Consider the following 62,003-nt stretch of genomic DNA (forward strand, 5'->3'; position numbering starts at 1 on the left):
GCACAACACACACAACACTAGCACACACACACACAGGCCAGATGGTCCCAGACCCCAGTGACAGTTAAGGTGGGCTAGAACCCAAGCGCCACTACCTCATCGTTTCTAGCTTTTATCTCTTTCGTTATCTCTTTCTGCCGGTCTGTTTTTTTCCCTCTCTCTTCCCGCTACGCCAGACCTTCTAATCACAAATGAGTCATGCAGTTACCAGTCTCTGTGTAAATGCCAGTGAAGGCCAAACCTTAGCAGAAAAAGTCCGCCCAGACGAGGCCTGTTCCAACGAGACAGCCAAGTGTCAGGACAAAAAGTCTAATAGGTGCATTGCTACTTGAAACTGGTGCTGCTTGCAGAGTTTTTTTTTGTGTTTTTTTTTTTTTGGCTGTGCCAGCGAGGTTGTGATATTAGCTTTCACTTGGTGCTGGTGACAACAGGTGTAGCAGCTCCCAGGGGCAGCGGCATGGATTGTGGATGTGCGGCTGGTAATTGGAGAGCAGAGCGTTGCGCGGATCTGCAGCAGCATGAGGTTTGGTTCGTGTGTGTGTGTGTGTGTGTGTGTGTGTGTGTGTGTGTGTGTGTGCTGGCGATGGAAGGGTGGTGGTGGTGGGGTAGGCGTTCTCTGAAGACGCCTGAAAGAAAGAACGAAGGGACGAGGAAAGCGAGAGCTCGGAGAGTAGGGAAGACAGTGGGGAGGGCGGCGGTGGAGAGATGGAGGGGGGTCATTAAACTGGAAACCAGGAACCACACGGGAGGTAGAATTTTAAATGATTCCCCCACAGCTACACCGGCCCAGCAACCCTCTTTCTCTCTCTTCTTCTCCCTCTCTCTCTCGCACTTTCTCCTGCTCTCTCGGAGATGCAATTAATTCGGATGGAGGCTGCCAAGAGAGATAGAGGGATGAGGGGTGCTCTGTTGCAAGCGAGCACTCTCTTCCTCCATTACGGCAGTCTGCAGTCCATGTGTTTGTGGCCTTATGTCTCCTTTTAGTAATCACCACCAGAACCCTAAATTAGCCCAACTACAGATCGGCCAGGAGACAAATAATGAAAGGAACCTTCGATCAAGAAGAAAGCAATCAATACAGGAAAGTTAGCATGTTTCACTCAATACCTTCTCACCAGTTGTTTTGTGATTATCATAGCACCTATTTACAGCTACGCCTTGAACAACCTGATGTACCGACAAAACATTATCATCAGCATCAGACCCACGGATTAGTTGCCTGCCAATGCACCATTTCTGGGTTACAGCCAGCCCTGACTAGCTGGGCTAGTTTTCTCATGCAGGAGACAGACCAGATGTAGTGTGGGATGACTCATAGACCCTTTCACTCCAGGGGCCATGGGCAAACAATCCCACCAGAGTCCTGACTAGGGTTAGTTCACAGAGGGAGAGAGAGAGTGAGAGAAAGAGAGAGAGAGGGAGGGAGTGTCATGGTACACAAAGCACGTAGCATGTAAAGTGCAGGAGGGAGTGTTGCTCAGGGCCAGAGAGAGCGTCGATATGGGGGAAATTGATCGTAATCAACAGTGCCTGCAGAGCAAGCGCCATGTTCGTCAAAGCTCCTTCCTCTCCTGTTCGCCTCTCGTCTTCTCGGCTCGTCTCCCTTCTTCCCTGCACCTTGAATCTATCTCTCAAAACAGCCTCACCGAACCCCTGGTGGAGCTTTCAAAGCCTATGTAAACAAGCTGAGAAGAAGCAGTAGATACGATAGCTCAGTGTGTGTGTGTGTGTGTGTGTGTGTATGTGCGCATCCTTTGAACTGGTTCATCTCGTGCTAGTTTTTTACACGTTATATATAAAATCGGACTAAACTGGTAATTAGCATTATGAGCATATGCTGCGAGGAGAGAACGACACCTATTCTGGGCATGTAGTTAAATTAATCCCAGTCTTCTTTGACCCCAGTGCACTGTGGGTAAAACTGCAGCATTTCACATGTCGCTTGGTATATAAGTGGACGCAATGAGGAAAACAGTCTGCAGTCTTCTCATCCTCTCTCTCTCTTTTTCTCTCTCACACACACACACACTATCTGTCTCTTTCTCCTTCTCTCACACGTTTTGCACACCGTGGTATAATTTCTCATTTGAAGACGCCGGCGTACCTGGCTGTGTGGCTGTGCTGTTAAAAGCGCCGGCCCAATTATAGCATAACACCTAGCCTTACGGTTACCATGGCTGCGCGATGCATCTGTCCCACGGGACGCAGCGTGGAGGAACGAGCGTCTTATCAACCATCACCCCGGTAATAACACTCCCCCGAGCCTGCGCGCCTCAGCCAGGCCTTAACGAGAAGCCAGGGTGAAATCTCCCCCGCCTCAGCCGCAGCCATTGATTTGTGCTTAATCTGTTTCTGCGTGTGCGCACGCATGTGTGTGTGTGTGTTGTGGCAGATTCCTGGGGGTTGAAGGGCGTTGTGAGCGTGAGCAAGCGTGAGAGGTGGCATTTATTTAGCTGGGATTTCGAGGAAGCATCTTTTTTTTTTTTTTCCTAAGACATTTTTTTTTCTTGACGGAAATTGTGAGCGAGTTATTCTCCTGTCGTTCTGCAAGGCTTAATTGCAACAACGAAATTATAATCTGGTGACCTTCAAATTCTTAATGCTCAATCAGATTCATCAATCTGCACATTTTATAGAAATCCTCATACTGTCAATCATAGTTACCATCCAGTAAGATTTGGAAATCGCGTGCGTGATTGCAGTTCTGGGGATTTGACTGAGGCTGTGTTCACATTATATGGTTTAAGTTATCCAAATCCATTCTGTTTTTTTTTCCTCTACAACATTCATGTCGTTATGTGTCATAACCTTTACGCTTCATTATTGTACTTAACTACAGGTATATGCACAAACTAACTATTGAAAAAAAAGGCAGTATAAAAAGGACCATTACAAATAGGATTTTATGAATTGCATACAAATTGCATATGACAAATACCCGGGATTACTTCAGATTCCTAGGAACACTCCTATATTGCACTGATCTGACTTCACTTAAATCCCCCTGCTCTCACCTTTAGTTCTTACCTGTACTTAGTTCCCATTTATTACCTAAGGTGAAAAATGTAAAAAACAAACATCATTTAATCTTTTCTTTATCACAGACAAATTCACATTAAACATGCATAGAGATATTACAAAGAAAAGTTACACTTGGAAGGAAGTAACAGAGGTTATTGCAGCCTTGTTTAACACATAACCTGTGAATCAAACAACCAATTATCACACTGATTAGTGCATTATTTAATTTGTGTTTAACAAGATCACTTTGGATGGTCTATAAATTTCCCATGGGAACGCTGGGCAGTACACGCCCACAAGCGACAACAGTGTCGGCCATTAAACTGCAACATGTGACAAACTACAACTGACACAAGTGACTCGATGCCTGTTAGTGTGCATGTACTGTAATCAGTTATACTCACAAACTGTCTCGTGACTGCAGTGTTTTTATGTGCAGTCCAGATAGATGGTTTCAAAGTGTGATGTGTGGGACATCTCTCAGCACAGCAGTATAGCCGCATAAACACTCTTCATCTGGCCTTTTTTTAACTTCTCAATAAAATCACAAACCACTGCTGAGCTATCAGCCGACCTCCAGAGCACCATCTCTATGATGAAGGCTTGTGCTGTTTAATTTTTGTGCTACTACAATGATGGATTTGTCTTTGAAATACAGCATCACTATTTGTTATGTTTATGATGATGTGCATCATGCAATGGAAAATGCATGGGTGCATGTTATTTGAAGGCAAGGGTTTGTTCACACTAATGACACAAACATGTTATTTACAAAATGCAAATGTAAGCCAAAATGACTGGGCAAAATAAAAATTTAACAGGAATGTAGCTTGAAACTTTTACTACTGTAGTTGCAGTGGCAAAGTGTGTAGACAGGTTGGTGACCAAGAAGGTGAAGACTCTGGTGAAGAAGAACATTCTACACAAGTTGTGCGTGAAAACTCTAAAGACTATAAGACAAATTGTAAAATCCCCAAACTGAAGTACAAGGTTTGGTTTCTAGCTAAAGGGAAACACTCTTACAAGCACTCTTTACAACTGTCATGGGCAGAAAAGCATTTCAGAATGCACCACACATCAATGATTAAGGCAGATGTGCTACAAAAGCAAAAGACCACATCTGCTATAAACTATTCTGCCCCCAGAACTGCCGCACAGTGGGGTCCAAAGAGTGTTGCAGGTGACCCGGACTTGATTTACCGCAGCATTTTATTTATATACAAGTAGATTAAAGCTGAGAAAAACAATTGTGAAAGATGGCATGAATGTTTCTATTAGCAAAAAAGTTTGGGGGCTCAGATCAGACTTTGATGTCATGACGTTCAACTTGGGTGCGGCTGTCCTCACAATATCTGAGTTTAAGCACAACCTATTTGTGTGATCCCTTATTAATTTTAAACAACGGATGCAATTTTAGCAAAAATAATTTTTGGGATTTTGCCCACAAGAAAGTCCAGAAAAAGAAAGAAACCCAGACGCCTCACTTTGGCTGTTTTAGCAGCTGTTGTTAGCACTTCTATGAAATCCCTGTGCTGCCGGTACTGACTGATGACATCAGCGACCTATGAGTGTGTGCAGAGGCAAAAAGTGACATGAATTGCGATCTGATCATTCTCACTCAAGTCACGTGGCCACATATTGGACAAAAAATAAATAAAAATAAATGCCACAGAAAAGGCAGCATTTCTAACTAATTAGGACAGCACAATGCAATTAAACTAATGAAAAATAGGCAGTTAGACTTTAACCAAGATAACTTAAAATGACAGTCAAAAAACATAAATAGGCAAATAATTTAGACATACCTGTACATTTTGGTAAACTTATAGAAAGTAAAAGTGAAGTACTTGTCACTGAAATGATCCCATCAAGAGTGCATAACTTAAGTGCGAATCTTTTACATTTTACTTGAAAAATGGAGATGCAGGATCTTGTGGCATTAACACAGCGTATGTGCGTGAAACAAATTTAAACAAAAATAATGCATACAATGTTTCTTAGGCAACTTTAAAAAGCCAGGGAACAATATAACATCACCTCAGCCATCAACAACATAACATCACTTAGAGTCAAATATATTCAAACCTGCGGTGGCATAAATTCACAGAGAGATTAGCCCCTTAGAACAACTTATATTCCTTGAATACTTAAAGAATTTTATATATTTATTTATTTATTTATTTATTAATTAAGCTATATACAATATTTTTCTAACATTGACTGTTTGGTATCTTATTTACTTCAGAGCTTTAAAGTTCCGTAATCGTTTGCTAAACTATGCTAACACATGCCAAAAAGCAGAGTTTTGGGTTGTTATTTTTTCACTTTGAAGCCCCGTGTCTGAATCAAATCCAGTAATATTTCAAGGTAATGTCATTTAAAATCATCACATCTCATGTTTCTAATTGGCTTGATGAGTTAGTGACCCTAGTAGCAAATTAGCGCCTGGTTGGTGTTTTTAGCCACTGAACTAGCCAGCTGGCAAATCACAGGGTAACACGTGCAACTCAAATGCTGAGCACAAACTACTACTAGCAAACATACAGCATAATGTTGTTTTACCACCATAACAGTAAAAGGTTAGGATATGAAGATATGGAAAATACCTTGTATGCTATGGAAATTCTCTAAGCTCTTTGCTAATAATGCTCTAACAATTTGCTAATAAAAGCCCTAATGCTTTATATTTGAGTACTATCTAATTAAATGAGAAATAAGAAGAGTCAGTGTTTTAAGTATAAGGTGTGAATTACAATAGGAAAAATAAAAAGAAAGGATGAAGAACATTAATGCATTGGATAACTGGATAAGAGCTTTTTTTTAGAAGACCTGTTCTCTTCAATTGTGTTTGGATGCACTTTTACCAATGTATAAAAAGGAATTGCCCATTCTCTCTTACAGAAATGTTTAAGCTCAGTCAAACCACAACGCTGATGGATAGCCTTCTTCAAGTCATTCAAAAAAGTTTTGATTGGGGTTTTTGCACTCTAGGCAATTAGAGGACATTCTTCTTCTGTCCTTGAACGCTTTAAAGTTGTGGTAGGCTTTCATGTTATGTTGAAAGGTGAATCGTCTTCGAGAGTTGCAGGTTCTTCACAAAAGCACCTATGTTTTGCACCATCTATCTTGTAGTCTATCCTGGCAAATGGGCCTGTCTCAGGTGAAGAGAAAGTACCTTACAGCATGAGGTTCCTAGCAATGAGCTTTCCTGTAGGAATCCTTCAATGATAAGATGCCCTAGGTCTTTTGCCAAACAACCATTGGCCACTTTTTTTTTTTTTTTTTGGCTTGTTTTTCTTTATACAGAGCAAATTTGCGAAAAAGTCAACATGCACCAATATTCCAAACAATGTAAAGTCTTTTTAATAGATTAAAATTTCTTATGCTTTCTTAGTACTAATTTGTTCAGGGTATTTAGAGAGAGTTACATGTGATTTTCCGATAAAGGAAGGCAAAGAGACCAAGGCGGCGAACTAAGTCAGATGCATGAAGGCCCACAGAGTCATACCCCATGGAGCCGGGGTTGCCCCAGTGTCAAATAAGGACCCCAAAACCTAGGTAGTTTTAATGTTATTGGATTTTATGGTATGGCTGTTCCATTTATATTTGTATTTACCGTTCCAATTTAAAATATTTGCTACATATTTTATGCTAGATATTCTAGTATCCTAATATTCAAATCAAGCTCAAGAATCTAAATTACAATTAATGGCACAGTATGCACTAGCTAGCTATGTATTTAAAAATGCTTAACATGATAGCTAATAATGTGAAGTTAAATAGCTTACTACAAACAATGGAGGAGCCTTATCTTACCATATTCAGTTACTGTAATTACTAATTGTTTATCTGCTAATAAGCTAATAAAACATTTGTTTCCACTCTATCACTGATACCTGGCCACAGCTAGCAAGAGTGCTTTTATATGTTTTCAGAGCACTCAGAGATATAAACCACATTTTGTTGTCTTATCTTACTTTTGCTTTTATTATTTTCTGCACCTGATACATAGTCAACTTTAAATGTTGGTAGCACACTTGGATTTGATCAGTCAGACTTTTGCTTTTTGAGGAGCTACACTTCTAATCAGTCAGGCTATTCACTTTTATCTTAGATATTGACAAAACAGACAATTTTATTACTTTAAAAAATATATATTTTGGACAACAGAATCTCAAGTTGCTGAAAGCAGTTTTTCAAACTTTAATTCCGTACTTAAGTTAGTATCATAAATAAACTAATGATTATTTCATTCGTAACTCGCAAAACAGTATCTTTTATCAACTGGATGGTTGACATTTGTGTTTTTCATTATCCAACAGCACGCACGCAGTCGCATGGATAAGAGCCCCACCGTGACAGTGACACATCAGCCTCTTCCCGCCTGCAGCAGCTCATTGCGCTTGCCCCCTCACGCCTCAGCTTCAGCCCTGTACCCTCAGGCACTGAGCCTTCTGCTGCTGCTCCCCACATCACTTGAGACTTGCCTTTCCCTACGCCATTCTGCTCCTGCCCCTGTGGCCAGAGGAGAAGAGCAAGGTCATAGTCCAGAGTTGCTGGAGTTCAGGCTGGAGCTCTGTGCTTTCAGCACCGAAACCATGAGTGCACATCAACTGTTGCCTCTCCTTTTGAAATACGATAAGGAACAGAGGACGAAAATAGAGGTACACGTAAGATTAATGGAAAAAAACAGATCACACATTTGTGATGGTGTTGTTACCACGCTTTTGAGTTTTGACCTGCGTAATTTATTTCTGGCAGGTGTTGACATAAATTTGTTTACATAATTATATTATTTTAACATTTTAAACTTATTATTGTACTTTACAGTAGTGAAAATATCAGTCAAATGTATCATATTGAATTAAATGTTGAAATAACATTTAGGGACCAAAGGTGCAAAGTTTCCCCCATGGGAGATTCTTCAGGACAGAATACATTCAGGTTTATTGGTAATATGACAAGCTATTGTGTTATAAGGGGAATAAACACTTCAGGCCATGCTTACAGTAGGTGTAAATTGTTGTTAAGTAAGTGCATTACTGTCATTGTCTATCTTTCATATTGCTTTATCCTGCATACAGGATCGTGGGGGCCTGGAGCATATCCCATAAGACTTAGGGCACGGGTTGGGGTAATCCATCGCGGGGCACACACATACACACTCACATGCTCATTCACACATTATAGGTAATTAAATAACATGAATTATTCGAACCCGCATGTTTTTGAACTGTTGGAGGAAACTGGAGTACCTGGAGGAAGCCCACCAAGCACACGGAGAACATGCAAACATACAGAACTCGAGGCGGAAATCAAAACACTAAGCCACCATGCCTCGCTTATTAAAATGTATTTAGACAAATTTATACATGTGCTTAAAATTTTTTATTTTATTATTTTGTTAGGTTAACAAATTAATTAACCTTGATTATTTTGGGTTAAGGTCAAAGAGCATTTTCATTCTTATTTAGCAGATGCACTTATAGTACTAATTAAATGATTCATTAAATTATTTGCTTATATAATTAGACAGCGGGATTTGGTTATGGTGTTCATGTCCTGCCAATGGTACGAGATAGCTGTTACTACACACATTAATTAAAAACTGATTTTTATTATTATTATTATTATTATTATTATTATTGGTAGAAGTAGTACTTGTATTTATTATGATTATTATTGGAAAGGAAAGTAGAATGAAATAAGATCCTCTTCTCTGTTGGGGTGCCAGATGTTGCTTTTTTCCTCCAGATACAGTACATCTTCACATAAAGTAAAGCTAAAAAGTAGTAGCTGGCAGATAGCAAGAGTTTCTAAGCACTGATTTTGCAGCCAAGAAAATATAGGTGACTTAAAATGACTAAATTGTATGGCTTGAATGTCATTCATTCATTATTCCCATAATGGTTATCCCGTCTAGGGGTACAGGGGGTCTGGAGCCGATCCCAGGAAGCTCAGGGCAGGGATACCTTGGATGGATTGCCAACCCATTTCAGGGAAAAGGCACATACACTCACACACCCAATCATACACTCCCAGCAATTTGGAAACACTTACTCGAAACAGAGTACCTGGGCGAACCCACAAATAACATGCAAACTGCTGTTGACCAGAGGTTAGATGCAAACCACCAACCCTGGAGGTGTGAGGCACCCATCCACCCAATATAATACAATATTAGTATTTAACAATCATTGAGAATCTCTTATGCTTGTCCTTCTTGGGTCTGTTTAACTAATGGTTTTCCTATCAGAGACAGTTCCTAAGTAGAACCTCTTTCATTGGGAATCTTTCACAACAATTAAACCACCAAGATTCAGAAACATTTTCTTAGTTTTGTTAGCTCTTTATTCCACTCATGGTCAAATCGCCATTGGCTCCATGCTACAGTGAATGCTTTCTCTTGGCCTGGTTAAGCAGCAGCATTGGGCTGTGCTGGCTGTGGCTACGGTACTGGCGAGGGTTGGGAAAAGGAGGCGAGCGCGGGGGTGGGGGCAGGGTGCGAGTGTTGGCCGAGAGGACGAGCAGATCAGCGCCGCTCCATGTCTGCGAGGTGCTGATAAGATTGCAGGATTCTCACGCCGTGACAGTCCGCTCAGCCACTCTGACCTTCCTCTTCACAGCTAACCCTGCTAACCCTGCCTCAGCAACCAGCACAGCTTCACGTTTCCTTCCTGTTCACCATCACATCTACTCTATCTTACTTTCTTCTCAACCGCAGCTACTTCCTCTTTATGGCAGGTGTAACCTAACATAACAGCAAGAGAAGAGTAGAATTGATGAGCAGAAAATGGAGGAAAAGTGTGAATAAGTTTGCAGTATATACAACAAAATATTCATTCATTATACTGTATCATGCACATATATATTGACCTAGTCCTTATTTTTTTTTTCTAACCATCTAGATGTTCTTAATCAAGATTTGATCTTGAACAAGTGCACTATATGCTTAGAAATAAACCGTAACCTTTGTAACAGGATGTGTGAAATCTGTTTAGGATGCCAATTGAAATCCAAAACTATTATCTGATTTTTTTTTTGTGTTCATCTCAAACAATCTAAAATCATTAGTGCTGGTTCTGCTTTCTTAATTAATACTGATTCCTTCCTAACAAACCATACCTTACTCTAGTCCACCGCTTTTCTTTTTTATTGAAATTATTTATATCTTCAAAGCATTTTTCATATGTTAGCCACCACATATTTATTGCTGTTTTTGATGATTTGTAATTTATTTTTTAACAATGCTTACCCTCAAACAGTTCATAGTATCTGTAAGATGCCTGTACCCCCTTAAATAATCCTTTCAGCCAATCATGAGGTTTGTCATCTCAGGAACTTTAACCATGGCATGTTTGTTGATGCCAGATGTCCGTTTTTTTTTTTTTTTCTTTCGCATTTTCTCATTCAGGCTTCTACAGAGTTTACACTGTGTGGTGCAAGAAAACAAAAAGCATCAGCAGTTCTGCCGGTGGAAACGCCTCTGGTGGAAAGAGAGTGCAGAGACTAGATTCAGCTGTAAGGACGGCTATGGTAACTTAAATCAACACACTTACCACAACCGTGGTGAGCGGAAAAGCATTTCACAATGCATAACACATGGATTATTCATCTGGATGGGCCGCAACAGTTAAAGCTCACATCGAGCTCCAATCCTTTCAACCAAGAAGAGTGTAATGTTTCGATTTCAGTAATAATAGCTCTGATTAAAGATGATGCACAGAATATATGCATGATGGCACTGGTAGTGTCAAGAGGTATATGCGTGCATTCTTTTGGGACTGCTTCTAACCAAACTTTATATTCCTACAATATAGTACGACTTTATATTCATATAAATAATGTACGTGATCCTATGGGCTGCACTTGAAGTGTCTATGAATACATTGTCTAGACAACTATCACATCCATCTATATTTCTATCCACGTGTGCACATTGACACAATATTTTGCTCACCTTTACGCAAACACGAGCTCACAAAGACGCACAAATAGTATGCACTAATGAGCACCACTAAACTCTATCCCTGCTTCCTCTTGCATTCTTTCTTTATCTCGCCATACTCTCGCTCTCTCCCTCTCTCTCCCTGTGTGACGGCAGACTGGGCAGTAGGCAGTGTGGTTGGGAGGAGCGAGGACGCCGCGGTGCACATTAATAATGCAGAGCCTCAGCTTCCTCCCAGCACCGTGGCCATGGCACCGGCCCATCGCTGTCACCAGGGGGGAGCTGGGAACGCTCCCTTACTCTCGCTTTCTCTCTCTCTCTCTCTCGCTTTATCTTTTTTCTTTTTCTCTCTCAAACTCACACACGCACACATTCTCTCGCACATTCGAACCCCAACAAACTGGGTCCCCACCAGAGATTTCACTTCATTACCGATCCCCCTGCCATGGCTGCACCACAGACCTGTGCTCATTACAGTGTGAGGACTCAATCCAGGACAGAGCAGCATAGACCTATGCTGTCACTCTGACTCTCACTATACTTGTGGATGACCCCCTCCATCCCATGATCGCCCTGCACACAATCTACACTTCCTGATCTTTCCTTACAGAAAAATTGACTTACAGTCAATTCTTTTAATATGAATATTATTGAATAACACATGCTCCCTGCAGTGGTACATGTACACTCAAGTAAACATATAACATCAATCATAATACCTAAAGATAGCTAGACTATCCTTCTTCTTCGAATGTTATTATCTCACTAGATATGTCATCATTCATGAAGACCACGTGTGGCACCCTACAAGGATTGCAAGCTGGGATACATCATATTTGCATGTATTCATTCATAATATATAGCATTGTCCAGGGTCTGGGTTCAGTTCCTGCCTTGGGCTCTGTGTGCATGGAGTTTGCATGTTGTCCATGTGCTGGGTAGGTTTCCTCCGGGTACTTGAGTAAGTTTCCTCCCACAGTCCAAAGGCATGCAAATGAGGCTAGTTGGCATTCCCAAATTGCCCGTAGTGGGTGTATGCGTGGGTACTGTAAATGTTGACCGGTGGTCCAGCCATGGTCATAAAATGGAAATAAATACAATGCTAATGACTATTGGCCTCCACATTCCCTAGTTGGACTACAGAGGTTCCTAGATGGATGGATTCATAATATATATTAAAAAAATATGATTTTTGATTTTGCCTAAAAACATCTTCCAGTCCCTATAAGCTTGCTTGTTTCATGCATAACTATTGATGCACATTTTGCTAATGAATTAATCAGTCATAAAATATTATGTAAATATTTACAGTTATCTAGAGTTTGACTTGCTGCCTGCTATGGTATAATGATACAGTATGCTAGTCTAACCTGGCGTTCGAAGAAATCAGAATGACTTCCCTTAGATAACTATATCGGTGAATGCCAGCAAATTACTTGGGGTTCACCCCCTCTAGAAAAGTAAAGAGATCCTCATTTCATACGAGTCTTGGCTTTTCTTCAGCATTTTGAGCGATTTTACTAAGATTGGGCCGGTCCTTAAATTCAACACTGCAGTCGGGTGGTGTGTCTAACCTCAGATACAGGCGGCTTGCTACAGCATTATATACATGGCGTAGCATGAGAAGGTCACAGCTTCCATGATGAATTGGTATGTTTCTTGTTTTAAAAAAAAAGGAATCTGCATTGATGAACTTGATTAGGTGCTAAACTGAGTCAGTTTGATTGATATAGCTTACAGTGATTTGTTGGTTGAGAGATAAAAAAGACTTCTTAAGACCAGAAGTATGATTTGTAACCACTTACCTACTTTTATATCCATCATCTTTTTCGAAATGCAAATGAATCAATCATTTATTTATTTATTTCTACTTTTTGTTTTTGTCATTAAAACAATGTCAAATAATTAAAACGTGTAAAGTTTGAATTATTATTATAAGATTTGGACGCACTAAAGAAGCAGAGCAGATGGTGCTTGGTGAATAAGAAGTATGAAGATGAACTGGAGAAATACTTCTTTACTGTCTCTCCTTAGGTTCTGCTGAAGCTCTCAAACCCTTCCAGCACCCTCCCCTCAAATCCGGCTTCACAGCCCTGCTCAGAAAACCCCGGCTGTGGATTGGAGATACTGGCTCAGTATCAATTATTCATCCGTCTCTAATTGTGTTTTTTACCTGTAAATGTCAGACTGTGTCACGGAAAGAGATTTATTCTTGAAGATCCTTGGTGGTTCGCTACAGAAGGAACATTCCTTAGTTTCTGGCGTGGATTTCCGTCTTCAGTTAACATCTGTCTCTTTTATAATGTGCAAGGTATTTTATTTTATTCTTCCTATATGTTGTAATCAAGGGAGCTTCAAGTCAAACCGTAACTTTTGATTGTGCAGAGTAATAGAACACAGTTATGAGAGTAAAAACTTCCCTTCATTTCTCTATCTAATCCTCTGATACACTAATGCACACTTAGTGTGTTTCACTAGTGCTTAGATACCATCAAGGTTAAAAATCTCCTTAGTACGCAAGAGCCATGATAATGCTTCATGTCTGAAACACTGACCTCCCAGGAACTCCACTAAATGGCATGTGGAAATGCCTTGGAGCAAGGTCAAAAATGTACAAGGGATGTGGTGGCAGTAGCTCGCAGGTGAGTTGTAATGTAATGTGCAAGTGGTGTCGGTGACTGATTGTGTGTGCAATGCCCTTAGATAGATGCATCTCTTCTGCAAGCTGCTGACAAATTATCTGCGGATTTTTCAAGGATCAGGTGTTCCACTGAATGAGTACAGTTGGCTCTGAGCTACCTTATCCGGGATCATCATTCATTGACATACGGCCTTCTTTGCACCATTCGAACTGGAGTCTCATCATCGTACTGTGCTTGAAATCTTCTGTAAACGTCAATCGGTTTTACGCCTTCAATCACAAGAAATGTCATTAAGTCCCGGTTTGACTTGAACGTTCCTCGTTCGACCTCCCCTTCCCAAAATAACAGCACAGACCTTGACTGCATTTGAAAATGACATCTTGTCCAATTGTGTTTTTATTATAATTTTTTTTTTTTTTACCTTATTGAAAACTGAACAACCTATAAGATTTGTGAACATTTTCATACTTTTGTAATTTTTTTTTTTTTTTTGAAGGGTTTCTGGTCATTTCGTAAAAAAACATGCAAGTAGACAGACATCAGAGCTGTAAATTCTTGACACAAATACATGCATTTGTTTTTATTCACAAAACCAGCCCATACTTCTAATTCCAATACAAACATCGCTGTTCATTTTAAAAGATGTAGCTACTGGCAATGTCATGGAAAATAAAACGTAACCAAGAAAAAAAATGTAAAGAAAAAAAAAACTTTTTTTTCAGTGCGTTTAATTGGATAGAACAAGTGCTGTCCTCAGGTGCTCAGAAGGAACAAAAATCCACACCTGCGCAATGGCGACATCTTAGTGATAATATGACCGCGATCTTACAGCAAAACAGTGCAGACTGAAATGTTTGGATAGATGAATGGTTTGGCGGTCAGTGAGCTTCCAGTAGTAGCAACCCCACATGTACATGTACAGTAGATCATCATCTATCCTGACTATAAACTACCGTGGGGTCTCGACATATCTTTGTTTTGTTTTTTTTGTTTTTTCATTCCATTCAGAAAAATGGGATTTTTACATCTTGAATTATTTTTTTCTTTTTGCTCCTTAAATGACAAACATTGATCAGGTTTTCCAATCTATAAATTTAAAATCAAACTTAAAAAAATGAAAACAATCAATAAAATACAGAAGTTTAAGTAAGAACAACGGTGCTAAATTACAATAGTGCTTGCCATGAGCCACTAGTTTTAAAATATAGCTGTAAAATTTACATTCTCTACACAAGTACTGTATCTTTCCACACGTGAACGACATTAACACCAAACACAGAAATTTTTTGTTGATTGTCCACACTCAGTCTGTCATTTCTGTTTGGCAATGAACTGTTCCAATGTTTAAGCGAGAGAAAAAACCTGCTGGAAAAAGGACAAAAAGGTACCAAAATGGAAACATATAAAAGGGAATGAAAGTTGCCATAATTTTTTTTTTCATTATATTTAATTTTTGGTTCAAGGAATAAGTAGGTGCATCCATTATTTGATTGATTATGTTATTGTAGCGTTGTTGTTTTGTGTGTATGTGTGTGTGTGTGTCTGTCTTTATATGAAGTTTCAGGTGGTTGTTTCCTCTTTTTTTTTCTCATGGTTTGTATGCTTGCTAGCCAGTGTAGGTGCTGGAGTCGGTCCAAGCAAGAGTCAGCATTGCACTTGATGGCAGAGCTTTGGGTGGAGGTCGGCGATCACGGCACTACTGGAACCACCGGAACGCCGCGCCCGTCGGCAGCATCACCTTCTTAGAGAAAGAAGAGACAAAAGGGAAGACAGACAAGAATTACAGTTAAGACATCATACTTTAAGATAGTGCTTTATCATGATCAATTACGACTTGATAACAAGTTTATTACTGTATTACGTCCGGTTGCTGAGATATAGACAGTGCAAATTGTTTACATGGAGTTCCATGCAAAATAAAAAGTCTAAATAACACTTTAAGAATATTTATATAAGGATTACATGACATATACAGTTGAAGAGGGAATCCTTTGGCTAACTGTGGCACCAGGATTTCCCTGCTACCCTTTTGAATAACTTCGCCAGCAGTGGAAAAAATGAATGGTTTTCTATCACAACTGGAGTAACCAGCTTGGATACCAATACCACCCGATATGATATTATTACGATACCTGTGTGGTGATTTGATCATTTTTTTTATTTTGTTACAATTCTTAGATTAGATAGAAATTGTAAAAAAAAAATATATATATATATATATATATATATATATATATATATATTTGTCAGTGTGGCAATACATAAGTTGCCACATGAAAGAATCGCGATACGTAACTGAATTGATTTCTTTTCCCCATTTTTTTTGGATAGTGTTTAATAAGTGCTTTAAAACTGTACTTAATTAAAACTTTCTCTGGTGAAGGATTAGATAGAAAACGCATTTATAACGCATTTATAAAACGATTTTTACCAAAATTAAAAACTTCATATATTTAGGCATTTGGCAGACGCCCTTATCCAGAGCGACTTACATTATTATCTCATTACACATCTGAGGAGTTGAGGGTTAAAGGCCTTGTTCACGCGGCCAACAGTGGCAACTTGGTAGTTGTGGGATTTTGAACATGGAACCTTCCGAACCGTAGTCCAATGCCTTAACCACTGAGCTACCCCTGACCCCGGAAGTAATACACTTCACCTACTGCACTCTATTGGCTATAACGCAAAATTAACCCATGTGACTTAATACCGGACTTGATACGACAGGTCAAATTTAGTCATGTACACCGACAAACAGGCAGCTAGTTGGTTGTATCTTCTGCCTATGCTCCACTTTCCTGTTCCTTTCTGCTAAAAACCTCTGCATCTCATATGTGCTGTCCCCCTCCTGTCCTTCCTCCTTCCCCCCAGCCACAGGCCATGGCCTTGGCTCCATGTGAAACCCGATACGGCACATTTATTATTTAGTCACCACGCAGACACGTCGAGCTCTCACCCCACTACTCACACTCATGACACTCCCTCACGTTATCTGTGTCTCTTTGTCTCGCTCTGACTTTCCCTCCGTTCCCGCCTTGTTTACCAGAGTCTGCTTCTGAAGCTCAGACAGACTGGGACAAGGACATGGTCAGCTAAATGAATGCAGCGGTGCTGTGTGTAGGTGTATAGTGAGTATAGAAGCTGCGTGTAGGTGCATTATTAAGTTTTGAAGCTGTAGGTGTGTATTGAGACGAGCGCTGTGCAGTTTGGTCATTCCTGTGAAGTCTATGTAGAACACATCTGTTTTTGTGTATTTTGCTGTTAAAAACTGATTGCGTTAGTATTGACCAATCAAGCATAAGGTGCTTCCTGAGGTTTACTTCTCACATACAAAATATAAGCCTGATATTATTAACCATCAACTCAAATCTTTATAAAAAGCTGTTATATAATTTCTTGTGCAAATATGGCCAATAATGTAAAATCTGATGAAAATTTTATTCTTACACTATTATTCTAAAAGTACTCAATAAAAACGAGTCAAAAAGAAAGAGTCGGTATGGATGTAGCATTGATTACTGTGACTACCTGTAGGTGTAGCAGTGCTAACTGAGGTAGTCTGTAGGTGTAGTGTCATGCACTGAGCCTGTATATGGGTGTAGTATGATGCACTGAGGTGCAATATTGAGCAGGTTTAGTTGGCTCTAATGAAGGTGTGTGTGTGGGTGTAGTGGTGTGGGTGGTTGTTTGTAGGTGTACCCAGAGATGGTTTAATGATGTAATTGGGAGTACTGAGGCTGTATATACAGTACACACTGTATTGAGTATTAATGCTGTCTGTAAGTGTAGTATTAATTATAAGAGGGCGTTCGAGTCAAACCGGGACTATTGATTGCGCAGAATATCCGAACACAGTTGCGACGACAAAAACGACCTCTATTTCTGCTACACTAATGCACTTATATCACTAGTGCTTAGATACCGTACACTTTACCCATGAACACCTGGTCCAGAAAGATATAAACGGAGGATGTGGCAATAACTTCCTGCAACGTGCAAGTGGTGTTTGTGAATTATTGTGAGGACAGGTCCTACATACAGATGTGTCTCGTAGTTGGCGAGTTATCTGTCAATTTTCGAAGGATGAGGTCGTTCCACTCGCTGAAAGTTCTCGGCCGCGATCGGCATCCGCGAGTGTACGGCCTTCTTTAAAAAGTTAGCACCGTTAAAATGTTTTACTCCGACTAAGAGTCTCATCGCCGTGCTGTGCTTGAAGTCTTCAGTAAATGTCAATCTGTTTTACGCCTTCATCCGCGAGACATTTTAACGCAGGTTCTGGATTGACTATGTGTAGGTGAGGTAAGAAGTACTGAAGAGATGTGACTGTGCAGTATCTTGTATTTAAGCTGTCTGTAGATGTAGTAGACTGTAATGAGGCTGTATTTAAATGCAGTATCGAGTAAAGGATGTAATGAAGGTGTGTATAGGTGCAGCATTGAGTATTTTGTCTATTTGTAGTCGTGTTCTTGTGTACTAAGGACGTGCTTAGTATTGAGGCTTTATGTAAATGAGATCTCGAGACTTAATGCTGAGTGTATTGAGTACTCAGGCGGGTTGAAAGTCCAGTAGGGTATACTGAGGGTGTGTGTAGGTGTAGGGGATATTGAATATTAAGCATGTAGGTGTTGTGGTTTGTATATAGGGGTAGTATTAAGATTTAAGGCTGTACGCATACATACATACATATGCATACAGTTATGTGTAGATGTATCCAAGCTATACACTGATGTTGTAGGGTACAGTAAGCTGGTTATAGGTGTAGTAGACTGTACTGAGGCTGTGTCTGAGTGTAGTAGGCGATACTGAGGCTGTCTGTAGGTACGGTAGTTGGTACTGAGACTAGGGCAGGGCTTGTGTGTACTGAGGCATGGCTGTGGAGATGAGCTGTCGCCTCCCTCCCAAAGGCAACACTACTGCGGCAGAGAATCTCACACATTCACCAACACTGCCCCGAGCCAGGAGGAGCTCACATGTCTCCTCTTGCGCTCACTCACATACACTCACACACGCACACACATACACACAGAGTCAAACACACTCTAGCCCACACGATCTCACTCTCAGTCAGAGTAACCCACATTCACAAATAAGTACACAAACAGACACAAGCGCTATAAACTTTAAACTCGTGTTGAATTCGGCTACACCGGCCAGAATCATCGGTATTATATCTTAGCAAGTGACCCCAAAACCAATTCCTCATCTTAAAACAATTTAGTAGACCCCACTTTTTTGAAATGGTAAGTGAGAAATGAAGCACGGTGGCATGAAGGATTATTACTAGTATGACCTACTAACTAATTTCACACTGCACGTGACACAAATGAGCCCTGACATGCATGATAGGAAGGAAGAAAATGGTTATTTTCAAAGCTGCAGCTGTAAAACCAGTGTCTTATTTTTATTATTAATTTATTTGTATTTAATTATGTTGAATTAATGCGTAGCCATCTCAAACCTCTTATTTTTAGGGTATTATAAAATTCTGCGTGACATTTCCGAGTGTCAGGCATCAATCACTGTCTCAATAGCAACCTATGAACTTAAAAAGTCAGCATAAAAATGGCTTAACCTCTTACAAGACACTAGTTAGGGCCCATGACCCATGATCTTTGACCTATGCTTAAAGCAAAGCCAGTCACGTGTTCTTGACGTAGCAGCAGCTGGTTTGAACCTATTCGTTTCCTAATTTGAATCTCCCCATTTAAATGCCTGTTCATTGATTTTACTATGAACGCAGCAGTGCTTTTACACACTGAGACTGGGCACCCACTAATGAATGAAACTTTCATTCATACACAGACGAGACCAAGATATAAACATACATTGGATTGTTTTATACATGCACCCAAGAGACTGCTTGCTGTCTTTTTCCCTGAGGTCTTAATACAGTCTAATCTTACATCGATCACCCTTTCTAATGCAGGTGTCAAGACACAAAGCCAGACACATAAACAGAGCACCGGTGCCTGAATATCTGCGCTTGGACGTAGCTGAGAAAGTAAGCACCCATCATGAAATTAATGTAGAGTAAAAGTAAGCAAACACCCCATTAGGAACACAATACATTATACACACACTTATACTCATGAGCATAGCTGCGCTGTCAGAGGGAAGACGAGTTGTGTAAAAGTACAGCTGAGGACTAGGAGATGTTTTGAGACTGTTCGGAGTCTAGAAATAAGCATGAGGAGGTGTAAATAATGAATTAAGCACTTGGAGAAATTCTTATTTAAATACTTATTTATGGAATACGAATTCAATTACGAGTTATGGTGTAATTATGATATTGAAGATTTGGAATAAGTGGTTTGGGTGAGCACTGGGTTACATGATATGCACTTGGTCAACCATTGGGTCAAGTACCTGGATAAATGTTGAGATAATAAGCGTAAGCAGTGTGTTCGACGTTCACAAAAGCATTATGTTACAGGTCCCTGTTGTAATACATCACTGGTTCTCAACTCCAGTCCTGGACAACCACTGCCCTTCAAAGTTAGGGCTCTCTCAGCTCTCAGCACACCTGATTTAGCTAATCAACTAATTATCAGCCTTTTTTAAATTAAGGTGGGTGTGGTACAGCAGGAAAAACACTACAATATGCAGGGAAATGGTCATCCAGGAATAAGGTTAAGAACTTATGTGATAAATGCCAGTTCCAGTGCTGGGTAAGTTTATGTTTTAGCACAGGAATATCTCAGTGCTGAGATATATATATATATTGGATAAATGACAGGAATGCTGCGATGGATTGGCACCCCATCCAGGGTGTACCCTGCCTCGTGCCATAAGTCTCCTGGATCCTATAAAGCGGTATAGACAATGACGATGATAGGGAATGTGTGGGCCTAAGAGTTGGAGTAACAGGGTAGGTATCAGTTTAGGATTCGGGCTAAGGGTTGGGATAAATGTTAAAGTAAAAATATTTCTATATTCAACATCATAAACGATATTTGTTGAGAAAGTCTTGTTTGTGGGTTTGAGCCCCGTCACCATCAGTTTTCTATTGTTGGGTCCTTGGGCAAAACCAACCAGGTAAAAAAGTGGGTGTTGGGATACAAAAATTGGTATAAAAACCATGGAACCAGAGTTGGGGTTAGGCTTTGGGATCAACCTTGAGATAGGTGGTAAGCTAAGCTAATAATGGTCCAATAATGAGTAATGGTACAAGCATGGCAAGTACTGGAATAAGTTTTGAATAAGCAGTGTGACACATGGGATAAGTATTGGGTTAGGCAACAAAATATATTACGGGGTAAATTTAAGGCAGGTCACAAAAAAAGTGCTGGGGTAAGTTTACAAGTGAAGATGGTAAAGACCGGGATAAGTGTGTCAAGCAATCCTGGCCAGTCCTTATTCTCCTGCACGTCTCCTATTGCTGTTTAAATGGAGTGATCCTAAAATAAATTCAGACACATCAGAGAGGTGTGAGGTGGTGCACTACACGCTACCCCTCCTCTCTCTTTCACTATCTCTCTCACACATGCTTTCTCTGTTTGTCTCTCTCTCTCTCTCCCTGTGTGTTTTTATATGGCCCTCACTTAGGCAACAGTAACCTACAATGAAACCTGCAGATCCACCAACCCCACAAACATTGCAACAACACTCACATACACCCGCTTTCGACGTCAGTTCCGCTCTACACACACAACACACACACACCTACACAGGGTCCTATACACAGGCTACAAATGTCAAAAGCCCACGCTTCTACATGGTTTCACAAAAACAAGAATCCATATGGATCCATGCAGGTGAGGAGTTACAGTCAAGTGCGACTTACAACCCGGCACCTTGGACCATATAGGGTGCTTCAACATATGCAGCATTTATTCTGTTTGAATGAAAACTAGTGCGTTTCCAAACCCTTGCCGCATTTCGTTCGGACAGGTGAGCAAGATGGTTTCCGGCAAACTTTAGCACGTCTTGATTTCAATGAGGAACTGTTAAGATCCTGAGTTGACCCAACTGCAGCAAGTCCTTCATTTTATACATTGGTATAAAGTAGACATTATGGTTAAGACAGACAGGACAGAATTTAGTTTTTAGTCTTGAGCTGCTAAAATATGACATTTAGGTCTATTTATTTTGGTAAAACCTTACCAAAACAATGTGTGGTACTACACACATGGTACTTCAATGGGTAGCATGGCAAATATTAGGGTATGAACCACTGTACTTTGGTGAATACCATAATAGGTATGGTGGCATTGTGGCATTGGGTACAGTGGTTCTACTTAAGGTGTATATAAACCAGTAGTTTGGTTAATACCATGGAACTTATTGGGTAACAACTTATGTTAATAAGCTAATACATAATATTATTACTGTATAGTCCAGGCTGTACCATATTAAGAAACTGCTGAACTTTGGTAGCCACATCCGTCTCCAATAAATCCCATGGTATTGACCAAAGTACTATGTAGGGTTCCATCATACTGTAGATAAAATTGCACTACAGAGGGTACTATGTAAAATATTTCCATAATAGTGAACATAAACATGTTTCTGACACTATCCTGCAGTGCTTGGTAGAACCATGTACCATAGTGTGATACGTGTACTATATCAGCAAATAAATACCATGTTACTATCAAAAAATAAAAATATCATATAAGATGGATGGATAAAGCCCTGATCCACTCTTACACTCAAAATGTTACCATTTCTCCTGCTACATATTAAATTAACAGAAAAAAACATATTTCCACAACCACGTTAATCAATATGCGTTATGTTTATGCACTCGGAAATTTCAGCTTCGAACGGTCTTAATTAGAGTCTGCGAGTATGCCAACTGTATCACTCTGGGTTTGTGCTGGAATTAGTGTTTGTTTAGCGAAACTGCCGTTTGCGAGCCAAACAATTATGCATCTTGTCAAAACACATGCTCAGTCTGTACAGTTTAATAATGGAATTACTCTAACAGGTAACACTTCTGATGAGCTGTGGGAAAAGCAGGAATTACAACGAGGAGACCTGTGCAAAGCTCGCGCACCTGCGATGCACTTCATAGAGATGTTGAGTAAAGCGAATGAAACGTTCCTGTCACCTGTTTTACAAAAGGCTCGTAGCACGAGTTTAATTACTGTAATGTAAGATGGCACTCTGATCCCATTGCACACCATGACCTTGTTTGACTCCATGCACGTACAAAGTGGCCCCTCAAGCAGCACTACAGCTTCACGCTGTACCCAATTTTACAGCTATTAGACCAGCTTAGGAAATGAAAGCGATATTAATGTGGCAAATCTGTCTGTGATACATGAGGGCACCATCCTATTCTCTGTGATTTCTTAAAACATTGACAACTCAATACAGCACATCTAAATTTGTTAGCTAACAGTTAACGTAAACGGTAACGATAATGGTCGTCATCAAAAACAAATAAATCAAATTAAATTACTTTCCTGCGTCCAGGACGAAATGAAAAAAAGCAATAAAAAAAAAAGGTCTGCTAAAAAGCGTTCTCTATCCCAAACCTTTTGTTATTCAGATAGCTTTGTATCAGTGTATCAGAACATCTCTAGGGACACATTATTTTATCAGGATCCTGCAGAGCAACCCTCTCTTGACACAAGATCATGAAAAGTGATGCATTTTTACAAGTACCTTGTTTTGTGGCAGGCGGAATTACAATGTAAAGTGCTGAGACAGCCTTATCGTCTCACGATTGAAGAGCCGTTTGTGTCCCGCTGATATAACAATTACAAATAACTATGTAAAGTCAATGTAAAAGACATTTTTAACTTGTCCTTGACAACAACCTGTGCACATGCTTTAGATAACTTATAAGACGTAAAAAAAAATAAATAAATGTGTTCACCGTAACCATACTGTAGTACCTCCAAATGTAATAATTAAGATGCTTTATAAATCATATTTTTACATTCATGTAAAAAGCACATGCTTAAAATTAAAAAGACTTTATCCATTTGTCATCCATTACTGGCTGTAAAAAATGCACATAATATTTAACAATAAAAGTTTGGGTTGGACATTTACCCCAATAAAATTTTATTTGAAGTATCTGAAAAGTCACTTTTTCAACAGTTGCATCATCCTGAATATCATGGGAGAAAAAAATAACTTTTTATCACTATATATATTTTTTTCATTATTATTCATGATAGTTGGCTTTTAATAGAATTTTAAATTATGATCGTACAACCTCATTGGACAAGTTTGTCATTTAAAAAAATACAATTTAAGTGAATCCTATGAACACTTTTAATGTCATCATGCCATTAGTGTAGATGCTAGGTAACAATATTTTGCATATTTTCTATTTCTCTGCTAAGAAGCTCAACCCTGTTACCCTGTTATTGAGATAATAGTGGTAAAAACAATGAGAATTAAGTACTTCAAAATCATAAAGACGTAAAAATCGTAATTACCAATTAAGAACACCTGTGCCACATATTAAACATTTATTAAACATCCCAGTGCTGTTATGCTCTATATCACCACTCTTAAAATACTTCTCGTCCAATTAGATTACTCGGCTGGAACTAACTGTTATATAAAAAAGACATAAAACAGCCATATTAAGGAGGTTCCTTTACTAAACGACCAAGAAGACACCAAGATACCTGCAGGAACTAAGAACTCTAAAACTGACAACCTTACCTACTTATAGTCAACATATTCATCTAATGAAAATATACTGTATGTGGACAAAATATAAATAATTAGATTTTCTTTGAAATAGTCATTTGAGCAATAGCTGCAAAATCAGGAGGAAGTGAAGCACGATAAACCTTAAGAGTATTGTTTTATCATAATCAATGGTGGCAATTTAATTTTAAAAAATCCGAAGAAATTATACTGTATTATTACACCGTACATTACACAGATCAAAATTATAATGCATTTGTAATAGGCCTTATAATATATATATTAATTTACCATTTGAATGACATAAGGCCTTTTAATACATTTTGAAAGGGGAATAATCCCAGGAGGCATGTTAATATACTGGCATCCCATCTGTATCAGCTCGTAATTGTTGAAAACCATTAATTAGTGCCAAAATGATGACGCATCACATAGCTCATGTTCTGGATGAGACAATACACTTGCCTTTGCACCTTAGTGTATTCACAACCTTTTCAATACTAAATCAACTTCAGTTAGTTCACAGAGAGGAGATAACGCATTATCTGCATATCAAAACCGTTGAACCTGTTTCATTTGAATATCATTCATTTACACCTTCAATACATTGTGATCTATTTACACGTGACTACAAAAATCTGAATATATTACCTTCCAGTGATACCTGAAAAAATATGACGATGCCACAACAAAAGTAACACTGTATATGAATGTGAATATGAGTATGAAGAGATACCCTGTATTAAGCAAGTATCTTAAATTACTCATTTATATTTTTTCCAATATAATAGTAGAGATCGCAATTTTTTTTGTGCAGTGATTTACGTATCGCCGCACTGACTCCCAAATAAAACATTTTTAAAGCTATTTTTACAGGTATAATAGTGGTGAACCTGTTGATCGAACAGTGACCGGAATTGGCTGGTTTTAAGTTTAATCAGCTGTGACTGGTGATCAGCCTCAGATATAAACGATTCTGTGTCGAGCGCAGAGTTAGCGCAATTACGCAACAGATAACATTTTATGTTATTACATTATCAAACATTTTGCTCATTTAAAGCCTACAATCTGCCTTTTTTTCCTTTTCCTAACTTCTCCTAATCCAACAGGTAGTGCACTCTGAACTATTTAGACATTTTCTTCTCGTGTGATAGGAGCAGATGATTTACTAAGTTTGTTTAGAAATATTAATCTCAATATTAATCAAATCGGAATCTAATTATTGTGATAATATCGTATCGGATGTTGACTGGGGATTCCCATCCCTATATAATAGGTTTATAACAATGTAATCCTACTTTTAAACAGAAATTGTTACTTATTCTCTAGTACATGGCTTTAAATTAGCGATAGGGCTTAACTGTTCCATTACTGATTGTCAGTTTGACCAAACCGACTGACAATCGATTAATTATCGGTTTAACCCCACAGTACAATGCTTCTTTTATATATATTAGTTTTTTTTGTTGTTGTTTTTTTTAGTCAAGCTATTGACCCATTACCATAGGCCTTGTTTGTGATCAATTTTCCTGCTCTACACACCAACCTTTAACACCCTGAACGCGAGTACAATTTAACATTGAGTAAGAAACGGGCCAAATTCCACAACCCTCATTCTGTGCATTTCAAAGTTCAGCAGGGACTCATATGAAGCTTCTGCACTTCCACTGAGCTAATGACCTTAAAATGTATAGGACTGAGAAATCTAACCAATGATCGTCTCATCAATACTTTAAATACTTTTATAATTACTGCAGGAGAGGACAAATCAGTCCACGGAAAATATATATTTTTTATTTATAGTTCAAGAAACATAACTTTTTTCAAATATCTACAAAAACAAACGTTTGTACCTGCTATGTATAATAAAATTTCAAACTTCACCTCAATCCTGAAACTACAACACATGTTAACTATAGCAAATTCACCACACACATAAGCTGAGGCGTGATGTGGCTGACTATATTTGACAGAAGGTGCAAAAAGTTTGTGGAAACACTGATGAAACCGAGCAGGGCGAAGCCATCATATAACTAACCTGATTACTACACTTAGTCACCTCTCAGTTAAATATGTCATGAAGCATAAACAGAATCTAGCCTGACCTCATGACTTTTATGTGTGATGCGAGAACAGAACACAGCTTGTAGCAGAAACGCTTACCAAAGACTTGCAAGTTTTAGCTGATGATGATTATGATCATGGGCACTTTTATTTCCCTTAGCGAACTAGGTCACTACAGTATGACGTTATGTTAGCTACATAGGTTATGTTAGGTTAACGGGCAAACAAAACATGGGACCTGGCAGTACTTGCACTGTCCAATCATTTTTTAAACCAATAGAAAGTCATTAGAAATCAATTAATTATGCACGCTTATGGCTTAGTGATCATTTAGCTACAATAAGCAACTAAAAAATAAACTAAAAATAAGAAAGACAAAGGTCAGAATATAGAGAAGCTAGGTACGATGGTGCTATTTTCTAAATTTATACCTTAAGAATCATCCTGAACGCAATGTTAGCTTACATTCATTTGATGTTCTGTTACTTTTGTGATGTGCAAACAGTCGTAGAGACCAGGTGCATCCAATTCAGCCTTAGTGAAACAGATACTAAAATGAACAGGCTGTAAGGCACTCATTACTCATTACAAGCATCCTATACGGAAAACATCTGGCTACCTGATCAGCCTGACATAACTGTGGTGTTTTCTTCTATCATCCTTACAAGCAATAGTGACGTTACTCTTACATGCCTATTAGGATCTCTTTAAAATTTTATTCAACCTTGGAGGCCAGAAACATTTATGCATCTGCATTTATGCATTACCTGAAATGGCGAATGACAGCCTGACATTGATCCAATTGATAACATACTTTCTATTAGCTAATGTCCGTTTAAATGTCTATTTTTCAGTCATACTGACCTATAAAATACATTCTATTAGCAGTTAGGTATTGTTTCAACTGCAAAATTACCAGTGTTTTGTGTACAAGCACTTCATATGGGCTCCTATTATTCTTCTTTATACATGACTACCACAGAACACACAGCTACAGAACCAAACTACTATCTTGCTAAAAAACAGCATTAGTTTCAATTTCCCAGCATGTAGGAAGTGTCAGCATGTGATTTATATCGATTTCGGTGGCGTTTTACACGTCACTTTTATGTGCGCGAATGAAAAAATAGTGACAGCAATAAGCACATGTACTACGGCCAGGTCCTACGACCTCAACAAAGCTGGCATGAAGTGAAACACTTATAAAATTCAAGCAAACTGTCACAAAAAAAAATAAACATGTCTGGTGTGAACATAAATTAAGCCAGAGGACAACATGATACCACCTCAACGAACAAGCCCAATTCTCAGACATATGCTGACAAATTACAGTTAAACAAAAAGAAATCAGCCACATTAATGCTACATCAAAGGTCCTATATTTTACTTTTTCTTAATATAGGTCTAAGTTAACACAGGTCTCAAATGTCCCCTTTAATGTATCTGTTATTGTTTCAGCTGAAATATTCTCCGATAATGCATTTTGTACACGTCGAACTCCTTTGATTTTCACTCCTCTTTCGAACGCACCATTTCAGCGTCTATGTAAATGAGCTGTTACTGAGCCACATCCTAGGGGTGAGCTTTTTTTATACAAAGTGACAATAGAATTGTCTATTTGGCTCGTTGAAGCGTTGGCCCATAAAAAAAAATTTAAGTTATGTTTTTGATGTTTAAATTAAATCATATTTTACAGTACAGATGTTTTCATTCTTTCCACTGGTTAGTAGTTCTGCATTCTTTATGACTGGTTGTTTGCTAACACCGGGGTAGGCTGCAGGGATGTATATGCATTCTTAGCAAAAGATTATTCAACTAATGAACTTAATTTAACTAATTCAATTTACAAGGGAATACCGATTACGATTAAAGCAAGAATGACTTGATTTAATTAATAACTGAATGATACATGTCAAACATAGTCAACCTGACTTCAGATGACCTCAGAAAAAAGTTTGAAGGGTCATGTGCAATAAAGAGGGATGGAGAGAGGTAAAAAGAGAGCAACTTGGGCACCTGGAGCTCCAGATGACAGTCCTTTGGCCAGATGGACCCTGTCAAACAACCTAAAAATGTGCATCTCACTCCTTCTACTGTAAACCTACATTATCCCTACTGCATATCGTCATACACATGTATAAGAGAAATTCAGTCCCGAAGTCATAATTACTTCATACACACTTTTCACATATATAATTCCCACAGTCATAAAATGGAGCTGAACTTATATGCAAACTGAAGAAGTATCCCAAAAGCTTTGCAGCAGACAGTCTCTGAAAGGCAGGCTGTGTGGATTGTGGAGAGACGTGAAGCACAGTGGGTGGACAGATTAGAGAAGTCTCCATGGTGCATATCTGTCCTTCCACCCACTTCCCCAATCCTGCCACTGCCACCTGCCACCCCAAAGCCTCATCACCTGCCTCTTTAACCCCAACAATCTGGACCTCCGGGAAGGGAATGTGCTCTTTACACAGCTCAGTTACCTCTACCATGTGAAGCCTTGCATCTTAAAAAGGTAAATGTGTTGTCTATTAGAACTTGTTGCATTAAGAAATATCAATAACATACTAGAAATATAAGTATTACCAACATGGTTACGCTACCATTCTTACATTGGCATGTTGCAGTTTTTTGAGGATTTTACAAAATGGTCAGACTTAATTTGTTTGTACTGTATGACACAAAAATATGCATTTCTTCTCCGAAGATACAAATTAAGACTACACCCCACTGCCCCCAAGGGCAAGTAGTGTTTTTGGTCTTACCTCCAGTGCAGCAGATGGTTTCTTCTTTAGTTCCTCACACTTGCGGAACTTGCAGATCTGGTGACCCGTCTTGCGGTTGCGGCAGCTGCTGCATTGCTCACAGTTGATCCTGCGCCGACAGGGCGCGCACATACCACAGCGTTTACGCTTCTTTTTGCCGGCATTGATGGCGGAGGCCAACTCACTGTGTGCTGGATACTCAGCCAGACCGGCCATGTGCAGGGCACTGTCGGCAAGGAACACACCGGCCGGCGTCATGATGAAAAGCCCAGCTGGGTTGAAGGGAAAGCCACCACCTATGCCATACGGGAAGTCTGTGTGGCTCCCCACAGTGTCGCCTGTTGATGCGCCCTCCAGATCACCTGACCCTGCTTCAGTGCCCACTCCTCCCACTCCCGCCCCTACACCCATGCCCCCAGGCAGCAGCATGTGCTCCATGCCTGCTCGCTTAAGCAGGGCTGCTGCCTGAGCAAAATGTAGTAGCCCATTGTGTCCTTCAAGTGCTTGTTCCAGGCTCCGGTCCGCTTTGGCAGGCACCAGGGCCGAAGCCGTGGACGATGGATGCTGCTGCTGCTGCTGCTGTTGCTGATTGTTCTGACCAGGCCGGACTTTTGCCTTGGCCTGGTCGTTATGGCTCAGTCCGTTGGTGTTTTGTGGGCAGGCAGCGGTGTACTGGGAAAGAGTGCGAGACCTTTTCAGACTTTTGCTGAGGGGCTCGCTAATGATGCCGCTGCGATTGCGGCGCTCAACAACAGGGCTGTCCTCCCTGCAGCTGTGCTGCTCCTGTTCCTTGTCCTTATCTTTGTCCTTGTCCTGGGCCTCGGGTGTCCGGCTGCCCTCCGGCCGTCCGCCAGACATGGTCCAGCCCCAGGGTGTGAGTGTGTGTATCTGTGTATGGGTGGGTAGGGGGTGGGGTTGGGGAGGGGACAGGGGATTGAAAAAGGAGGAGCCAGGCAGTAATCTCAGTCCACCGGATACTCAGGTAAGGGAGGAGACTCCTCTTTGAAAAACTGGCCAGCCAATAGCAGGCAGGCCCTGGCACCGCAGAACCAGCTTTAGACCTCAGACATCATCTTCCTACTGGCAACCGGTGAACTACCACAAAGAAGGACAAAGTGAGAAGGGAAGAACAAAAAGACAAATGTTAGTTGATCTACCATTCAACATCATGAAGCATCAAGAGACTCAAGTGCTCATTTAATGGATTTTAGAGTTTTCCAAAGATAAACTGCTAAACTATTTGAGATAGCCTAATAGATAGAAACTATTTGTTAGACAGTATTGAATAGGAAGGTTTATAACTTAACAGCTCTTCAGTCAGATCTATTTCTCTGCCTCTAGGATGACCTTTATCATTATATGCTAGTCTAAATGAAGATATTGGGTAAAACCAGTAAAGTCGGGCTATAAAATACACAATTCAGGACATGTGTGTGAAGCAAGTATCATTTCTTACACTTTAGCAGTTCTTTTGGAAAGTAGGCCACAAAGTTTAAAGACCAACTACACATTTACTAACCTTCCCTAACTAACAGTGCTAGTACTAGAAACAAGCTTAAACTGTATGTTCATAAGCAACAGCACAAAGGAGGAGTTTGGAGGAGTTCTGCTTTAGATTCCAAGTCACTGTGTAAATTACGATATCTGACAACACTCTCCAAAGGTACTTAATTAGTGCCATCTGTAACAATCCAAGTAAAATTAAACATGGTCTAAGATCATACTTATTATCATTTCAAGTATTAACTGCTGAAGTTTTCCCATGAATGCACATTCACATACGTTAGAATATAATGTCGGTGCACTCTTTCCTGATAATATGCCACGATTTCTTCTCTGTAGTCACGTACTAGGACTCTCTTTCATGACTTCTCACGGGTGTAATGTCACGTCTTGCTCGCTGCATTCTTTCATCATGTTAGAATCTGCACCTCTAATGAGGTCATGTATGTCGTCTACCCACATTCCCGTCAGCAGATCAGTCCACTGTGGATCGGTCAGTCACATTTCTGACTGAAATACTTATCATCTGATCTAAGAGTTATAGAAACATATACAAATCAGATGACAATTTTACCAAACTATTGGTATACATCTGTTTGTAACATCTGTAAGGTGAATAAAACCGAAAAGATTCTGCGTGCCAATACCGCACACTGTTTCATTCATTAAAAAGACTTATTCATCTTCATCAGTAACTGCCATGCACGATGACCACAAACACGCATAGACGTACAACCCCGCTGAGGAAATGGCCAGGCCTGGCCTTATAAGGGAAACAAAGGGAGGGGGAGGGAGGGCTAAGCGGCTGGGGGTGTCTACGCAGTGTGTGGAAATTGGAAGGCCAGAATTAGTGGGAGGTAAAGCTTCAAAGGCAGGAGCGCAGCCCCCGCATTCTCCCCAGCTCAGGGGTCTGTGGCGCCAGTGGACCACAGCCAGTCCATCTCTCGCTCGCTCTCTCTCTCTCTCTCTCCCTCGTTCTGTTCCTGACCAGTGGCCATGCTGAGCCAGGCAGCTTCGCCTCCCGCCTGCCAAGCCGGCCCCATCACACACAGATCTCACGGGTCCATGGCACAACCCCACCACCACATTTCTTATCCGTTCAACTCGCTCTGCACGCCAACACTTTCATTTGGATGCTCAAAACTTCAGAAAAATCACGTCTTACCCAGACCTTGCTAGCTCATCCCTGGCAGCCTTTGGGTTCTGTTTCATTCTGGCTGAGAACAACAACATGGCACATTTAAAATCCCTTCCATTCGCATGGATGATGAATGGAGCCAAAGATTGGCCACACACCATCAGTGACCAACCACCCCCCAAAAACATTCACCACTCGTACCATCATCAAAAGTATAGCCGTTATCTAGGTTATCTTGGTTTGTTTGTATCTTCATTAGGAACTACATTAAAGTATGCTGTTACCAGTCACGATTTAAATTATTCCTTGCCTCAAACAACAGGACAAACATTCAGCCTTGCATTCAAGTACGGGGTGTGATTAGATTCTGGTCCATCAGCTGTATTTATAGTTCAATCCTTTAACAGCACAGGTGTAATGCAAAGGCAAGTGCCAAACATTATGATGCAATGCTCTCGCTCTAACCATACTTCATTAAATGAAATGACAAGACAAAAAAAAAACCTGCCACGAGGAGACATGAAAAGGCAAACAGCAAGATAAGATCCATTCAAATAAGCAATAGATTTAAATTATTAAAAATGTACAGACATTAGTCTATAAAATGCCTGATTATAAAAAGGTATATTAATTCATTAATCCATTCTTATACTCTAATAGGCTTTTAGAATAAAACAGCAGTCAGACTAAGACGGATAAAATTTTCATGGCGGAAAATCGAATTCACTTAAACGATTCACTTAAATGTGAAAACGGAATTCGCCATCAGTGTAAAGCATACGGTTAAATAACTAATAAATAATATTTAGTAACTACAGCAAAACTAATAATAAAGACGTGTTCTCTTTTTTTTTTTTTTTTTTTGGAATCGGAATCACCAGCAATCATTGGGTTCTTAATGGTGCTTGTTGCTCCAAAAACATCAGGAACAACAACATAAAAGAGACTAACTGAACCACTATTTATGTACTATTTTTTTGCCCATTATTTCTTAGTGTTGTGTAGAAAATCCAACACAACCATATAACCCTTTATAAAGCTTAGTAGGATCTCAAATAGACCTGTAAATATGCAGCCGAGAGTTCTGGCCCGGTCTGACAGACATCCATCAGTTATTAAGAGCCACGCGGAGCGGCGAGTAATTTTCGATTTCTCTCCGTCCATTAACACTTCTTCTAGATCCGATTCTCACAGAGACAGAAATTGTTTCTCTCCAAAACAGCTTCTTTCTGTATCTCTAGCCTCCGAAGGGCACACGCTGTGTTCGCCAGTCGTGTCGTGTCTTTGTCTTTTAGGAATGCTGCTCACTCGTCAGGCAATTTATTAGGAACACCCATTCACCTGCTCGTTTATGCAATTATGAGGCAGCGGCACGAAGCACAGGTCAAGCCTCAGAATGAATATTGAATGTTGGTCTTAGACAGACTAACTAATTTACAAACTTATATTTAGATGTGAGAAACTTTGGATTTTAGACAAAATCCAAATTGTGTGGTTGATAAGAGAAGTGAGAAGTGAACAATGGACAAACTGGTTTTAGACAGCAGCAATGTTTCAGGAAGCTCGAAAAAAAAAACACTCTTTACTACCATGATGAACTAAAAAGCATCTCATAAAGCACAGGAGACTGAATCTAGAGGGGGACAAGCTAAGCAACAGAAGACCACATCACTTCAGGAATCTGAAGATACACTGGGCCCAGGTTCACCCACACCGGACAGCTGAAGGTTGCATCAGGCAAAACTTGCCTTCTCGTTGGCAGTCTTCTATCACAACTAATACTGTTTCGTGCTCAATTAATGAACCAGGCAACATCCTACACAATATGAGAGTAAGAGCAAAGTCTGCGTGATAGTGTCAGTGCCTTTCAGGGCCTCTAGTTCCTCAGCCCACCTGTGTGCAGAAATCCAGCGTGAGCTGAATAAATGCCTTTTAGCAGTTATTAACTGTGCAGTCATGTGGACGACCATGTGACTCATAGCAAGAGGTCGTAAAAGGTCAAAGACAAAGACAAGACTTTTGCGCAGAAGAATATTAGTGTGTGCTTGTGATCAGAAAGAACATTTAGTCCTAGATTGCTGAACCAGCTTAAAGAGTTTAACATTCATTATAACGATTACTTACGACGGATAAATGCGTTGCTGAATTAAAGAGAGACGAGACGAAGTTTGGAATAAAAAGATTTTTTCAAAAATCAGCCTGGACAGGAAAATAGTTCATTAAAGCATACAGTGCTGTCAAAATCTAAGAGAATGATCCATATTGAAATGAAAAGAGGGTTTGACGTGAGGCATAATCAGCAAGAAGACAGAAGAGTAAGAATAAAAATAAATAAAAATAGATACGAATATCTTGTTATGAGGCGCCACAAGCCAACTGCACTTCAGTTTTATCATCGTTGTATGATGAGGCAAAACAACATAAAAGAAGGGCTGATTCAGTGTCATGTTACCTCCAGCGGTGAGTTTGGGGAACTGTCCTAGCCTAGCTTCCTGTTTACAGTCTAAATTAAATCAGTCTTGTGAGGATATACTGAGGGTTTCGGCTGCTGAGTAAACAGTGTTGTTTTTTTTTCTTTCTTTTTTTCCTTCAGACAGCTGTAATCCTACGATGAATAACAGCGTTGTGACAACATTGTGATTCACTACAGCACTAGGAAAGCTGGGATGATGACAGATGACATAGCTCTTTAGGGGTGATTTTACAGCCTTTACATCTTCTTCCGGTGTAAAACTTTTAAGGTTCCAGATGGCTGCGTATCAATGTTTTACTGGGGGCAGTGGTAGCTCAGAGGGCTAAAGATCGGAAGGTCTGTGGTTTGAGCCCCAGCTCCACCAGGTTGCCTTTGTTGGCCCTTAAGCATGACTCTTATTATTATCTGCTTCTGGGACGCTGTCTCACGGCTCACCCTGCGCTCTGACCCCAGTTATGCCGGGATATATGAAAAAAGAATTTAACTGTGCAATAATGTATATGTGACAAATAAAGACTTAACTTATGAAGATAAAAGATAAGCCAGTTCCTGGGCTCTGGATTATAAAGTCCATTATAGATTACGTGAGTGTGTAAAACGACAGTACAGTGGCTTCAGCGCTTTTCCGTAACTCATTAAGCAGTAGATATTCAATTGCTTAAATCATTCTGTCGTCAGACAAATATTAACAAATAAAGCAAGCGTTAACTAGCATTATTAGTTTGAATTACTCAGCAACTACAATGGTAATTATATGGTTATTATCGCCTTATTAATTAACAAAAAGTTGTTTTAATGCATGTTTACTAGGCAACTAATGTCTCTTCCAAACACATGGGTCAATATTTTTATAAAACCTTTGGAATTGATCTTCTTGGTTATCTTATTGGTCAGCAGTGTATGGCTCCCTTAACTAACATTTATTTGACTGATAAACCATGAATTTAACTGAGAAAAACGTAGGTAGATGACTAAGGTAAAAGACACAATGTGAGTAAAAACTATTGTACTGGCACCTAAAACAGCACTTTTTTTTATAAAGTCAAGGAACAAAAAAAAAATCTGAATCATCATCCATTGTAATAGACTTGAAATAATTAAATACAAAGAATTAAAATAATAAGTCACTGATTTCTTGTTAGAGGCCACTGGGTGGTAATTGGGAAACTAGCTTTGCCATACTAAGTTTCTAAGAGAAGCGTAATTACAGGAAACATAACTTTTGAGGGTGAAATAAATGTCTTTCACTATTATTTTGTATGTAACCCTTAAAACCCAGAAGATTTTAACCATTGTTTATATGTTTATATTAATATGTGTTGAGCTATACATCTTATACATACAGTGATGAAGATTGTGAAACATAGAGTGATGTATCTTTTTTTTCAGCACATTCTAGGCAATATTATGAATTGTTTATTATGATATTTTATTTTATTTTAACTAACTATACAAACATGACTGAGCAAAAAACTATGTGCCACATCAAAAAATAAATAGCACAGATACATATGAACACATGTTTTTACGATTGTTTTTCTGTTGTTTCTATAACAATAATAATAATAATTATTATTATAAAAATAATAATACAAGCATTTGGTGGGTTTGACATTTTTGTAGCGTCATTACGATAGAAATAAAATTATGCACTTTAAAAGTAATGATAACTTTGGTTCTACCTGGCATATCTGAAAATCTAAATGCACAGTTTGATGTTCGAAGCCCTCCCATTGAATCGCACTGGCAGCATTTACATATAAGCAGCTGTTTTGCTTTTGTTATTGACCAATGCTGTGTTGCTGGCATGTATCTGTACTGCTTGAGTTTTAAGGGTTAAAGAATATGGATGTAAAAGTGTTAAATAAAACCAGAAGGATATTAAGTTGCATTTTTACAGTATATCATTATTATTATTATATTATACATATTATACATATTATTATATAATATGTGTAGGCATTAAACTCAGCAGCTGTGCACATATTTACTATTATCATAAGAGTTGGGCAAAGCAACCTAAGCAGACTAAGGTTCTCAGGTAACAGGTCATTATATCACAACCCCTTCAGGCCGAACCCAATTAAACTGTGTCGAACAAAACCTTCAAGTATAATCTGTGACACAGACTAAAGTCTCTGTCGTAGAAAAGTAAGTTCGTCTCCATCATAGGAGTAACTCTGTAAAAGTGCTGGAGACAAGAATGATGATGAGGCAAAAAAACAGAGCATGATCAATTAGGAATCAATCTTTTTACGTCCGTATTAAGAACTTTTAACTGGAAAGATGGGCTTCCTTCCTAACTCCATCAACTCTAATGTGCCCATGAAATTATGCCTGTTATTGAAGTATTTTAACATTTATTTGCTATGGTTTGCATCATTTATTTTGTGCCTTCACTGGAAGTCTGTAAGAGGGGAAAACCATGAGTAAACCATGATATAATAATCGCGACTTTTGGTGCAAATATTCAGGTTTTAGAAAACAAACCCTGACAGAAACTGGCTCATGTTCATTTAAAGCCACTGCGAATTTGATCATAGGAAAGACGTGCGAAGCTAACAAATAAATACAGCTAAGCTGATGCCTCAAGCAATGGCATAAACATTTTTTTTTTTTTTAAGATTTTTTCATTTAAAAACAAAAAAAGTGGTGAAAATAAGACTGGGCATTTCAAAAAGACATGAAAAGAAAACTTTGATAACTGGCCGTGTAGACATACAGTTATTAATTATTAAAGTAATTAAATAGATCAATTATTACATTTTTGTTTGTTTGTTTTTTCCTTTAAATTACCGATGAACTAAGAAGAAAATACATGAATATACTATGTGAACGTAATAGTTTCTGTATTAATTTCTTATAAAACATGAGTTATTTCTTATTCGTTGTACACATGTTGTACGCATGTAATACTTCAGCTTACAACTCTAGTTGCCAGTCTATAAACAGCGATATTACATGCTTACAACATGTGCCCATGCCTATAAAAAGCAGCCTGCACACTTCTGCGGAAACATTTTCCTTGTTTACTGTAGCAGTTTTTCAGCACTACACTGATTCCGTCAGAAAAAGCTGTTCGTAACCACGGCTCACGCTTCCTCCCTAGAGGTGTGTGTGTGTGTCTGTAATTGGTCTTCCTCTGCAGAAGAAGAGCCATCCCATCCGAACCCGGTCCCTCTGCACACCCCATGCCATCCATGTACACGCGCCACATTAATCCCAACATCTCCAGCTTGAGCCAGAAATCAATACCGGGATGATTTAAGTGTGTGTTCCGGTTTTGGGTTGTTTAACAATTTCCCAATTTCTAGTCAATATTAAGCCATTTTAACGTTTTTATCATTCTGTGATTGAGATTTGTTTTTTTGTTTTTTAATCAGCAGATTGGCGGAATAAAATGACCAAAAACAATAATGGAAGAGGAGAGTTGAGACGCCCTCTCGCCTGGGAGCCTGACAGCACAAGCAGGAGGAAAAAATCTGCTTGAGGTTGCCTCGAGACGTCACGCAGGCAGATGCTTATTAGTCCAGGTAATGCGGAATCTAACGCATCACTCCCCTAAAGACGGGCGGTCACGCGCACACACACACACACACACACAGACACTCAATGCCCCCCTTCTCTCACTCCCTCACGCTCTCAATTTCACACACGCACGCACGCACACACACATCTCCCCAGCCACCACCACCCCCCCCCCCCCTCCACTCCCTCACACTCTCAATTTCACACACACACACACACACACACACACACGCAGTCTCCCCCCTCCACGCTGATGTTAAGGAGAAATTGACGCGCTTTCAGGCGTCAGCGACATCCGCACTTGCCCCATCCAGCGTGCGCCTCAAGTTGAAATGAAATGAAAACTTGTCCAGTAATGACCAAAGTTGAATGAGTGATGAGCGAGATGAGCGGCGAACAATACCCACAGACACACACGCTCAGCAACACGTTTCCTCTGCGCTTTAAGCAGAATGCGTAATTAGTCGGAAAGGCTGAGACGCACAGCTTCCTGCGTTATACGGCTTTCAGCATAGAGCGCAGGTGCGCTTGCCATAAAGTTCCTCTGCCATAAAAGCGACTCATCACCCAGAGCGAGTCCACCCCAGAGCCCACCTGTGCGTACACGCAGGCTTCATCCGTTCCACGCAGTTCCGCTGGCCCCATATATTCTCATTCATCAGAACGGTGATACATAACGCGCCGTGTCCTCTGGAAGGTAAAATCCACGGGAGAAAATTCAAACCGTCGCGATAATCGTTTAAAAAGGAACATCAAACGCATGTTCTGTAATGATCTCATACTTTGAATACCCAAGAGCCGTGGAGAAAATGACTTTCACGTACAGCCAAACGCATCAGGTATAACACCCAGGCTGCGAATCCTAGTGACATTTAAAAAAAAAAAAAAAAAAAAAACACCTTTTGTCTAGGGCTTGGCGGTGTGAAAGCGCAGTGCCCGGCCGCCTTTCCCCCAGACCAGTTGCTCATCAGCAAAGATGACACGCCAACTTTTGAGACTTCAACAAACTATGATCCCCTCTACTCCCTGTCCACCCGCCCTTTCCATAAATCTGCATATTCGCAAACGCGTCCCTCTCCTCTTTTTGGTTTTCTTTTCTTTTCTTTTTTTTTATTCGCACCTACCCAGGCGGTTTCGAGCTGAGCTGAGATGTGGGGAGGGCTCCGAGTGTCCGTCCGAGCGGTCCGTCTCCGATCCCCGCCGCGCCGATCTGATCCGATCCACGTCAAAGCGAAAGCAAGCAACACCACCAAAAAAAAAAAAGCTCCCGGTGCGCTCCCGGAAAGCTCGGAGCCCCTGGAGCAAAGCGAGAGCGCGCCGAACCGGGCGGCGAATTACGGCCAAACGCACTTTTCCTGGACGCCTGAACGCGTGGGCTCTCGAACCTCTCCGCTCTCGCAATCCCACCTCTACATCCCCGCTCGCGGAGACGAGCATGCAAACACATTTCATAGATTTTTGGAGCTTCACGGAAAAACCGAACTGGAGTTTCCCCACGCACGCACGAGGGCGGAAAGGGGAGGGAAAGGAAAGAAAGAAAGAAAGAAAAAACGCACAAACCGTGACAAAGACGCCGCGGTTTCTTAAACGCTGCTTTTAATTTGGGTTCGATTCTGAAAGCTTGAACTTCTTGCAGGCTTTTTGCTCGCCAACGTCCGCGCTTGAAGGTTTACGCGCTGCTGTTTGAGCTGTGCGTGATCAGCAAGACGTTGCTTTCGCCTGCCATTGCAGTACACACAGCCTATGGGCTTTAGCTCCTTCCTGTATGAGCAAAAGTTGATATGTCCTCATACCTCTTTAAGACTGAACTTTCTTTGAACACATTCATGTTTACAGTCAAACAATGTCAAACTCAGATGCACGTGGTTACCGGTGGCGCTATTCGAGCGCCTTGTTTTGCGGAATGCTTTGTTTTGAAGGAAAAAAACTTTAAAAAATATTAAATAATGAGGAATAATTATGCATTTTCATAACAATGCAATATTTTATAAATATACATAAAATATACCATATATATAAAAAAAATACACAATATGGGAAAATAATGCAATCATTTGCATTGACAGTTTGCCAATTTACACTTTTTACTGGCAGCATGGCGGCGTAGTGTTTAGCACTGTCGCCTTGTACCTCCACCACCTTTATAAAAGTCAAGGGTTCGAGTCTCACCTGGGGGTCTGTGTGCATGGAATTTGCATGTTTCCTCCTACAGTTTAAAGACATACAGATTAGACTAACTGGCGTTCCCAAATTGCCCGTAGTGTGTGAATGTTGACCGGTGGTCCTACCACGGTCGTAAAAATGGAAATAAATACAATGGTAATCACCATTGGCCTCCACTGTCCTAAGTGAAATGTAGAGGTACATGGGTGCATGGACACTTCTTATGACAGTAAGTCCCCTACATATGAACATTTGAGTTACAAACTTTCGAACGTTCGCCCATTCAGTTGCGGAAGTTAGATCACACGTCCTGCGTACATTGTCACATGCCCAGGATGTATGGAAGCAGGTGTAAAAGCAGCGGTAATGAGACTGGTTCTGCTAAGAAGCTCCAAGCGGTAAGGATGGAGACAAATGTGAAAAGAGAATGGAGCACGGTGAAAAGATGGCTTGTTCTTTTAGCATGAATCGTTCAACCATCCATATATAGACAACTGTGTTAGTAATCTAGTATTTAGGCAATGTATGTTGGACTTGCAGACAAATTGAACTCGTTCGTATGTAGGGGATACTTTTTTATTTTTAGAAATTAAATTAAATTAATATATATATATATATATATATATATATATATATATATATATATATTCATTTGTGCGCACTCCCGGGTTTGGGTGGTTATTTGGTTGGTTGGTGATGTGTCGGTGTCCGTGCTCTGTCTCTCCTCTCCTCTCCGCGCTCAGCTCGAGTCCACTCCGGCTCTTTGGAGTGTCCGCAACGCTGGCAGGCGGCCAAGTCGAGTGTGTGGAAATGACACCGCCAGGGCGGCAGAGATTTTCCTTCATTTCTCTCCTTCCCGATCGCAGACGGGCTGACATTGGCTAGAAAGTGGAGCAGCTCGTCAGGGACAATCGATGCGAATCGATCGGGCCGCGCGGCTCGAGGCTTTCCGAGCTGGAAAATTACGCGAGAGAGTGAGAGAGAGTGTGTGTGTGTGTGAGAGAGAGAGAGATGAGAGAGGATGTTCTACCGACAGCGGTGCATGCAACCTTTTTTTTTTCTTTTTTTCTTTTTTTTCGCACACACACACACACACGCCGCTCACTGCGCGTTTATAGCCCGCGTTAATCTTCCATTGAATGCCTTCCGTTTCGTTTCACTGCACCGACACACACACACACACACACACACACAACTTGACCGGATTTTTGGATACCACATTTTGTTCCCAAATCCACTTAGGAAGTAAACCTTGGAGGTTTGAGAACACTCAATATTTGATTAACTGCTCAATCAGTGTTTGATTATAGAGGACACACGATCTCTACTAGAAATAAGCTTTTATTCTTTACTCCAGGCTAACAATCTTTATGTAGTAGGGTTTTTTGTTGTTGTTGTTTTGTTGTAGGCACAGGTACACTACTCGTGTTGTGTAGTTTAATGTCATGTAGGTTTAAACTACAGTTCACTCAGCTGCCAGTTCGCACTATACAGGATGGTAGGCTACATCCAGCTTGTATCGGGTGCTGTTGCTTTTTGCATAGCAACTTTGATTTTTAAATCTCAACATGCTTCACAGGAAAGTATAAATTAGACTAAAGAAAAACAAAAACAAGGTTGACCAAGGGTGGTATTTTGGACTTTTATCACAAAAGGGAGAAAAAAAAAATCTCTTGCAAAAATAGTGGAAGTATTCCATTATGCCATGTAAACCATTTAGATTTATGCATTTGGCAGACGCTCTTATCCAGAGGGACGTACAGAAGTGCTTTGAGGTTTCCATAATTGGATAGATCCTTACACTGGTTACTAGTTTACTAAATACCATAAGTCAAACACTATCTGCAAGTTTTTGTTTGTTTGTTTGTTTGTTTGTTTGTTTGTTTGTTTGTTTGTTTAGGATGGGCATTGTTTTAGGATTGTTTTGTTCGCGTAAAGATAGCCGGAGACTCGGCTGTACGAACATCTAAAGAAGGTTAATTTCACCACCTATGTGCTATTTCTTTAAAACATAAATTAAAAACAAACCATATATAAGACCAAAGTTTCCACATAGAGTTATTAGGATGCTAGAAATGTGGTTGACCAGGTTAACATTCCAAACTGCCATTGTTGGGCTCTTGAGCAAGGCCCTTAACCTTTAACCCTCTCAGCTCCCCGGGTGGCTGACCCTCCGTTCTGACCTCAGTTTCGTAACACGCTGAGATATTTGAAGCAAAAAAAAAAAAAAAGATTTTTACTGCGCTGTAATCTAGATGTGACAAATAATAGAAATTAATTCTTATTATAATTGAATTATATAGAAGTCAGCATGTCTTCTTACACCTTTTCTTCTCGATATCTTATTATTCCATATTGTAATTATGATACAATATTAAGGTTAAGTAATGGATTATATTGATGTCTCATCGAAGGAATAATAAAAGTAACGTGAGACAAACTCTTACACATGCACGCTCAAAGACAGAGAGGCAGCTGCATTCATGATTTCAATATTTTCTAATTAAGTGTTTCAAGTCCCTGATGCCTAACTGGCCTCATGCTGTGTTCATTACACCCACGAATGTATTTCACATGCGCTTTCTCAGCAGCCGCTGATGACGTGTTAAGGATGTGTCAGCAGAGCGGGCTCAAACATGGAGTCCAGATCTAGGGGGTGTTTTACTCAGAGGAATAACCTGACACGATTATCAGTGAATCACCAAATTCGCAGACTGGGCTAGGAAGAAATCAGCCCTGGCCTTATAACTTTATACCATTCTGTGTATTTTTCTAATGATTAATTCTGAGGCAGTTGTCAAGTAATCTGAGTTAAGTGCCCTGAATAAAAACTTACATTGATGTCTTTTTATCATTTAATCAGCAGGGGTGCCTAGGACTGCTAACCCATTTATACCAGCCACCCCTGTTACTACTACTACTACTAATAATAATAATATAGTTATTTTTATTGTCAGGGGCGTTCAAGTCACACCGGGACTTGAAATGAAATTACTTTCATCTGTGTATGAAGGCGTACAGATTGACCTTTACAAAAGATTTCAACTATGGTGATGAGACACGTATCCGCAGTAAAACATTTGAATGGTGCAAATGTTTCAAAGAAGGCCATATGTCAGTTAATAAAGATTCTGGCCGAGGTGGCTCAGAATCCACGGCAGTCATTCCCATGAATATTCAGCGAGTGGAACCCCTGATCCTTGAAAAATGACATCCAACTTGTGAAATAAATGCATCTGTCTGTGGAAACTGTACACATAATCATTCATGGATACCACTTGCACATTACAAGAACATCTCCGTACAGTCCTGATCTCCCTCCAAGCTATTTCCCTATGTTTGGGCCATTAAATGAGTTCATTTCAGACGTCAAGCAGACAGTCTGATCATAAGTTCAAAAGTTTTTACCTTGAGCAAGAAAGGTACTTTATGTTCTCATAACTGTTCTCTGTTATTCTGCACAATAGAAAAACCCTGGTTTGACTTGAATGCCCTTGTAATATTAATAATAATAATAACAATAATAATGCACTTTAAACTGTAACCATTTACACTACTTAGAAAAAATAGCCAACTATTCAATTTAATAATTCAAGTAATTAGTAAAAACACTTCTCAACCAGCAACTCATGTTGATAAATGTAACAATAATAAACTCAGAATCAATAAAAAGTCAATATGTTATACAAAAAAAATTATTTATATAACTATATTAAAATTATGTAAATACAGTATTCACATATTTAGCAAAATATATTAAATTTTGACTTGAAAACATCTGCTTGTTTGACTAGCTAGACTATCTGGCTTAGCTAGCTAGCTATTTTCTTTCACCTGTTTTAATAAAGTGTACTTACCCAACAGTAAATTTGACCTGATGCCTTTATGTCATTTATTTTATGAATAATATGTATGCATAGTGTAAAATAATAAAAAAGCTTCATAGATCAAGTGGTTTCTTTGTATGTTTTCAACTGCACCTTTGTCCTATCTGTTCCACCTGTGGCTCCAATGAGCCAATGAGAAGTTTAGTTTTCTTACAAAATATTTGACATTACTACATTTAACTGAGCAAGCAAGCTTAATTAATTATATTAGTTTAAATAACAGACATTTAATAAGTGGGTTTCACTGCAAAAATTTTTTTTTATTATTATTATTTATTAAAGTAGCTGTTAGTTTACATTGAGCAAGTAGTTTATTTTTTAGTTATTAAAAGTTTTTTAAAGTAGATTATTAGATTCACCGCATAAGTATTTATAACATCACTTTTACTCAACATTTTACATTTACCAGACACTTATCCAGAGTAACTTACTTTTATTATTATTATTATTTCATTACACATCTGAAGAGTTGAGAGCCTTGCTCAAGGGCCCAACAGTGGCAACTTGATGGTTGTGGGGCTTGAACCTGGGATCACTTCAGGTATTTCACACACCCTCACTTGAGACTGCTGCGGATATGTTTGCTGTTTTATCCCATAGTGATAATTTTACTGCTTTTTATTAGTGCCACAGTTTCAGAAAATATGAGACAAACTCATTCATCTTTGAATGTTCATAATCCATCTATACACTGTAAAGTCTCACGTTGATTACCTCTATTGAGTGACATGTACTGTATTACCCTTAAACTTACCTAGTACACTTTAAGGGATAAAACGCTAAATTAGTAAAAATAAATTTTAAAAGTTCTAACTTTACTTCTACTCAACATGTTTTTATTTTATTTATGGCGCAGGTTTAACTTCAGGCAAATACCCAAATACTGCTAAAGTTTCATTAAATTCTGTCCAGCCAGTTTAGCATGATGCTGTGACAAATTTTCTCTTGACAGACATACAATCATACATACAGACATCTAAAGAAAATTGGACTGGTTTCTGGTCCTCCAATGTATGAAACATAAAGATATAATTGAAAAAGCCAGTTCTGACCAATGTACAGTCAAAACCTTTCTTTTATTTATATAGAAGTCCATGAATGTCGGGGTAACAGCGATGACATTCAACATTCTCCAAATCGCAATAAATGTGTCTAATTCATTTTAAGCAGCTGTGGTTTTATTTGACCTAGTTGTGATTCTTGCTTTACTAATCACGTGACAGAAAGAAGTAATGTGATTGGATGTCATACTTTTTTATGATTAATTACTGTCATGATTAGCCTAATACATGTATGTTAAAGGCTACTAAAAAATATCACAATAAAAAAAAAATTTGGTTATAGACAACATTGTGTGCTTGAGGAAAATAATGTGACAGTTTTATGCTAATGCACTCACTGTGATACATTATTGTTTGTATAGTAACAGGGACTTACATCGTGGACACTAGATTAAATGAAATCGAATAAGATAAAAGTAGTTCTATTTAGCAAAGAACAAGATGTAACTGCTGATCTTATGAATCTTTCTTGAGAAAACACTTATTTTCACATTTTATTACTCGCTCACTAACTCATTCTCCATACTGCTTATCCTGTAACGTGTCCGGGGAAGCCTGGAGCCTTTCCTGGGAACTATGCCTCCTGGGTATGAGGCAAGGTCGTGGTACCAATCCTTGGCACAAGCACATACTACAGGAAATTTGGAAATGATGATTAATCTACTCTGTATGTCTTTGGACTGTAGGAGGAAACAACTATGCCACCATGATTCCCCCTTTATGCTATAAGTCTTGATTCTATATAACCCCTTTATGCTATAATCAAAAGGTTTCTTAGGATCATAGCAAGCTGTATTTTGGTTTTATCATATTGACAGCAAGAAAAAAAACACAAGGCTTGTTTGTTTTATGCTCCACAACATTAAATGTAAATGGCAAATTATGACAATTATGATAATTTTCAGTTATAATCCACAATTACATATAAAGTATATAAGGGTTAAGGGCCTATTTTAAGGGCCCAACAGTGGTGACATAGGCGCGCTAGGGTTTGAACCTACAGTAATCAGTAGTTCAAAGCTTAGACTACTGAGCTACCCAGTGCCTAATTAAGTCAATAGAAGGAGCAAAACACTTCCAGGCACTGGAATATACAGTATTTAATTTTGGGTTAGAAGTCACCCTAAGGTCAATTATTTATCAATAATTAATTTTCTGTTTAGTTTTATATGCTAAGAAAACTACTATGCTGAAACAAATAACATAAATGCAGCAATAACATAAATAACTGAAACTTTATAACTTTGAAATTCTTTTCTAATCATATTTTTAAAATGATTGGCGTCCATATTGTAGTTTCCCTTAACAACGTCACCCATGCAGAATGCTCAAAGAAATACAGAATGCAAAATCCACGAAAGCGCCACTCAAACAAGGCAAAGTTTGAATTCACATAAATGCCAGGTTTGTGATTCACGTACAGTACATATACTGACCAATTACTGTGTGCAAAAAATATGTTTCACAAATACTGTGAGGTGTGATGATAGCAGATATTCTCCAGATAACTATCACACAAGATGCTTCAAAAGAAAAGAGAAAGAAAAAAGAATCAATAAAAAACTGGATGCCCAAGGTTAAGGAAATCTATAAACGACGAGACTGGATAATTCACAGCAAAAGAAAGACCGCAGAAATGTATCATAAAACTTTATATCATTAAGTTGACAGTATTTGTTTCACCGCTGACGTATTCGGTGTTTGTGTGCTTTCTCACCGAACGAAGCTGCGTGCAGCCTCTCACGAGAGGGAAACATTGGACACGCATTGCTTGCTAAAATCCCCGGAGCGTCTCCATTTCCCGGCCAGGCCTCACCGTGTCTTACATTAAGCAGACGTCCGTCTGCGCGTCCTCTTTTAGCTTTTCAAAATCACTTCCATGCCTAAGTGGCCGGCCGCTTTCTGCGCTCTTTGGGAGGGGGGAGGGAGGCAGAAAAACAGTTGGCGTGGACTGCTGCACTGTTGACGCCATTTTTAGTCACTGTTTACCGTAGACCTGAACGAACTGAATGGGTAGCGCAGCCTGCTTCAATAGAACACATCAAGTGACTCTATAAATGGTCACACTGATTATGGATACTCAACCTGTCTCATGACCCCAGTCCTCGCTCTCTGTCTCACTTGCTCTCTCTCCCTAACTGTGTTATCTATTTCTATATCTGTTGCATACTTCACTACAGAAAAGTGCTGGACCAAAGCCAAGAACTGGTGACGTCAGCGACCTGGAGAGGGAAATTACCACTTTGCAGGCAATTACAACTGAGCTGTATCGCTAATGCTAATGGGTTTAGCCTGCATATCTCCCCAGATTCACTAGGGTGTCCTCACTTCATTCTCACTTAGTTGTTAAACATATCATCTTACTTGTGTTGTTGTTCATACTGGATCATTCATAGTAACAAATAAGGAAGATGCTGTTGGTTTTTAATGCAGACTTTGTCACTTTGACTATGTGTCTATTCCATGTCAAGACGCAAACTGATCTAAAACTGATAGGAAATACTGAATAATATAATGAGCTGCTCTGAGTCACCCTGACAATCCTGTAAAAGGAATTCGCAGCCAACTGTGTCTGGTTGGAATTGACAGGCAATCAAAAGTCATCATAGCCTAGTTTTAGAAATGAAAGAAGTAAACTGCATGGCGATGGGCAGGAGCCAGCCGCCAATTAGAAGTGAGAGAGAGTGCGAGAGCACAAACAAAGCAAACTGGAGTGTGAAAGTCTGATAGAATGCTATAAGAGGAAAACTGATTTAGGATTGGTGTAGTTACTGTTTTCTTCTGTAGCGAATGATAAATAATAATCAGTTGATTTTTTCATTGAACAATTTGTATCATAACCCAGATAAGTTACAAAACTTTTTTGTTATGTGTTTTCGCTAATGTGCTAACACTGTCTGTGCCAGACAAAAAGTTAGAAAGCAAAGTAAAAAGAAAGCATCATGGGCAACTAGCTGTTTTAGCTATTTCAGAAACCTAGCTAGAGTTAAGACTGATTTATGTTTCTGCATCAAGTCTACGCTGTAGGTTCTGTGTAGCAGTTTATCATACTTTGTAGCCCATGACGTAGCCTGACATGAACCTTCACAGAAATGTAACTATCAGTGTGTTTACATGACACTGTATTAGTCAGACTTATTGTGTTAGCTTGACTAAAACTGGACTTTTTCAGTTCAACTGGGATCATACTAAATCATACTTCTCAAAGTCTGACTAGCACACTGGAATAATCTGGTCAGGAGTCGAGATACTCCTCGCAAGTATGACTGGATCGGACACAGGAATCAGCCTAGACGCTCTTTGCATGCTTCACAGTTCCAACTCCAGAAATTAAACAAAATGCATAACAGAGGGAAGAAGCGGCTTAAAATATGGCAGTGTCATCTGCCTTCAGGTTGAACCATAACCACGATGGCTACTATGAATCTTGTTTGTACAAAAAGATAAAGCATACAGTATGCTCAGCATGTTACCAGATTGCTACTAGTCGTTTATAGCTAACTTGTTTTTCAAGTGTTTGGTGTATGACACAATAGGGACAGGGGTAGCTCAGTGGTTATGGCATCTGACTACTGTTCAGAAGGTCCACCAAACTCCACCCCACCACCAAGGGTTCTTGCTCAAAGGCCCAACTTATCTGCCAAATGCCATAATGTATTCCAGTACTTAAAGTGGGCATAAGGCCAGTCTGACACATTTAACTAGATAAGGCTGTATAATAGACACCAATCCAATTAAATAGGTTAATTGTTCTATAACCATAGTTTGACTTAGCTGTACATGTTGTTGTTGGTCTTTCGGCTGCTCCCGGCAAGGGGTCGCCACAGCGGAACACCCAGTCCGCAGTACAACTTGGCACAGGTTTTACACCGGATGCCCTTCCTGACGCAACCCTCTCATTTTATCCGGGCTTGGCACCGGCACTGCATCCAGTGGCTGGGGTTTGGGCACTGGCTGGGAATCGAACCCGGGCCTTCCGCATAGCAGGCAAAACACCTACTACTTGTTTCTTTAGAAGAAACCGTTGTTTAACATCTACAGTCGAACTCCAACACAATTTACTCAATTTTATTCGCCATTGTTTGAAGAACACCAAGAAAACTCACCAGAGAGTGGCGAAAAGACTTCATACAGTGGCATAGAAACCGCACTGCAAGCTAGTAGTTTAAAGTAATCCCTTTTTTTTCTTTTCAAAAGAGAAAAGACAGGCTGGTGAAGAAGTGGCTGCTAAATAAATATCATAAGTGAAACTCAGTTCATAGACACTTCCTAGCAGTGTATGTAAGTAATCATATTAAAAATCTGACATGTTGCTGTGGTGTAAGAGAAATAAAACACTTGTTATTGTTATTGGGTGGTAGCAGGCCTCCAATTCAATTCCAATCTGTTGTGTTTTATTCCTTATCTTATGTGCCCATTGCATTACTTTATAATATTAACCACTGCATAATAGCTGTTAAAAGTGTCTAAAGTTCACCAAAAGAGCTATACTATAAGTACCCATGAGTCAGAGTCCTTCATCTTTTACACTACTCAGCCACTAAACCCTAAAAAACTCAATCCAAATGTTTAGTGTAAACACGTTATATTACATTTAAGGTTCTCATTTAATCATAATTAGTATTGACTGAAATTAATCCACCTGAAAAATAACTTATTCTGTCACAATGGTCCTAAATAGGCTTTTCTGTGTGCTTCCAGAGCTAATGATTAATCTTAAATTATTATATACTTTACTCCTGCAAAAGGGATGACAAAATGCTGTTGGTCCAGTGCCAAGACTGGATGACATCTAAAGCTTGAAGAAGAAAATCCTCCACTTTCCTAGCAATTACAAGTAAGCTATATAGCTAATGCTAAAGGGATTAGGTTTAAATCTCACAGGATTTATTGGCGTGTCGACACTTTAGTCTCACAGTTGTAGCTTGCCTTCATTCATTTAATGGATAATTCATCATAGTAATAATAATAATAATAATAATAATAGTGTAATTGCTAGGACTTTACAGGGTTAGGTAATGAGCTTGACGTTGCTGTAGAGGCTAAAAAAAAGAAAAAACTTTTGTATGTGTTCATTGGTACATAGTGTAAGTGTTCACTATATCATTGTCCCTTTTCTGTGTATACAAGCAAAAGAATTTACTTTGAGTTTGGAAAAAAATACCTCAAAGCCAGGTAAAATTTAAGTATTTTTTTAGTTACAGCTAAAACACTGAATAAAGAAAATTTACTTTTTATTTGTACTAGTGAAATATGAGAGTCTATGAGGGACTTTTTTATGCTTATGGTATAAAAATCAACAGAACAGCATTTATGTGTTATATTTTCCAGCAATATACAGGTTATGTCACCCAGCATTATCGTAACCTACGGGATGAGAGATGCCTATCTAAAAGCACACATAAGCAATCTAATAATCTGCTATCTGACTTTGACCTTGCACAAATATCGCAATTAATATGTTCATTCCAGAGTTTCACATTTGTCATATATATATATATATATATATATATATATATATATATATATATATATATATATATATATATATATATATATATAAAGTATCAAAGTGTCCCCATTGGACCCTTGAGCAAGGCCCTTAACCCTTAACTGCTCAGATGTATAATGAGATAAAAATGTAAGTCGCCCTGCATAAGGACATTTTCTAAATGTAAAATAACTTTTTTTTTTCTTTGTCAGAATTTCTTTTTAACTACCTGAACAAAAATGCTTTATTTACAGCCCAGAAATACATGTAATAACAACTGAGTGAGGGGAAAAAAGTTATTAATTAATTAATAATTATTAGATACATACCATAACATCTATCTACTGTATCTATCTATCTATCTATCTATCTATCTATCTATCTATCTATCTATCTATCTATCTATCCATCTATCTACATACAGTATATTTTATCATTATAAATCAGAATCTGTAAACATAGACCATTATCAGTTTATTATTACTATTACTTTATAAGTTTGAGTAAAGATGTATTTACCAGGAATGTCTGGACATCATCGTTAGTTTGAGGTCATTAATTATTGCAAAGTGTCTAATAAACTAACAACACATGTCTTTATTATTACTTATTTAGGAATTATGCAGTATTCATTAGCAAGTAAAAGTTGTCATGTAGATGTTTAAATGTCACTGATCTATTTCTAATTAGTCCCTGTATAGTTACTATTAGGTAATAAAAACTCTTTTAAAACCCCTAACTTAAGCTTTCTTTGTCATTTAGTTATAAATTATTCCTGTAGGCAAGGGTGTCGTAAAGGTAAGTGTTGATGTTTCGAATGGCCCTCAAGTCAATGGGGCCCCCTAAAAATTCTATGACTGTTGAAAGTTGTTGGCATGGTCCCCGGGTTGGGCTTGTAAGGGGCCCAGAAACTCTAGCAGCTCCTTTATACAAAAGTGTACAAAATGTATTTTCATTGCACTGTCTAGCTGTATATGCACATAAAATGCTATAAATGTGTTGGTTACTGACACACACAGACAATTCTTATTAACTTAATAGAAAGGGCTGTAAGTTGTAATAACCAATTTCTTCAAATTCGCTTACAGATAATTTATGAATATGTGTTGCAGTTTCTCTATGTTGCTCAAATTCCCTACTTGGTTTGGATATCTTTGCCACTTGCATGACACATACTCCATCTACTTTTAGTTTTACTTTTCTCCAATGCCCAAGTCATAGAAGACGCGTGAATACAGTGGAGTGTCATTTTTGACACCTTGGGCCTGAGATGTGTGAAATTCCACAGGTACACAAAGCTACGCACATGGCGCTCAGCTGCAGGTGAAAAGTGTAAAGGTGGCAATGGATTTGACAAGCTCGCTTGCAAGAAGCTACGTGGGAGACATTTAATGGAAAAGCACAAGTCTGGTTCCATAGTCCAATGAGCTCACACAGGCAAGTGCATTGAATTCAATTATTGCTAAGACTTTAAACGGCAATTCATGGAGGACTAATCAGTTGCACACCTGTATAAAGTCTATAGTAAAGGTATTTAGATTTTTAAAAAGAGTGTAAGATCATAGGGACATTCATTAAATTATTAATTTCCCTTTATTTCACTTTTGATCTCTTATTTAAAGAAAATTATTAAAGCCATTTGAAAACTCATGGTTTATTTAATTGTATTGATGGGCCAAGCTGAACATCAGTACTGCACATTTATTAGATTAGAGTTCATACAATCCAATATCAGAAGTCAATGTTTGCTTTAAATGAACCAAGGCACACAATGTTACCTGGTACAACGCAGAATAAACAAATTATTCTAAAGTACTTTGTCATCACACCTGTGATGTTTTGCATAACTTTGCAACAGAAACGTGCCCAAAGTCTGCCATGTACAGTAGATGGGACTTATTTGTATTTCTTGTCTTAATGCAAAGCCTAAAAGTTTTGTTACGATAATTCTCATCATAAGCACTCCATTAGCTAAGACACACATCGTTGGCTTTCCTTAAATTTTATGGGTAAATTTCACATTTATAGCATGTGTTGTGATATCACCTTGAACTAGGAGTACAACTTAAAAATAAAGTTGCCAACGTCTTAATGCTGTGCTCATCAGTGTGACCTCAGAGAACGAAACAATTAACAGTCTTATTAACTTGTGAGCAAATTGTTGTGTTAATAATCAACCATCTGACAAGAGATAAAGCTGATTTATAAATTCAAAATTAAATTTTGAAAAATAATTAATGTACATGATTTATAAAAAAAATAGTGATGGAAACTGTTAATAAGCCAGTTTCCTTTGCTTCTGCAAATAATGAGAACCTATTATCGATACAAATGCAAATTAATTACCTTAAGTTCATATAAATCACATACACGTAAACATAGAGATCGTTAATACAGCTTGTTAGCAGGCTGCCTATCTTCAATCAATGAGCACTTTTTTGCAAAGTATTTTTAACGTCAAGAATATAAATCGCTGATGTTGCCAAGTTTACTATTGTCTGCAGGAAATGTGTGTAGTGAAAAGAGAGATCATGGCCCACTTGATTCTTTCCTTAAATAAATCAGACTTGAGCAAATGTTATTCCCCCTAAATTTCAATGTTTCTTTCTACTCAATATCAACTTACTTAAATTGTTGGATGTTTTTGGGATTTGAACCTGTGACCTTCTGATCAGTAGGCCAATGTCTTAATTATTGAGCTGCCCCCATCTCATTGGATGGTTCAAAGAAATGTTTAGGGTGAATGAATGTAATTATCTTTCCATATCCAGGGTGTACCCTGCTTCATGCCCTTAGCCTCCTAGGATAGGCTCCAGGCCCCCCGCGACCCTGAATACAGAAGAAAGCGGTATAGACGTTTAGTGAGTGAGGGCTGTTTTATTAAACAAAATAATTAATTTCTGTCCATTAAAAGCCTTTAAGCCAAAACTTAATTATTATTTTTAGTGAACTGTTATTTCAGGGCATGCCTGGTCTAGGTTTTTAATTTGTATATGTGTGGTGATCTCTGAAAAAGTTTGACATTTTCTATATATGAAAACTACAAGAATTCGTGAACGAAAATACCTTTCGCTTTTACGTGTATCTTAATCAGATATAAAGTTCTAGCATTTTAAAAATCTGGTTCCCTTAAAAAGTGAAGTAGAAAATTGCATTTAAAGATTTCATTTTGATCAGGGATATGTTGATTTGTTTGGGCTTATATCTGTTTCGCTCCAGCATGTAGCTATCCAACCTGATCAAATTCTGACATTCACTGGGGCAGGAAACCACACTTAGGAAGCTTTCAGACATCTTTGGGCAGACTGATTACATTTACCTCTGCATTTGTTAGCTCTTTCCATTTTCTGATCTTAACAGAAAGCATAGGAAACATTTATCATTACTTTTACTAATTTTTGCAAATAATTGTATTGGATGTGTACTGTATTCTTATTTTAGAGGCCTTGAACTATTACTACTACAGGTTTGGCTGTAAAAAAAACATCAAACAAAAAAAATAATGATGCTTAATTGCGTACCTAAATTACAACAATACCTTAATATTTTTTACCTTAATATGTTTTACAGTTGTTTATTGTACATGTGATAGTGCTTTACTATATAATGTACAGCTAATATTTTCATATTTAATTAAATATAAGAAATTATATATTGATGATATGAGTAAATGATATATTGAGTTGTTTTATTGATTTAAAAGGCAGTCTTTTAAATCTAAAAAAAATATATTTTTCTATTTATAGAATAATTTATAGAAAAAAGATGCAACCCCAACACAACAACAAATAAAATGAACAAGATAAAAATAAGAATAGTGTTCGAACTCCCGGTTGATGCTGTAGTCTCTCTCAGCCGAGGGCCCAGAGAGAGCTGATTGGCCGAGCTCTCTCAGCGGGGTGGGATGGGAGGCACGTAATGCTCTCATATCTGTCACGGCTCTACAGCCAATCACGGGTGCCTGTGAGATCATGCAAGCAAAAAGAGTGAAAAGCACCGTCCTTCGAGTGTGTTACGCTGCCCCTCAATGGTTCGCGAACACAAAGATGCGGTCAGCTGGGTCACATGGTCACTTACCCTCCCTGACTGACTGGTAGTAGCCTTAATGTGGAAGCCCTCTAGCATGCAACTAAACCAGGGAGAAAATCATAGAAAAATCCCCTCAGAAAAAAAAAAGGAAACTAGGTGCATGTCCTTATGATAATTGCTGACAAATATTACACTTGGTTTTACAATTAGTTTTAAAGATTCCCGAGAACTACACAGTGTTTTAAAGAATAGTGACTCGGATGTTATAACATGGTTATAAATGATGGAATAATGATTTATTACATATTATTAGAGCTTTGTGAAGTATTTATTGAAAATGACTTTATTGAATCATTGATAACTTTATGACTTGCATATGAGAGTGATATTTGGTTTACGCATGAGCCACTGGAATGAGGACCAAATGGAAAATCAGAACAAGTGAGGTGGAGAGAACGTTTGTCTCCTGGGGAGAGAAACAGACAGAGAGAGAGAGAGAGAGAGAGAGCAGTAAGCCGTGACAAAGGAGAGGTTCGGGTGGGTACGTTGAGCCTCACGGCTGCGGCCACACTCAGATCTTTGTTGTTTTCTCCATGTGCGAGACGAGGCAGAGCGCTTTTCCTGACAGGGGAGGGGGGCGGATTAGTGTTCCATGCCTCTTTCTCCAGCTGCACACAAGACCGAACCGCAGGAGTGCTCCTAAACACTGCCCCAAAGTGCGAGAGACACAGAAAGAAAGGGAGTGGTGGGAGATGTACGGCTTCTCAGACACTGAGGAATGTTGTGAGCTGCGTAAGCTTTCCAAACAAACACCGCTGTGCCGTGCTCCCCTCCCCTCTCTCCACCACAGCACACATGGTTCTGCTTCTGTCCTCACCATGTCCTTATGACGTACAACAAGACAGCAGGACAGTATGGCCTCTTCTCCTTAATATTTCTTCCTCTATACCTCTGGTGTCTGTTTATCACGTATATACTCTCTCCCTGTCTCTATCTCTCTTTCCCTGTCGCTCTCTCGGCACTATGCAGTCTGTGCTAAGCTTCTCGGAAGGATGAGTGAGCACAGGAGAAGGGGTGAGTGAGGTCATTCACATATGAACTTTGAGAGCCATGAGCACTGTCAAGTCTCCGCAGAGAAGACAAGGTTTCAGTGTCTTAACCTGAGTGATTTGAACTTGCAGGGCAGGAACAGGTGCGGCCAACACAAACATCCACACACGAGGTGCTGACAGGACGTCCCCAAAAGTGGACATTCACCATTCGAATAATGTGTATGAAGCATTTAACGAGGAAACCAACCAGAATATTGTCCAAGAACATTTCATACAAATATGAGACATGAGCCATCAAGGTAGGTGATATTCTAAGGAATAACCAGAGTTCTTAGTAACTGGGAGTAAAATGTTAGGAAATGATTTCTCAGTAATCGACCGCCATCTGGTGGTGTCTTGGCAGAATTACAGATAACAATCAACTAAAGGATGGAGCTCAACACTAACATGATAAACGATATAATGATTCCAAGCTCATTAAAATCACCATAAACGTTTAGAGAAGATAAAAATCTAATTGAAAAATTATATATAGATATTAGACTTTAAATATGTGAAATATTATACCCTAAAAAGCACAGGAGAGCACATTTGCCCAACCTGCAATGACGGTGCTTTTGCAGTAATAACAGCTTCCACTCCTCTTGGAAGGCTATCCACAAGAGTTTGGGGTGTTGCTGTGGAAATTTGTGCCCATTCATTCTGTAGAGCGTTTATGAGGTCAGGCACTGATGATGGACGAGAAGGCCTGGCTCACAATCTCTATTCTAGTTCATCCCAAAGGGGTGTGATGGGATTGAGGTCACAGGGATCTGTGTGGGCCACCCAAGTTCTTCTACTCTGAACTCATTAAACCATGTCTTTATACTGTAGTCCTTGCTTTGTGCACTGGGAAACAGTCATGTTGGAATAGAAAAGAGTCAACTGTTGTTGGAGGCAAAGCATTGTCCAAGATGTCTTGTATGTTGATGTATTAAGTTTTGCCCTTTACTGGGGATGAATTCAACAATTAACAGGTTTGACCGAATACTTTCGTCCATACAGTATAGTGAGAAGAAAATTACAATAGCTTCATTGGCTTTGTTAAATTTTGATTACATTGATTACAACCACTCAATCATCCTTTATTTATATATATTTTTTTAATGTATTTAATTATTATATATATTTTTATTTTAATAATTCTGCCAACCAACCATTATCTGGTCGAAATTAGGGCATTGGAGGTTCAGCGGTAGAATCCTCACCTGTTATAAGAAAATTCCAATGCACCAAATTCAACCACTGGAAATTCACGAATGAGAGCACTAGAAGTTCCAAGGATCATCAAGCACATCTGGCGTAAATACCTGTGCCAACTCAAATATGCAGAAAAGAAATTTCAACTCTTATAGGAGCCGTTGGAAGAAGTACTCTTATTTAAGATGGTCTTAATTTGGCTTATTTAAAGTTAAGGTTAAATACATTTTTATTCATATCTGAATGAAACATAGGAAAGTGGTATTAAAATCAGAACTTATGGTGGCTCTATTGTTCTTTAATATGATTACAGCATAAATACAGTTGGTTGAGAAATAACTATGTACAGTAGTTGATCAGAATTTACCAAATTGGCAGAAAATAGGGTGGAAAAAAATAAAATATTCTGGCTCCAGAGTCACAGAAGCTTGAAATAACAACTTCTTCCAACACCTTTAAATGTGATATGTGCTAATTAGCAGGAAAAAAGACAATGCAAAGTGCATCTGGTTGTGCTCAAATAACGCACACCAGGGCAAACTGTTTTTTTCACAGTTCTCTCCATCAAGTGTGCAAAACAATAGAGGACGATTTTTCTGACACCAAAGCAGCACTTTCGCATTAACATTAACATAGTTGCATCAGTTCTGAGGCTCCACCGTAGTGGAAGGGAAGAGAATGAAATGCATTTAATATTACAAAGCTAAATATGTTTGATCAAGTAAAGTTATAGAAATCTAATTTGATTTGTAGAGGCACACGATTTCCAGCACTTTGTTTGAATCAAACATGAGGGAATAAATAAAGTTAAGGAAAAAATAGAGGGAAGCTGTAACTAACTACAGTATACTGCCTGTGTATGCATGCCTACACAAGCCTGATGTTAACCTTTGACTGGTGACAAGCACAGGTATTTCCAGATTCTCAGATAGAAACAGACAGGAGCGGAACAGTCTTTCTGTTAGAAAAATAGGAAGTTTAAGAGTCCTAAGGAAAACTGTCAGGCCAGAACTGACATATTGTGATTTAGGTGATTGTTTTCACATTCCAGTATTCTCAAACTGTTTAAGATAACAAGATAACTGCCGGGTCCATGTACTCCCTACCAGCTGTGTGGTCAAAAGAAAACCACTTCTCAGTGAGATCAGAAAAAAAAGGCTTGTATTTGCCAAGGGGCATAAAGTCTGGACAAACATTGTGTGGTCTGATGAGTCCAGATTGACCCTATAACAGAGCAATGGGTACGTCAGGGTAAGAAGGGAAGTGCATGAAGCCTCTGGAGGCAAAGTTATGATCAGGGGCTGCTTCAGTTGATCAGGTCTAGATTTAGCAACGTTATATGACAGAAAATGAAGTCAGCTGACGACCTGAATTAACTGAATGACCAGGTTATCACATCAATGGAGTTTCCTTGTTTAGAGCACTCAAATTGTGATAAAGTGGTTCTGGGAGCATGGGGAATTCTATTACTCTATTATTCTATTCTCACATGTGAATTGGCTACCATATTGCACACCAGATTATCCTGTAAAAATATGTGTCACCTTAAAGTCTACTGTGGTGTTAAAATGTGTCCGTTTTTTTTTTTTTTTCTTCTTCTTTTTTTTTCACCTGGCAGTGTATAATTACCTGGTTAAAGCAGTGGGTATTTACCTATTTAATAGTTATTGGGTGACCTCTGGAGGCAAGCCAAAGTATTGCAAATAGTAAAGACAAAAACAACGCTCGCCTTAAAGGACTTTATGGTTTTTGGAACTGGAATGAACAATCCACTGACACACAAGTTCGAACAAGTTGCCCTTGTAGATCTGCCAATGGCAACTTTGTTTAAATAAGCAAAATTTGATGGACACTGGGATTTCTCAAGATATTCCTTCAGTTATTTTGATGGTTATGGGCGAAAGTGCTGTTCTACATGTTAGTTCAGTTGGTTTGAGATGATAACCTTGAAGGTCATAGTGTATGGTAGACCTAATTCTAAAGATCGTTAAGGGGTTAAGCCCATGTGCCCCACTGACAGGGACAAAGTCAGACAGGAATAGATCACTTCCATCAGTATGGAAATGTTTTACTGGATAAAAGTGTCGGAATAACTGCATCGTTTTACAGTCAGTCTTTCCTCTAAAGGGTTAAATACATCCAAACAATATAAGAAAATGCTCCTATACCATTACAGAACAGACTTAGATCGTTTTTCACCATCTGTAAATTTCTTTGATTAAAATTATACATAATGCAAATCATAAAATATAAGTAATACAAAACACTTACTTATATATAGTTTTGTCAATAGGTTTACTCTATTGTCTAAAGATGTCATTATTACAATATTAACAATCATCATCATCATTAAACATGTGGGAAGTGAGGAGAACATGAGGATCTCAAGAACCTCAATTAATATAATCATTCAAATTATTATTAGGGCCAAAGCACTATGACTCGAGCCCTATGTCGTCATAGTGTATGAAGGGCCCTATTGTTTTCTTAAGTATTATTATTTTTAGGGCTCAAGCACTATGACATCAGCCCTATGTTTGTCATAGTGTGTGAAAGGCCCTGTTGTTTTCCCAAGGATTTTTTTCCCCGAATTGGCAGACAGGTTGGAATCTGCTGCCATTAGGATGCCTAAGAGTCTGGGCCCCAGGTGTGGCTCCGGCCCTTACACGAGGTTTTGCTGCATAGCTCACACACACTTGCACATATGCATGCTAAACCTGGTATACACTTGGAGCTTATTGAGCTGGACAACTTTCACAAAATTGCAGAGGGATTTTTGATATCTCAAACGGGTCAGCTGTGACGATGTCTTACACTTATGCTGAAAAGTGGTTAATAACTTTCTGTGTGACACCATATATATCACGTTCAATGACATCACATTGAGTGACATTGAGCGAGTGTGATGCTTTTTTTTCCAACATTTGTGGCTCTTTGGTCATCTAATCATAAAATTCCCCCTTATCTAAAATTATGTCATAATGGTATTGGGATATCCCCTTTAAATGCATGTGCCCACTGTGCCCGCTGTCTTTTTGGTGTGCCCGGGCGGCGATGGCGCATGATTCTTGTGCCTGCTCATCGCTGCTTGCAATTATATTTTATTTTTATATTTTTTAATAATCTGGGCCCTTTTGGGAGTCTTAACATGCTCAAAAACCTATTGAGATTGGCACACAGGTTGGAATCTGAAAGTGAATACACACACATACTACACACACACATCCTAAACACCATATACCCACAATACACACAAAACCAACCCACACACTATATACACTCTATACACACATATACTACACACTCTTACACACATACTGTACTAAACACACATCCTCCACACACACACACACAGACATTACACATCCTACACAAGCATATCGTACACACAAACACACACACACACATACACACACACTACACATTGTACACAAACAATGACCGGCCTGAAAATCCGTGCCATTACGATCACCAAACCCGACTCACATTGAGTGAGATCAGCAGCTGAGGCTTTTGGAGGACTTAACATGCTCAAAAGGCACACAGGTTATAATGTTGCAAACAGCTGGCAATGATTCTGGTGATAAATAAATTTAATTAAATTGAATTGGGCCGATCATCGTTGCTTGCACCCGGGCAGCATTGTCTTTTTGGAGGTCTTAACATGCTCAGTGGATGTGGATGCTCAGGTTGTGTGGTTGCATCTGTATTCTAAGAAAGATTTTTACCAGTGTGAGAAGCTACAACTAAAAAGTAGCACTCAATCTGAGACAAATGCAATTTTGAACACACCACATAGATGTGCAAGAAGTAAATAGACGCCCATATTTTAGTGCATACATTGTATCATAAAACTAGTCAAAATTATCAGCACTCTGACTGTAGAATTTATTATAATTATAATGAAATATTTTTTATTAAAGAATAAACTTTTAGAAAAGACAAATATATAATTAAGGACATAATGCCCTTGCTTTGAAATACACTTGTGTCCTGGATGGATCAGTGACAGGCGTGTACATGAATGTATTTTGCCCCTTACTCACTCCTGGCATGAGGCCACCTGGCATGCAGCCTCCCCTTCAACAGGTGTGTGAACGGTCGCTATATTGGGCACAGCTGGTGAAGGATCATTGTTAATGAATCTCAGGCTTGCTCCACTCTCTAAAAGTGAGGCGTGGGGGTTAGCTAAAGGTCCAGAGTTTGGAAGCAAGATAAAAGTGTGGCTCACGCTAACCTTGTGAGTGTCATTCGAGTAGGGTGATGCCCCAAGGACTTCAAAGGCAGGTGGACTGAGCACCACCGCTTGATCGCCAGATGGGCACAGCCTCAAAACCACATGTACACACCCTCACTTCTTTACTCTCTTCCTTACCACATTTTTTCTAATAAAACTACAGTTCTCCCATAGGACCTCGCCTTGTGTCTGAGTGTCTGTGGTGTGCCTCCCGAGTCAAACTTAAGTCTTACAGCTTGTCAACAAGCTTTCATATTCCCCTCATAAAAATTTTTTTAGGCTGAGCTGTGAGCCACGGATGCCATGCTGTTGATCTTCCTTCCTGCAAATCACAAGTGCATTTTTGCTCATACCTGAGTTACAAATAAATGTATGAATTAACATTACCGGAGTGCATATAATTTTTGACTCATTTTCGTATGCTTGTCTATTTACTTCTCGCATTCCTGTGTAAACTTCACTTGTTTGTCTGGGGATAATGGTTCTTATTGGAAACCTTTCAGGACAAGTAATCATGTGTACGGTTTGTCATGGAACACTTTAGAATTAAGAAATAATCCTTAGGGTTTTTTTTTTCTTTTTTTTCTAAAAATATATATTTCTAAAATCAAACTGTATGCGCTCTTATAAGTCTTTTTTTAACTTTTATACTGTAGCTGAATGTGTGAAAGCAGCAACAATGTTTCAAGCAGCTTACACTAATATCTAGCCTTCAAAGCAAAAGCCCCTTCATAAAGCAACTCAGTATTTAAAAAATAAATAATAATAATAATAATATAGCCTATAATAATATATTTAAAAATATATATATAATAATAATAATAAAAATAATAATAATGTTGCAAAAATCAATTGCAGACAAACCTTAGATTTAGTTAGATTAGCTAATTAGACTATTGCAAAAACAGGACACATTCTGCAGTATTTTTTAATTTTTTTTTACTGTATATAACTTACTGTTTTAAAATAGGTTGCTTTATTGCAGGCCTTCTGTTTAGAATTTTCTTTAAAAATGATCAAATATGTAGATTTTTTCTGTAGTTCTTTAATCATGTTTTTTTTTTATATATTAATAGTTTTTTTAATCGTCGGCTTGGTTTATATAGCTGTAGTTAACGAGCGTTTAGAGCGCACGGTTGATTGAC

General features: G+C 38.9%; 1 protein-coding gene across 5 annotated transcripts; it reads right to left on the reverse strand.

The window, feature by feature from the left end:
• Window positions 1-14,163: 14,163 nt before the first annotated feature.
• Window positions 14,164-39,432, reverse strand: cxxc5a (CXXC finger protein 5a). 5 transcript variants are annotated; one of them, XM_053477793.1, is made up of 3 exons: window positions 39,260-39,432; window positions 29,058-30,152; window positions 14,164-15,352 (listed from the first exon to the last, which is right to left on the reverse strand). In XM_053477793.1, the coding sequence occupies exons 2-3, from the start codon at window positions 29,913-29,915 to the stop codon at window positions 15,308-15,310; spliced, it is 903 nt and encodes a 300-aa protein (XP_053333768.1). In that variant the 5' UTR covers window positions 29,916-30,152; window positions 39,260-39,432; the 3' UTR covers window positions 14,164-15,307. The 5 variants fall into 5 exon arrangements, with proteins under 5 accessions (XP_053333768.1, XP_053333772.1, XP_053333767.1 ...); XM_053477797.1 differs by lacking the exon at window positions 39,260-39,432 and adding an exon at window positions 38,824-39,240 and having other exon boundaries at window positions 14,164-15,349; XM_053477792.1 differs by lacking the exon at window positions 39,260-39,432 and adding an exon at window positions 38,824-39,239.
• Window positions 39,433-62,003: the final 22,571 nt, after the last annotated feature.

Source organism: Clarias gariepinus, chromosome 19 (genome assembly GCF_024256425.1).
Source record: "Clarias gariepinus isolate MV-2021 ecotype Netherlands chromosome 19, CGAR_prim_01v2, whole genome shotgun sequence".
In the NCBI taxonomy this organism is placed as follows: Eukaryota; Metazoa; Chordata; class Actinopteri; order Siluriformes; family Clariidae; genus Clarias; species Clarias gariepinus.

Coding starts and splice junctions, on each gene's coding strand:
- cxxc5a (XM_053477793.1), bottom strand. CDS start 29,915: ATGTCTGGCGGACGGCCGGAGGGCAGCCGGACACCCGAGGCCCAGGAC. Junction 15,353..29,057: donor AACCATCTGCTGCACTGGAG/GTAAGACCAAAA, acceptor TCTTTCTCTAAG/AAGGTGATGCTGCCGACGGG.